A 60,948-nucleotide genomic window follows, 5' to 3' on the forward strand; every position below is an offset into this window, starting at 1 on the left:
GGAGAGAGTCTGCAGATCGTGCTCTGGGCTTACCAGCCATCCCAGACAGGGGCTGGTTTAGCACAGTGGGCTAAATAGCTGGCTTTTAATACAGAAAAATAGCAGCAGTGTGGGTTCAATTCCCATACCGGCCTCTCCGAACAGGCGCCGGAATGTGGCAACTAGGGGCTTTTCACAGTAACTTAATTGAAGCCTACTCGTGACAATGAGCGATTATTATTATTATTAGGATCCAGCAAACTGAACTGGAAGCAAGTCGTCCTTGACTCCCAAGAACTGCCTAAGAAGAGGAAAGGAAGGAGAAACTCCGGCATGAATTAGTTGGGCTGAATGGCCTATTTCGGTGCCATATAACCGATGTAACAAAAAAAATAAAAACTCAGCTGATTTTTTAAAAATATGTATGCACTGGGTGGTGAATGAAAGTGTACAACTCGCTAAAGTGATCTTCTAGTTAGTCACAGTGGAAAGCATGGTCAGGGCTATTAAGGATGTTTAGTTGCCAGAGAGTTAAATATCAGAACACTTGCGACGATTCCTTCGCCATCAATCATTTAAATAACTCTGAATTAGTCATGAAATTAATCCACGCTAATTAAAACCCTGCACAGAGGTGAAGGTCACAGCAGTAAGGAGTGCTGAATTAGCTGAGGAATGTGCATCTAATTTCATCGGCAGCCTGCGATAGTGGCACTGAGCTTTTTCTGCAGCGAGACTGTGACGTGCACCATCCATAGAATCTACCCTCAAAGGCATCTTAAACTGGCAGCTCTATGTTTTACTAAAAAATACTTGCAAAGTAATCTCTAATCCGTATAAGTATGGTGTTAAACTCTCCTGCTAGAAGGGTTATTGTAAATGTCAGGCTCCACTGTTTGTTGATCGCTGTGTTTTAAAACGTTCTACCTTCTGGGAGGCCATATGGTGCTAAGAAAAGAACACACCAGAAGGCCAAGGATGAACCAATTAGATCCCGAGCTGGAAGTATTACATGCTCAAGAAAATAACAGTTTCTGAACTATCAACAGTTACATCAACTGCGCAAACTTGCCCCAAGGATTTCAAGCGTGCAGGCGCAGAGAATTTTAATTATGATATCTATTGCAACTGTGTCTGTTGCAGAAGACAGTGTACGCGGGCAGTGTTTTCTTTCAGTGAGAAACCTCGGCGAAAGGGCAAGGCAAATGGGACGGTTCACACGCAACGCCAGAGAGCACAGGATCAATTGGAGCAGGCATTTTCAAAGTGGGGGTCGCGACCCGCGGGTGGGTCTCGGGCAGGTGTTGGGAGAGTCACAGAGCCGCTCATGGGTGTGCATGCGCAGAGGCACGCGAGACGTACTGCCTTCTCCTGACATCAGCTCGCTGACATCAGAAGATTTTTTAAAAAGTCTTTGTAATCTTCCTGCCTGAAGCAAGGCAGAGAGCAGGTCACGCGCCCCGAGCGCTGACGTCACGTGCTTTGGGTGTGATTGCAAATCCTTCCTTTTGTCAGCAGCAAACAAGTAAATGAGGACCAAGCATGCTCACCTGAGGTCAGAGAAAATGGTAGGTCGCGAAGGACCCGACGTGGGCCCCAAAGGTTGGCCGCTTGGTAAAAATGGGTCCCCGGAAAAAAAAGGTTGAAAAACTCTGAATTGGAGAGATTCAGTGACACAAACCTTTGATCATTACGATAGGAGAAAGGAAGGCCCTGAAGATGGAGAGGGAGCTGTGAAGTGTAGGGGTCTGGGGAGGGATATTCAGAACATGGGACTCTATAGCTGAAGGCAAGGATGGAGGGGGCGGGGGGGGGGGGGGGGGGGGGGGTACACAAGAAGCCAAAATGAGAGGAACGTGCAGTTCTTTGGGGGTTGTACTGGTCTGGTAATGATGCTAACAAAAGCAATTTGAGGTGGCAAATTAAGAATATCTAGCAAGGAGTGCACTGGTCTAAGTGCAATTTGTCTCGTGGCAAATTGGCATTCCACAAGAAATAAAATGGTGACAACACTCACTGTCCTTTAAGCTCAGTCGAATGGTTAGTAAAGCTGACAGACGCAATACAAACGCATCTCTTGGCTTGACTAAATAGACAGACCAGCCGTTTTCATCACTCTCTCTTCATTAATCTGATGATGCACCTGGGCCTCAGATCAGTTCCTCTTAGTCAGACTCACAGTGTCACGGACCCTTTATGGGAGGTTAATGCAGTTGTTTGACCCACAATCAGCGAAGTTACAATTTTGGCCCCCTGAAGATCGCAAACTACAGTGTAAAAGCTGAGCATAGTCACTATATCAAGCATAAATCTCCATACGTCTGACCCCCGGGGAACTAAAGAATTAGCATTTATCTAATGCCTTGTTGCCTCTCCAGGAATTCTTAACAGCCAATGAGTTACTTTTGAAGTACAGTCGCTGTTGTTGCGTACGCCTAGGCAACGATGAATCTTTCATAGAATCCTGCAGTCCAAAAGGAGGCCATTCGGCCCATTGAATTTGGCCCGACCCTCCGAAAGAGCATCCCACCTAAGCCCACTCCCCCGCCCTATCCCCTCAACCCCACCTAACCTGCACATCTTTGGATTGTGGGAGGAAACCGGAGCACCCGGAGGAAACCCACCCAGACACGGGGAGAACGTGCAAGCTCCACACAGGCAGTCACCCCAAGGGCCGGAATCGAACCCGGGTCCCTGGCATTGTGAGCAGAGCAAGATCCCTCGATTAGCAAATGGAATAATTGAATATTTCCTGTGTCGGTTGAGGAAGGAATATTGGCTGGGATGCCAAGAGCAGCCTTCTGCTCGTCTTTGAATGAAGTCACGGAATCCTTTGCATCCAACAGGCAAAGCGCCAGTGTATTCTTCCAAGCGATGCACTGGGTTGGTGTACAGCTTGCGTGTTGGGATCCAAAAATGAGATCTGAATTAGAACTTAAAGGAAAAGAGGACTACCAATTGAGCCAAATGAGAAAAAATGACCACCGTGATGCTGGATATCCAGAACAAATATTGGAAAACGCTCAAAAAACACAAGTTAGTCAGCATCTGGAAAGAAAACCATTTTAGGTGCATCCCGAAGCATTTCTGGTTTGTAACGATCAGTGTGCGTTGCTGGGATATCAGGCAAACACCAGTGCAGCTTGATCTTCGGTGATGAACCCACGGTTGTAGTGAGTGTGGAAATTACTCAGAGGAGCCATGTTGGCCATTTGCATTGCTGTACAGACCAGATTGGAGAAAGGTTTTATTCTTTACAGGTGTGAACCGTGGGAGAGCAGAAACCTTCACCCATGCGCTTGGATGCATCCTCTTTTCTCCACCATCCTTGCTTATGCAAGGTAAATTCATAGAATGTACGGTGCAGAGGGAGGCCATTCAGCCCATCGAGTCTGCACCAGCTCTGAGAATTCATTCACCCCAATCCATTGCAGGGTCCACAGCACTGTCGGCGACTGACAGCCACAAAAACACAGCTGTTACGGAGCTGTCAGTTGTTTTATTAAAAAGTACCCAATTCTTTTGTTTTCCCAATTAAGGGGCAATTTAGTGTGTCCAATCCACCTACCCTGCACATCTTTTGGGTTGTGGGGGCGAAAACCACGCAAACACAGGGAGACTGTGCAAACTCCACACGGACAGTGACCCAGACGGAGATACCAGTTGTGATTTGTATCTCTGACCGCGAACATTCTCCAGTACAGATAAGGGTCCCAGAAGTCAGGAAACCACCACAGCGCTCTGGGATTGGGATGGTCAGCTCCAGAAAGACAGCAGTCAGCTTTATTGGGATGTTAACGGGCTGCCAAATAGATGCTTTATCTACAACTGCCCTCTAGGGTCATCCGATGTTTTATTAATCGTCCCAATATGTGAACTCTGGCTAAGTGGTAGTAGCACTTCCACCTCGGAGCCAGAACATTGTAGTTTCAAGTTCAACTCCAGAGACTCGAGCACTTAATCTAGGCTGACACTCCAGTGCTGCTCTGCCGGATTTGCTATCTTCTGGGCGAGATGTTAAACCTGTTTGCCCTCTCAGCTGGACCTAAAGATCCCCAGTGCCCTGGCCAATATTTATCCGTCAACCAACATAACTAAAACAAATTATTATCACTTTGCTGCTTATGAGAATTTGCTCTGTGCTGTATTTCCTATGTTGCAACATTGACACCGTTTCAAAAGTACTTTGCGGACTTATGAAGCCCTGAGAATGTGAGAGGTGCTACATCAAATGCAGGTCTTCCCTTCTATTGTTCCTTCCACTGGCAGATCATCAATGCTCTCTTTTCCAGTGTCCTTGGAAATCACTAACACTCGCCAACAGACATCTGGCCCAACCTTTTTGCCAACCACAGTTGAAATGCAGTCAGTTAATCAGATATCTTTCAAACCAGAAGGCTTCCTCCCCACCTGCCTTCCTTCACCCCACCCACCCATACCTCTTAACAACACACGCAGAGCTTGCGAGTCTGCACAAACTCTCGGAGCGAGCAAATCTAAATATAGGACGTCTTCTGCTGGAGCTTGAGACTCGGTATGGGCAAGGATCGGTGATTACGTCCTGGGCTACTATTAAGAAGCTTCATTTAATGATGTTACAGCAAATTTCAGGGCAAATATAGCACCAAGGATCATTTCAGATATGCGCAGAATGCACTGAAGGCCCAAAATAATTTCAGCCTCAAGGCCAAAGAGTCACATTACCCCCAATTTCCCAGACAACCTGTCAAATCAAGTCTCTCTCTCTTTCTACACCTAGTTAAGTAAGCAAACTACTTAAACATAAGACCAACAATTTTCGATTCAGTGCAATGCAATTAACGCTCACATAGGCCACGTGAGGAACTCTCCAGCCTGTCAATGATAACATGGCTAGCTTTGCCCAATGGCTCACTTGATAAGACATCGGCGCCACATATCCATGCACCAAAAATAGGGTTTAATTCCCAAACCGTAATCGCTTAGCGCATCTCGCCTGGCAGGGGAAGCCTCTACAATTAACCTCAAGTTCGGATTCTGGGGCAGCACGGTGGCACAGTAGTTAGCACCGCTGTCTCACGGCATCGAGGACCCAGGTTCGATCCCGGCCCCGGTCACCGTCCGTGTGGAGTTTGCACATTCTCCCCCCCCCCCCCATGTCTGCGCGGGTCTCAACCCCACAACCCATCTTTAGGTTGTGCAGGGTAGGTGGATTGGCCACTTAATTGGGGGGAAAAAAGCATTGGGTACTCCAAATTTATTTTTTAAAAGTTTGGATTCTGGCATGCTGGAAAATGTTTCCCATCTGGAAAAGGCAAAAACATTGAGTGGATTGTCCATCCCCAAGATGAACTGGGGTTAAAATTCAACTCTGGCAGTGGGGCACAGAACTAGTGGATGGGTCATCAGTTAGGTTCCCAGAATGGTTTTCCTGTTTCTAATGGAAAGGGAGGTCAGGCAGGATGAATAGAGGGTGATCGATCAGTTTGGTCCTTCCGCCATAGTGGAATAAAAAAAAAAATTTAGAGTACCCAATTAATTTTTTCCAATTAAGCGGCAATTTAGCAAGGCCAATCCACCTATCCTGCACATCTTTGGGTTGTGGGGTTGAGATCGAACCTGGGGCCTCTGCACCGTGAAGCAGCAGGGCTAACCACTGCGCCACCGTGCTGCCCTCGCCATAGTGGAATTTGACCGCTCTGTTGTGAAGAACGGCCAGTGACACAAGGCCAAGGCACCGTACCCCAATAATAAATCAATAGCATCGGGGGAACACGCTGGAAAATCTGACGAGGCTGTTTTAGAAAATAAAACTGCCCGCTGTCAAATCCTAAAGCATTCGAGATTGGACAATTGAAAAACCAAGGCTGGGGCATTGGGGAAATAGATGAGGGTTTGAGACACTGTATTGCCACAATGAGGAAAATGTGCGCAGCAGTTAACCCACGGTTTAATCTCATCCAAGGCGATCCCTGCGTTGGAGAACCAGAAGGAAGCTTTCTCTAGGCGGAGCATCTGGCCCTTGATAAACACATACAAAATCACGCAGCCAGTAAATCGAACAGTCCATTAATCAAAGATAATCTCAGTCAAGGAACACCTTATCCATTGTAGCAGAAAATAATAACAGTTAACAAAAAATGCACTGCATTTTTACAGCCAATTCATCTCTTGACACACAACCTGCAGTGTTTTATAAGTATACAACATGCGGTTTTTAATTATAGGGAAAACACTGGCAAATTTAAAATTGAATCGACATGTAAATTGGACAATTAACATAATGTACTTCAGTTTACCTATTAGCATAACAAATGTATCTTCTAAATTTCAGGAAGATGGGAATCTTTTATATATTTTAGGGGAAATCTGGAAGCACTATGTCTGTCTCCCTTCATCACCTCTTCCACTGCACCGTTTTCAAAGATGCAAGGAAGAGAAAATCAAAGATGCTCGCAACTGAACTCAAATCGACAAAGGAAATCCCCGATCGCACGGGGTAGGGAATAAACCGCTGCATTTTCATCCATGTGCGTTCGTTTCTTTAACTAATTAAACTTAAAACGATGAACTGACCAGGCGCATCTCAACAAGCTTTCATCTGGGGTAAGGGATTCAGTCTCCATTTTATGGAGCTCGTTTGACAAAATACTCTCAGCTCGCCGATGAGTGCGAGACTCACGAGGGAATCCTCGCGCGCAGCGCAGCTGTATGGTTTGATCGTCAGAGATGTCATTCATTCGGCGGGTGAGTCAAAAGGTGCTCATTTGTTTGCACACTTTCACCCTTTCGTCCCAAAGCATTTAATAGAAGTGGTATAGGGAAGAAAGTGGGGGGGGGGGGGGGGGGGGGGGGGGGTGAAGAGAGAGAGAGAGAGAGAGAGAGATGGGGTGGAAATAAAGAACTGATTTAATGCCTTGCCCACCCTCAGGGCATCCCAAACAGATTTAGAGGCAATTAAGTGCTTTATCATGATGTGTTGGCAGCATTAAGATGTTTAAGATGTGGGAAACACAGCAGCTAATTTGTGCACAGCAAGATCCCACAACAGACTTTCTTTTTTTTGTTGACATATAGGTTGAGGGATAAACTTTGGCCAGGTCACCGGGGAGAACGTCAGCCCCTGCATCCCGCCTTCCTTTTGTGAGTGGTACCTCGGGATCTTTTAGGCCCACCTGAGGGGACAGGTGAGGCACATTGGGTTTATCATCTGTTGAGAAAGACAGCACCTCGAGCTGTACAGCACTCCCTCAGTAGCGCATCAAGAGGTCAGCTGAGAAAGTTCTCTGCAGTGGGATTTGCACCTACAAACTTTGGATTTCAGGATGGGATTGCTACAACTAACAGTAAAAAAATTAGAGTACCCAATTATTATTTTTTTCCATTTAAGGGCCAATTTAGTATGGTCAATCCGCCTAACCTGCACATCTTTGGGTTGTGGGGGCGAGACCCACGCAGAACATCATACGGACAGTGACCCGGGGCCGGGATCGAACCCGGGTCCTCAGCGCCGTAGGCAGCAATGCGTACCACTGTGCTGCCCCCTGACATTTTGTTTTTGAGCGGTAGCGAAGGGAATCACCCAAAATTAAAATAGAAGGCACATCTTGTTGCCAATCGGCACCGGAGTCACCAATAATGTTGCTCTTTTGAATGAGTGGAATACTATCCCACCAATCGGCACCAATAATGTTGCCAAATTAACTAGATATAGCAGTTATTAATGATAATATTGCTTTTCAGAGTCGCCAGGTATCAAATGATACCACCACAAGGCTTTACTGGATATCGATCAAACAACCAGTTAGCTGGTTGTTTAGCTCAGGTGCTGGTTTAGCTCACTGGGCTAAATCGCTGGCTTTTAAAGCAGACCAAGGCAGGCCAGCAGCATGGTCCGATTCCTGTAACAGCCTCCCCGAACAGGCGTCGTAATGTGGCGACAGCAACTGCATTGAAGCCTACTCGTGACAATAAGCGATTTTCATTTTCATTTCATTTAGTCAGTTCAAGTTCAAAGATAGTTTATTTACACACAAGGATTACTTCGACATGCAACATAAAACACTACAAGTTAAAGTACACCTACCAACTACAATAACCTATACTTAACTTCAGGGCAACCGGCTCCTTGCAGATGGACAAGGCCTTTGTTCGGATCTTGTGTGGCTGGGTAGAAGTGGCTCTGTTTCTGCTGGGCTCATCCATCTCGTAGCGATTGTTGGGTGTTGAACTTGTCTTCTGGTCGTAGGCCGGGGCCAAGAGAGACCGAACACATGGCTCTGTCTCTTTTTATCCCTCTGGGATTTTGCGCTTTTTGGGGCGGTCCTTAGCTTTGGACCCAATAATTCGACAGGCTTCAATCACTGCCTTCGATTTTGGCCAATAAAGGGCGGATGCCTTGATGGCTGGGCGTGTCCTGAGCGGTCATTGACCATGTCTGTTTGAGCTTTCTTAGCAAAGTGAGTGGCGCTGGTTAGTCTGCATCTGTATTGGTTACCTGAGTACAGTCCTTTTGTTCTGGGGAAATGGGCCATTAGAATGCAAACGAGCAGGGCTTTTGATCACGTCTAGCTATCTGGGTTGCAAATACACACACAAGCTCTGAGTGAGTCTGAGTCCTGGGTTGGCCATAGTTCCCATGGTCCTATGCAGGTGGCCATCTGAGATAGAAGAATCCCTACAGTGCAGGAGGCCATTTGGCCCATCGAGCCTGTCTTGACCCTCTGAACGAGCACCCTATCTCAGCCCACTCATCCCCCCTATCCCTGTAACCCCTAACTAACCTGCACATCTTTGGACACCAAGGAGCAAATTAGCGCGGCCAATCCACCTAACCTGCCTTGGACTGTGGGAGGAAACCCACGCAGGCACGGGAAGAATGCTACTCAAGGAAATTCCACATGCGCCAGCTGCTCGCCCATATTCTGCTCACATGGCTATTCTGCATGTAATCTTAGACACTGGATGTCAAGAAGGTCATGAACTAAGAGCGTCACAGTTAACCCATGTCCCCATCTCAGCTAGAATCCAGCTGCAAACTTTTCACTCAGGGATCATTGGACAGCAGGCAGAGCTGCACTTACTCTACAATTATTTTTGCTTCATCCCAACACCATGGTTTACTTTTGCCGTGCCTGTGACACCATAACATAAACGCAGCCTTAAGGTTGCCCCCAACTATCAGGCAGCGTAGGTGGCATCTGGCCTATCATTCCAGTGCCAGTTATCCAATTAGACCCACACACTGGCTCTTCCCCCATAGTCCTACAATTTCTTCCACTAAGTGTTTATCAAATTTCCTTTAAAAAGTTACTGTCAACTCTGCTTCCACCACTTATCAGGCAGCGTATTCCAGATTACAAAATTCTCATCTCCCATCTGATTTTGTTTGACAGTGATCTTAAATCTACGCCCTCTGGTTATTGACCCTCTTGCCAGCGGAAACATGTTTGCCCTTATTTACTTTCCCTAAACCCCTCACCATTTTGAGCACCTCAAATGCTTTTGACATAAATTTTGGCACAGCACAAAGTGCAATGGAGAACATGCTGCGGGATTCTCCGTCGGCGTGATCCTCCGCCCGGCCCCCACACCCGCACGTTTCCCGACGGCGGCGGGGGAGACCCACAATGGGGGACCCCATGGGCCAGCTGCGCAAATGGAGAATCCCGCTGCTGGGGAGGAGGTGGGGGGCGCGGAAAACAGGGCTGACTAGACAGAGAATCCTGCCCATAATTTGTTTTTTGCCTAAATTGCTCCAGAAATGCCAAGACCAGTTACAATATCCCAAATATTTTGCAGCTGCGATTGGCTAATTTATGGAGGGACAAGTAAAAAATCAATGAAAATTAACAGGATGTTGCCCGAACACCCAGTATTTTTCTCATTATTTCAAGTTTGAAGAGACTGCATCTCATGAGCATATAGTGATTTTTACCATGACAACTTGATGAGAATATAATTATTCCAAGGACGTCGCCTTTTAAACAAAGGGTTCTGAGAAACAAATCCTTGCACTGTATCCAAATGAAATTTCAATTTATTTTGAATTCTGTTGAACAAAAATCAGTTTCTGGTTTTTCTGTACATTTGGTTAAAAGGTTAAGCAAGGTATGTTCACGCTACTTCCCGATACCCCATCTGCTCAATCCTATTCAACAAGTGGCTGAGCCATTCAGATTTGGAAGGATTCTGGTGTGACTTGGTCTTAGTGTTGCTATCAGCCTTTGTACTCTTAGGTAATGAGCGGGGGAAGAGAAGAGAAACCATCGGAGGTTCCCACTGCTTCAGTGAGTCCCTGAATTTGAGTGTGCAAATGGATGTCAGGGGAGGATATGCTCAGACTTGCTTGTAATGCACTTGGATATTCTGGTCAGTGTGTGCCATTCTAGGCTCACTCATCAGCAACAACTGCTTACGTGGCATACTGAAGGGTTGCCAGTTGCTGTGGAACCCTTTCCCCAACATTTATAAGGGGGACAGAAAAGAAACACTTTGAACCACTTCCATCAGCACGTACGGTAATGGGGCAAATGGTGGCAAAAATGGAGCCCCACAAGGTGGCATCAAAAAACATGGCAGTCACTTCAGACTTTGAAAACCAATAGCATTTATGTCAAACGGCCAAACATGCATTTTGTCCACTTCTGCTTTGGAGACTATTAGTTTTGATTTGTCTGAGGTACTGAAAAATGCTTAACTCAATGCACCACCTTTGCCTGGAGTGTCAGGTAAGATGGGCCAGGCCTTTAGACCTTTTGGACTTTGAAAGGTGGGACCCAGAAGCCGACTGGTAATTGTCAAACAATAAGGACAAACATTCAGAATACTGGCCACATTCGATTTCATCAGGTGTCACCGCAAGTGGGAACATCAGTTAATTTTAACGCCCCTCCCTTCTCCACCCCCAACCTAAATTCTTAATTTCAGGAGGCTGTGTCCAACTGCAGCAGCCCTGTAGCCACACCAGCCGAGACCAATTAACTTGGACACAGCAATTGCAGCCTCCAAAAAAGCAGCCCAAAAGCAGGGGGAAAAAATGCAGCTTCAAAAACGCATTTGCGGCTTCGTTACCACTGACTGGACAACTGAACTATAATAATGAGAATTTTAGTGACACTTAGTCACACTTAGGAAACTTTAGTGACCAGTTTGTTCATTTGAGAGCCCATGGCACAGTAGCACAGTGGTTAGCACTGTTGCTTCACAGCGCCAGGGACCCGGGTTTGAATCCCCGCTTGGGTCGCTGTCTGTGCGGAGTCTGCTCGTTCTCCCCGTGTCTGCGCGGGTTTCCTCCGGGTGCTCCGGTTTCTTCCCACAAGTCGTGAAAGATGTGCTTGTTATGTAATTTGGACATTCTGAATTCTCCCTCTGTGTACTCGAACAGGTGCCGGAATGTGGCGACGAGGGTCTTTTCACAGTAACTTCATTGCACTGTTAATGTAAGTCTACTTGTGACACTAATAAAGATTATTAAATCTGCACTTGAGTTTCTGGTACTTTCCCAGACAGATGTTCTAAAGCTGGGGTTAGGGAGTCAAAATGTCAACAAAATACTTCCAACTTGACCAATATGAAAAAGACGGAATAATTTGCTGGGAAGGACAGCTGAACAAATCCACACATCTCAGCCCATCAGCATTTTCCATTTATTATCTCTACAGACTCCAAAACAAAACCAATGGCTTCTGCATTTATTTATACATACGGACTCTGGACATCATTCCTGGTGCTACTGGTACAGCTTGAACATTTCTGATACTTTGGATTTGTTTCTCTATATCTGACGACGTACACACGAGTGACTGCACCGTTTCAACCTGTCTTTCACTGACCTTATATTAACTATAGTATGCTGGCGGCAACTAGTGGCTGGAGTGGGGTTCTGCAGCAACAACGCTTGACAAAATTCACAGCAATTATTTTCTTCTTGCAAATCAACAATGCCCATCTCAACTATTCACACTACATTTTGCTCATTTGTTGTCTGCAGATTATTCGATTGGAAACTCAAAGTCCTGAGAATGTTAATTTAACCTTTGTCCAGCAAATATGACAATATTATTAGTATTTACAACATGGTGCACTTTTTCCCTTTTTGTCAAGTGGGAAACTTGTCTCTTGGCTGCACAGGTCATCTTCCGCCTCCACCAGAACCACCTCCGCTGCCCCCTCCGTTAGGATCCTGTGCGCCCGACATCATCAGAAAGATCACAATGGGGACGATATACATCCACTGAGGAGGAAGAAAAAGAGGTCAACTCTGAACGTTAGACAAAAGCACATAACCTTCAACGAGCGAGATCCTGACTGCTCAACAAAGGTGGGGGGGCTTGAACAAAGGGTCAGTTTGTAACCAGTGGCACTCATTAGCGTTTTGGCTTCAAGACATGGCAGCAGTGAGGGCGAAGGCAGAATTGTGACCCAGCCACAGGTTAAGTGAGCTGAATTACCGCACCAAACACACAATTTTGAAATAAATGTACACCTGTACTGCCCACTAAACACTCCCAGATCAATGCTCCACACATGGTGCTCTGCGGTCAATAATGAGAAAGCCACTGTTGCTCCCACTCATCAAGAATTTTCAAATGCCCTTATCTCATCTGAACACTGAATGCAGTAGCTCTCACTGTGGCACCGTTTGCACATTAGCCCCACGGGGACAGTAGCCATTCTGCAGGTCCTGACTTTAACGGACAGTTTTTCCTGTCCCTAGGTGATTTTAATCACACAACAAAAAGGAAAAGAAAGTCAGGAACGAGGAATGCACGCCAGAAGGAAGCCAGCGTGGCTTCTCCTCTATTGAAATTAGATCACCGATGGCCCAAAATTAGGCTAGATTCCTTACTGGCATGTGCTCCTCTCACCTAGTTTTCCCTCAGAGAACCGCATCCAGTTAATTCAACAAGGCCAGGTGCAGGAATAGGAAAGTCTCAACTATCGTCAGCCTATTCGATCTTGGAGACCATCACAGTCAAGTCGAATCTGAGCCACATGCACTGTTCAAGCAGGCCCTTTGATGACAAAAGGAAGGTGATGGAGATTTGGGGCAGAAAGCCTGGGTAAATTTCTTCCCCTCTCCTTCTTGGTTGACCCAGGATCATGGAAACCTACGGCAACTCTCAACAATTGTGCCAGCAGAGCAGGGTTCCCATGTAAGCCACCTTCTCCCCATCGCACCCCCATCTTAGTGGATAATCACAGAGCAGGAGGAACCAGGTGTGAACCCTGCTCTGTGATTATCCACTAAGATGGGGGTGCAATGGGGAAAAGGTGGCTTACATGGGAAATTTATAGGCAGCCTCACCAGAGTCCCATTTTGCTTTGTCTGTTTCTTTTATCGAAAGACCACAATGGCAACATCACCAAGGCTAACAGCTTGAACAAGTTACCGAAGTCAAGGACGATAATCAGCTGTCTTGCGTCAGCTGAACGACATAATTATCAAACTAAAGATCCTTCAGCATCGGCTGAACATATAATTCAGTATTACATCAGTCAGGCGGCATAGTGGCTAGCACTGCTGCCTCACAGCAACAGGGACCCGCGTTCTATTCCGGCCTGTCTCTGTGGAGTTTGCACATTCTCCCCGTGTCTGCGTGGGCTTCCAGTTTCCTCCCACTGTCCAGAGATGTGCAGATTAGGTGTGGCTACGGTGATAGGGTTGGGAAGTGGGTGCTCTTTCGCCGCATCGGTGCAGACTTGATGAGCCGAATAGCTCCCTCTGCACTGTAGGAATTGTATGGATTAATCCTACAACACCAGCATTTCAGCTCCCGGAGAAACAGCACTTGCCATTCGAGAGTGGGCACATGGTAACTCTTTGCAACAGTTTGATGTGTTTGTTTAATAAGATCATCCTGACGACAAGAGGCTTTTTAAAATTCATTAACACACAAGAGTTATTAGATGGTTTATTAGATGTTCCCTTGCTGTGTGGTGTTACAATAAATCTTTCAACCGATCATTGTAACCCACAGCAGAGCCACATATTCTCGGCTGTTAACATAAATAAACCCGAACTCTTGAACTGGTTAGTAGGAAAGGGATAGATTTAAAATTAATAAAGGCAACAATTTAAACCCAAGAACAGAAGTATTATATCGCAATAAATCACAAAATCTTGCAGGGCTAACCATCATTTTGTTAATGCAAATACAACTTAAATCAGTGTCCCAGGTCAAATCATACGATCAACCGTAACTCTTGTGGATTTACTCAACATGCTGTATTTCAGAGGTTACTTCAAATTGCATTTGCACATAATCCCCAAGGTAAATGGCTAATGGTGGATTTATGATACTGCTGACAAGTAACAGAGTCTGTCCTGAATCCCCTTTCCCGGCTTTCAGATCCTATCTATCTCCTGATTTTCCACACCATTCCAGGTCAAGGTGAACCAGGTGGCCTACTCTCGTTATTCTTTTTCCCTCCCCATTCCCAAAATAAACCAGTCCCAAGTAAGATGGTGTCCAGGTGAGCTGCTGCTATGCAGGCATACAAACACTGCTGCCTGAATTAGTGCGCAGGCACCCCATAACCAGGTAACACCAGTGTGTGACCAACCCTCAAGTTATCTTTGTTGGCATTGTGGAATCAGCCCACCTACACTTGGGTCTTTCGGTGTAAACCCCAAATGTTTACAACTCAGTGCATTCCAAGACATCCGAGGGAACGGAAAGGAATAGGAAAGTGGAATTAGAAAGGGCATCTGGGTCTCCTCGGGCTAGCATAGACAAGATGACCCTAATGGACTCCTTCTACGCTGTAACTTTTCTATGATTCTATTCCAACATGGAGACAATTCTTATTTCATAATTTCACTAAAGTCTCAGAATACGATTTTTTGTTTTTTTCTATTCTGCCTCCCCGAAAGTGATTGGTTGCGGAGTTCCTGGAGCCTTCCAAGAAGAGCATAAACAGCCACTCTCAGCATACTGACAGTGTCTATGTCTATGTATCTGATAACAGAGGGTATTACAGCGAGGTTCCATTCTGGTCTCACCCAACGTCGGCAAAATGGCCTCCATCTAGAGCCTCAGGTTAGCACCAATCATGGCTCTTTCTATTTTTCTCTCCCTTACTCAAGAGGGCAGAGGTTAGCTGAAGCACCAAAATTGCTGCTCCAACTGACTGAGCACAAGGCAGAAATCAAAGCTCCAGCACCCCTGCCGTTCTCGCCGGCTCGGTACTCCACAAGCCCAGTGGTAGTGGCAGCCCTGATGATTTGGGGCCAATGGAGACAGCACATGAGATTGGAGGGTGCGTCAGTGTGGTCACCAATCTGTGATAATCACCGGTTTGTTCGGGGGGGGGGAGGGGCTTTAGGAGGTGGCAGTGGGCAGGGACTGAGAGATTTGGGGATCGCTTCACTGAGGAGGGCTTTCCGAGTCTGGAGGCATATAAGGAGGAGTTTGAGGTGCCGGGTGGGAACGGATTTCGGTACCTAGAGGTACCGGACTTTGCCCAGAGGCAAGTTTCAAGCTTTCCTCGCCTCCACCTGAGGGGACTACAAGATAAGGTAATGTCTAAAACAGGGGTTGGGGAAGGGAGGGGCTCGGAGATATACAAGGAAATGATGGAGTGGGAAGGGGTCCCATTCGGGGAGGTGAAGAGGAAGTGGGAGGAAGAGTTGGAAGGAGGGCTGGAAGTCGGACTATGGGAAAAGACCTTGGGGAAGAGTCAATTCATCCTGGTCGTGTGCCAGGCTTAGCCTGATCCAGTTCAAGGTCGTTCATAGGGCCCACATGACGGTAGCCCGGATGAGCAGGTTTTTTGAGGAAGTGGAGGACAGGTGCGGACGCTGCGGGGAAAGCCCGGTGAATCATGTGCATATTTTCTGAGCGTATCCAAAGTCGAGGGGATTCTGGCGGGGTTTGCGGATGTCACGTCAGAGGTCCTGGGTGACTCCAAGTCCAGAAATGGCAATATTTGGGGTACCGGAAGCTCCGGGAGCCCAGGGGGAGGGAGGCCAGTGTTCTGGCCTTCTCCTCACTGGTGGCCCGGAGACAGATTTTGCTGGGATGGAGAGACTCGGAGCCTCCAAAGTCAGGAGCGTGGGTCAGGGACATGGCAGGGTTTCTAAGGCTGGAAAAGATTAAGTTCACCTTCAGAGGTTCAAATCAGGGGTTTGCTCGGAGGTGGCAGTAGTTCATCGACTTCTTTAAGGAAAGCTGAACGTCAGCAGAAAGCGGGGGTGGGGGGGGGGAATGGGAGGCATGGCAGTGTAAATAAGGACAGGGAATCTAATACACGGGTAGTTAGGAGCTAGGGCGGGAGGGTAGTTGTGTATGTTATTGTGATGTGGTTGCGTGCGTCGGGACGCTAGGTTGTTTAGAATGTTAATTTGATAAACTTGTTAAAACTGAAAATTACAAAAGCTTCAATGAGATATTTTCTAAAAAAAAAATCAAAGCTCTACTACTTAGCAATACACTCGGCAGTGCCTGGGGAAACTAATTTGCAGAATTTGAATTGAAACGCGGCTGTGGTGAAAGGGCTTTTGACTGAAATCCAGTTAGGTACATGACCTTCACGTGCTATCCCATGTTGCTTCCTTCACGTGTTATCCCATGTTGCTTCCTTCACGTGTTATCCCATGTTGCTTCCTTCACGTGTTATCCCATGTTGCTTATCCCACCCACATCTATGCAAGAGAGTCAAATCCGAACATCATTCAGTGAAGCCACGTTGTTAATAAAAAAAAGCGTTCACTCATGAAATTTTAAAAATAAGGGACGTCAGGATTTTTAAAAGAGTTCACCACTGTTTGAGTTGGATCGCTACCAGGTTAAACATCAGGACATTGTATTTCTAAAGGTATAATGTACTGAAAACACTTTCAGGGAGATTTATTTTTAGATCAACTCTCTTCTTTAAACGTGGTGCTGTTTGAATGCTTGATTCCCACAGTTCTGGCAATGGCCCAGGTGATAAATCCATTGTCAGGAAAAGAACTAAACCACAAGTAACAGTAATATGTCACTTCTAATTCCTGGTCAATGGTCGGGCTGCACGGAGGCGCAGGGGTTAGCACTGCTGGCTCACGCTGCCGAGGGCCCGGGTTCGATCCCGGCCCGGGTTACTGTCCGCGTGGAGTTGGCACATTCTCCCAGTGTCTGCTTGGGTCTCACCCCCACAAACTAAGGATGTGCAGGGTAGGTGGATTAGCCACGTTAAATTGCCCCTTCATTGGGGAAAAAAAAAAGAATTGGGCACTCTAAAATTTCTAAAAGAAAAAAGAAAAAAATCCTGGTCAATGAGGAATGTGCTGTGCTCAGTCAAGGTAGCAGCAGGGTCATTGGTTGGGGACAGGCCAAAATTGGGCTCAGGTTTCTTTGCCCTCGTCTTCTATCGTTGGGTAAACAGCCATATTTATTGTCCCGTGATGCCCAGGTCAGCTTCAGATGCTGCAGGCACTTCTATTGGCTTGAATTCAGAGTCCGACTCTGGGACAGAGCCAGAAAGAGATTAGAAATTTGGGGGGGGGGAAATAGGAAAAATAATGTGGGCAGAGCAATCATGAACCAAATCATGGCTTTGAACTGTGAAAATGTTATGAAACAGTCACTAAAGTGCCAGCCTCGGTGGACAAACACTCCTCTTGCCTCCTGTGCCAGAGGTCATAGGTTCAACCCTGAGGTTTGGGCACATAATTAAACATGGCATTGTGTGATCAGGAAATGCCATCTTTTGGCATATTAACCCAAGATGCCATAGCACCGTTTCCTGGTCAGCATTTGACTATTAACCAAAACCCCCAGAAACAGGCTATCTACCCATTTATCTCATTACTATTCAAGGCTTTTTGTGTGTATATATTGGCTGCTGTGCTTCCCTACAGTATATCGCTGACTGCACTTCAAGATAAATGAACTTCATTTGCTATAAAACACTCTGGAGTGTCCTGAGGTCATGAAAGATTCTGCACAAATTAAAGTTCTTTCTTCCTAAACAAACACGAGTGCGCAATACAACTCCTCTCTGTAATGTGGTGCTGGTGTAAGAAAAATTCTAACTCCTATGAACTTACTTTGGCATATTTTCCCCCCCATAAAATACATTTCAAAATAATTATATTTAGAGGCTCCTGAATCTAATCTTCTCGGATCATTTCATCAGGAGAATAGTAAAGCAGATATACTTCTGGCAATGTCAGCCAAGAGCATCCTTCAGCGTGCCACTGCTGCATGTCATTAGCTTTCAGACAGACCACTTGTGTTTGATAGCCGACTTCTTCCTGTCTCGTCTCCTGATGGTATCAACTCCTTGCTGGAGGTATGCGATTCCTCAGGGGGTAGCTGCCCCCCACTCACACAGCTTGGCGACCATTTGTCACATCGAAGCTCAGATATTGAGTGCTGGCAAACTTGCCGTGGAAGGCGTGCCAGCTATGCTCAATCCTATCATTAGGTATTTGGATAGCAATCAGGAGCAGGGCTGTTCAAATCCCTCACCTAACCAAAGGGCACTGAAGCAAATTGCAGCATTCCCAAATGCTGCCTTGGATGAGATCTGCTAATTCAAATCAGGCTAAGGATTCAACGGGGACTTTCCGCTGTTTGGCTCAGTGCTTCACCAGACCATCAAACTGTTTTGCTTTCATTCCGCCTCTTCATGTTTTTCTATGTTGCTGTTTACATTCCCCCGTTTCAGAACCGAAAAACAGCAGGAGATCAATGCTTTAATTCAACAGATATTTGGCAAAGCCTTTCGCCAACTAAGAAAGGGAAAAATTATAGATTTTCCGCAGCTCTTCATGTCTGTCTTCAGACTGCGCTGTCAGAATCTCCCTGGGAGATTAGGATGAGGGTTCTTAATCTTCTTGAGCACCAGCGGGGTGAGCAAAATCACGAGTCGTACACAGAGCTGCGTGAATTAAACACAAATGCAACAGAACTCCTCAACCTTCTGATATTCAGCCTGCAGGTCGACAATACAAAGAGCACGCTAACCTTCACCTTGTGAAGGCAGATAAGCAGGAAAGAGGTACTCACCGCTGACTAACAGACAAGTGCATCAAGCTCTTAGGAGTAGTGACATTATAAATTATAATCCAAGAAGAATTCAGTTTAATAAAACAAAATTAAATGTAAAACTGGTACTAGAAAAAAAAGTAATCATGAAGGCGTGGGATTGTTATATAAAGAAACCTAACTGATGCACAGATGTCCTTTCAGGAGGAAATCTGCTCTCCTCGCTTGGGTATTGACAGGGAAAAAAAGATACATGTCGAAGCTTTTCGTTTTAGACTCAGCAGGACACTTCACAAGGATACCAATATAAAGGGAAAACAGCAATTTCTATTGTCTGAGAAGAGTGTGCTGGTTGGTTAGCAAATTGTCTCTGATTAGCAGAAGCTTTGCCATGGAGAATGCACCAGTTGATGGTGACTGATAGTAACAGCCAAGCTTTGTTTGAAATTTAAACCAGGCAGCTTTACCCTGATTAGCTATGCATCTTCTGAGAAAGGAGTCTGTGAACGGTTGCCACATATGATGTTTAGCTGAAACAGGCACAACGTGTCTACAGGTGCTTGCTGTCAGCAAAGAACAGGGCCCTGTGCATTAATAATATTATATCGGTACACATAAAAGTGCCACACTGCAAGCCCAACTGACGATCTTAAATTGATTGTCAGTGTAATTCTTAACAAACTGAAGATTATTTAGCAAATGTTGTCCAATCATGGAATCACATACATGTCCCAGCCAACCAGCCCATGCTGGTAAAACTCACAACACAATGTCCAACATTAGATGCAACAGGACATTTGCTAAATAATACTCAGTGTGCCAGACACAAAGCTTTGACGTGTCTTTTTTATCAGCAATACTCAAGTTCTGTAGTACCTAATGACCACCTCCTGACTTGGTCCAGCCTACACGTAACTCCAATCTCACATCAAAATGGCTGGTTCTCAATTGACCTCCGAATACCCCTTCAACTCAATTCATTACGAGGCAAGGAAGTTCACTGAAAAGGCCCAGTAGGGTTAGCATCGACTCTGTGCTGATCAGAAAATTGACATCTGAACAAGATATTGCTCATGAACATTTGTCTTCAATATACAATTAAACACTTTGATCAAAAAATGCCTCATTCATCTTTAAACAGTTAATAAAGGGAAATCTAGGGAGACAGATTTTAAGTACTGAAGAGATTCTGTATCACAGAGCTAAACACCATTGCTCCCATCTACCCAGAATAAGGAGATGCTCACTGCATGTCATATGCTGGCTTCTCTAGTCTTCGACTTAAGTCCACTACTCAGCACCAAGTAAAAGGATGACAAATTGGTAGATAGACTCAGGCACTTCATTTATCCTGCCATTTAAAATTAACATTATTGCCATCTCTTTCTGAGAATCCCTTTCTGAGAATCATCACCTCATGTGTTCTCGCTACAAATGGAGCTCTGCATTTGACACTTGATGAGCATCCTAGATTCCTTCAGCACATAATCTGAGCTGCAACCCATCCACCCCTCATCTCAACAACAAAGCTCTGGGACAGCATGAGTTACATACTGGAAATCACCTGCAAGTCATTCACATTGGAGTATGGTCCTCTGAATCCCCAATGGTATCAGATTCGTGGCCATTCTTCATGCATTAGTCGGTTAACAATAACAGAAAACAAACAAGATGATCCTGATCCTATTCTCACGCTATCCCCACCACTTAACACAGTCAGTTCTAGCAACTGTCAACAACTAACAAGGAGAATCGTGGAAGCAGGTCTGATTTATTCCCATCGTATCCCAGGGGAAAGGAGAACCACAAAGTGTGCTCTGACTGAGACCAGCTACTCAGCATGCTCCAAGAATTGGGGTCTTTGAGATTAGTTCATTTGCGCCAATATTTTCGGGAACCAAAATGAGACTTGGAGGTATAGAACATAGAACAGTACAGCACAGAACAGGCCCTTCGGCCCTCAATGTTGTGCCGAGCCATGATCACCCTACTCAAACCCACGTATCCACCCTATACCCGTAACCCAACAACCCCCCCCCCCCCTTAACCTTACTTTTATTAGGACACTACGGGCAATTTAGCATGGCCAATCCACCTAGCCCGCACATCTTTGGACTGTGGGAGGAAACCGGAGCACCCGGAGGAAACCCACGCACACAGGGGGAGGACGTGCAGACTCCACACAGACAGTGACCCAGCCGGGAATCGAACCTGGGACCCTGGAGCTGTGAAGCATTTATGCTAACCACCATGCTACCCTGCTGTCCACCTTGTGACCTAGCGATGTTAGCAAGTGGGAAGAAAAAAAAAATAAACCAGAAAATAAGAATGCCGTTTACAATGGCTGCTTGTAATTGTAGAAACCAATGCCTCAGGTGTTGGAATTTCCTCTATTCTCATCTGGCCACAAGGATCCATGGAAATTCCATTGTTGATAGAATTTCAATATTTTAATATCCAATCTACATGATTCAGATCTTTCTCCACAGTGAGCAAATCAGGTGTCTCAGGATCCACTTGATTATTTTTACTGCAATCCAACTTTTGTGAAGAGTTTGCCAAGATTTGCAGTTGGCTGCAGAGTCCGTCAGTCCTACCCTCACCTCCACCCATCAGCCCTTCACCTGCTGTGTCCCCCAGTTCCCTCGGTTGAGTGAGTCTCGGGTGCACCAGATTAACCTCTTGAGGGTTGCTGCATGTTGCCACACCTCAGTTGGATTATGATCAGTGAAGTGACTGATGAATCACTGCATATTAATTTAACAGCATTGGGGCAGCACGGTAGCACAGTGAGTGGCACTGTTGCTTCACAGCGCCAGGGTCACAGGTTCGATTCCCGGCTTGGGTCACCATCTGTGTGAAGTCTGCACGTTCTCCCCGTGTCTGCGTGGGTTTCCTCCGGGTGCTCCAGTTTCCTCCCACAAGTCCCGAAAGACGTGCTTGTTAGGTGAATTGGACATTCTGAATTCTCCCTCAGTGTACCCAAACATGTGCCAGAGTGTGGCAACTAGGGGCTTTTCACAGTAACTACATTGCAGTGCTAATGTAAGCCTACTTGTGACAATAAAGATTATTATTCATTGGATTAGTTTGGATCAAGCTGGAAGCAGTGCTTTTGATTTAAACAGAAAGAAAATAAAGGACAAATAGGAGATTGCAAGCGACAAACAAAAGATTCACGGTCAAATGATATTTGGGAGTTGAGAAGTTCCAAAACAGTAAACAACAAAGAAACAAATTTAAAATGAATGAGGCTGGGGATAGTTGGCAGTGTTGTTTTGTAATTGGCTGAGCTCCTTTATGGAAAGCCATGTAGAAGACATCATAGGCTTGTCCCACTCCAGTTTTATGGCAGCCACATCTTGGATAGATAGAAACTTAATTCACACGTCCAACTTCTTGGGCCTGTATTAACACAGTGCAAACAGACCCCAGAGGCGAGAGCTACTATGATGCACTGAATGGCTTCATGTCGCCAGGAATTAAATTGATCGCTTGGTGGCAGGAATGTGCCTGTTCTGTTAGTAACAATCATTGGATACAAGGTGGAATGGTTTCCCGGAGGCAGAGGCCTTGCAGTCACTGAACACTTAGGTTCTCAGAAAATAATTACTTTTCTGCTCTGATACGAAGAGTTGTTGAGAATCTAACACCAAGGTCCAGGCTTCAGGAGTAAGGGAAGGGAGTAATTGACCTTTGTAAAACTCAATTGCGCCTTGTTTGTCACTGCATGCATTCTCCCGAAAACACTTGGGAACCACGATTACTTTGCAGATGTCAGGCTTGTGCTCCTATTTGCTGAGGCACTTTGAAGGTGTTTGTAACCGTGAGAAAGATGGCCCCGCCCAGAATTAAATGCCACTGAATAAAAAAAAGAAGAGAAATACCAGCTCATCAAATTCACAGGCACAACAGCACAATATACGAAGCAATCGTCATCATTCGGCTTGCCCCACTCGTTTTATGCCGGCCACATCGCATTTCTGAAAGTCACTGTGTAACACTAGGCCCGGGAATTTCCAGCCCGTCATGGCAGATCGGAATACGGCAGAACAGTCAACTGACTTTCGGTGGAACCCAACGAGCCCAGGACCAAAAGTTTCATCCTAGGTTTGCAGCCTGCAGCTTCTACCGAGTCTCTTCATCACTCTCCACCCATACAAACTAAAGAACATTCACAGCCCATTCTCTTTCTTATAAATTGCAGTATTTGCATGATTACAGTTGGTGGGTGCAAAACCCCCCCGCCTCATGAATGTTCTCCAAAGCCATCCTTCCTTCCACTTTACAAATTTCTCTCTTGAAGATGCTAAATGGAACGGGTGCAGTTGGTTCCATGGTGAAAATCAGGTATCTCGTCGACACACGAGGCTCAGCATTGAATCTTGGCAGTCTGATTAACGGAGAAGAATGACAGTCTAATCCAATTAAGAGCTGCATTTTGCAGCTCAAGTCACCAAACAGTATTCTGGTGGAATTTTTACATCCCCTATCCCAGGGTCACTGAAACAACTGAATGGAGTTGCTGATTTTTTTTGTTCTCTGCCGCGGTTTGAAGAAAACTTTTCTGTAGTGATAAATCTCTGTAAAGCATAAGTATATCGTAGAATCATAGAATTTACAGTGCAGAAGGAGGCCATTCGACCCATTGTGTCCGCATAGGCCCTTGGAAAGAGCACCCTACCTAAACCAACACCTCCACCCTATCCCCGTAACTCCACCTAACCTCTTTGGACACAAAGGTCAATTAAGCATGACCAATCCACCAAACCTGCACATCTTTGGACTGTGGGAGGAAACCGGAGGAAACCCAAGCAGACATGGGGAGAAAGTGCAAACTCCATACAGACAGTGATCCAAGCCGGGAATAGAACTGAGGACTCTGGAGCTGTGCTACCATGCCCCGCTTATATTATATAGTATGCACAAACTTGCACAGGTAGTGAAATAAATCCCATTATCACTTTTTAAATCACGAGATTTAATCACAGGGTGTGGCCAATCATTGTTGCATGCATGATGCCACCAAAAACAAAAATGCTGATGGATAAAGGTCAAGTGTAGCATATGCAAGGACATTATACCCCATTAATAGAAGGATGAGCGGCACAGTAGCACCGTGGTTAGCACTGTTGCTTCATAATGGCAGGGTCCCAGGTTCAATTCCCGGCTTGGGTCACTGTCTGTGCAAAGTCTGCACGTTCTCCCAGTGTCTGCGTGGGTTTCCTCCGGGTGCTCCGGTTTCCTCCCACAAGTCCCGAAAGACGTGCTGTTAGGTAATTTGGACATTCTGAATTCTCCCTCTGTGTACCCAAACAGGCGTCGGAGTGTGGGGACTAGGACCTTTTCACAGTAACTTAATTGCGGTGCTAATGTAAGCCAACTTGTGACAATAATAAAGATTATTATTATTTTAATATAAATTTAGAGTACCCAATTATTTTTTTCCAATTAAGGGGCAGTTTAGCATGGCCAATCCACCTAACCTGCACATCTTTGGGTTGTGGGAGTGAAACCCACACAGACATGGGGAGAATGTGCATACTCCACACGGACAGTGACCCAGGGCTGGGATTCGAACCCGGATCCTCAGCTCTGCAGTCCCCGAGCTAACCACTGCGCCACATGCCGCCCAAGAGTATTATTATTATCCACAATTCCTTCCTCTCCGAGTGTAACAGAGGTACCTACCCATTTAACATTATTTTAATAGGATTAACACACTTGGTAAAAATAGGAGACACAAGAATCCAGTATGAGCAGGTCAAATAGTCACACAGTAACATCACTAATGGCAATTTGTATTGTACAACAGTATAGTGTATTATTAATAATAATAATAATCTTTTATTGTCACAAGTATGAAGCTACTGTGAAAAGCCCCTAGTTTTACCAGCTGATTGTCTATGAACAATTCAAAATTGACACAAAATTAAAAGATAAATCACTTGATTTCTTTTACTTATTCCTTCTGTAATATTTGGCTTGCAATCAGTTTGTTTTTAAGACTGTCACGGCAGCCAGGAGCAGAGTGTAGCTACGACCGATTTGATGTCACTGTACAGCAGCTTGAGCTGTCCTGATAAGTGCATGAGTAGTTTTAATAACTATTCTGGGATCTGTGGTAACGTGGCCTTCTGAAGTGGCTTGGAGAGCAACAAAAGAGAGCTGGAACTAATGATCTTGGGTTCTTTGCGCTCTGAAGGATGGGAGGCCTGTGAGGGACAGAATACCAGTGGGTTGCAGCTTCCAGCTCAGGGGAAACATCTCGTTAAAGAGTACTCTAAAATGACATCACACCGATCGCAGCATGTTGTGAAAGGTGGGTGACTCATCGCTGTTCAATAAACCTGCTCATCACTTCTAAATTACATAGTTCTGCTTCAACAGTAGAGATGGTGATCTTTTTTTAAACATTAAACCAAAGAATATTTGTACAGCTTTTTAAGTAAAACAGGGGCATAGTCTAGCAGTGCAACAAGGATCAAGGCTAAGAGATGGAGGAGATGGTAATGATGGGGGAGTTTCACAACTTATTAGAATATAAAACTTTTTGCATATTACATCATGAAGAAACAATATGGGGCGGGATTCTCCTCTATCTGGCAGGGTGGGCCGTACCGACGCCGAGGATTGGCGTGAACCACTCCGGCATTGGGCCGCCCGGAAGGTGTGGAATCCTCCGCACCTTCAGTGGCTAGGCCGGCGCCGGTGGGGTTGGCACCGCGGCAGCCAGCGTCAAAGGGCTTGGCGCCTCGCTAGCCGGCACCGAATTGCCTCCGCCTGCCGGCGCGAGTTGGCGCATATGCGGGAGCGCCAGCATGTGCTGGCGTCATCCCAGCGCATGCGCGGGGAGGTTCTTCTCTGCGCCAGCCATGGCGGAGGTTGACTGCAGCCGGCGTGGAGGGAAAGAGTACCCCCACGGCACAGGCCCACCCGCGGATTTTGGGGGCACCCCCCGGTGCCAGATTCCCCCCAACCCCCAAGGACTCCGCAGGCTGCCCACAGAGCCAGGTCCCACCGGTACGGACCTGGCTTGATTCATGCTGGTGGGACCGGCCGTAAACCGGCGGCCACTCGGCCCATCGCGGGGTGGAAAATCGTTGGGGGTGGCTGCTGCCAACGGCCGCCGACTGGCGCGGCGCAATTCCTGCCCCTAAAAACCCCGGCGCCGGAGAAATCGGCAGCTGGCGTTGGGGCGGGTTCACGCTGCCCCCCGGCGATTCTCCGACTTGGCGGGGGGTTGGAAAATCCCGCCCATGGTGTTTAACATGCGTGAATAACCCGTGAGTTTTTTCTCCCCATCGTGAACAGAAACTCACCGCCCCAATTATTTCCTCTGCAGTGGGATTGGGAGGGGGCAGGAAAGGGTTCCGGGTGTGAAATACCAATTAAAATTAATTCAATCTTTTTCCATTTCGTCGACTAACAATAGCTTTATGATCCTAGTGTAATGCACGGACACCTGATGGTTGTTAAGATGCAGCTTCTGCTGATGGGAGAGATACCTTCCTTCCGGTGAACCATTTCCCATTCTTTTTCTATTGCATATGCCCAGGTGCACAAAAGAATGACCACTCTCATCACCAACTTTTGTCAAAACAATATACAAGCTTCCATTTAGGCGATCCCTCTGCTCGTCAGGGATCATCCCAGTGTGATATTGGACCAAACGGACCAAAAGACATCCAGGGTGGCAATCCCAATCTTCTGTGGACTTGGCCGATTTCTTAGCTGGGGCACCGGGAGGAGAGTGACGAATAACTTCAGCATCCTTTGGTTGAGATAGGTGGCAAGGGGGGTGGGCAGGGAGGCAGAAATCAGACAGAGCTCCAATTCTTCAATGCTTTGCAGTGGCGCCAATGTCGTCCGCAAATAACTGAATATGTTAAGAAACAGCATGCTTGGATTCAGGACCAATGCAACCTCGATCAACTACCCAATCAACATTCTAGGTTGGCAGAAAAAGGTGAGCTGACAGCAATACAGCAACGACATCCCAGAGTGAATTAAAGCCTTTCAGCAAAATGGACGACAGAGCAAAATAAATTCTCCCATCATTTAATACTTTGATCACAAGTGATCATTGAAGGCGAGAAAGCAAAGTGGAAAAACTGCAACATCAAATCTCCGAAAAGGATAAAATATAAAACAAAATTGTTAACGTTATAAAATTAAATGATGTATGGCAATGTGATTCGAGCTCAACACTCTCAGAGGAACAGCATGCCCTAAAATGTAATGAGTTTTAATCTTGTGGTTTAACGCATTATCCAACCCCTCATGTTTTCCCAAGCTTGGCACGCACTCTCAGCCACTGTTTGTGCTCCATTTAATCCTTTCACCAAATGAATACATTAGTTTCTGGTGAGCGGGTCAGGTCACTCTCACTGCAACAGTCAGCAACACAACCGAGAACTCGGAGCATAATGAAATCTTACAAGAGGCTTCCCCACTGACGGATCTTATGAGGGAATTTCTGCAGCGAATTTGTTTGGTTCTGCATCAAAGGACTTCATCTGGACTTCTATTCCTTATTAAAACATCAAGAATCTGTGTCGCCCCTTACTCAGTGAGGAACTGAGAATTATAAACCAAGAAAGTTCAGGTCTGTTGGCCCTGATTGGTAACGAGTGCTCGAGTGGATACATGCATGCATATGTCCAGTGAGGGCAGTACTGTGATGGTTGTAGGATTATGAGAGATCGAACAGCTTGCTGTCAAAAAATGACCACATGGGTACACGGCTGGTATTCATGGCATGGTCTTTGAGCAAACTCTTCATGTCACTTTGGCCACACCTCTGCTCCAAACAATGCCTTTGACTACAATTAAACCTGCAGAGCCTGGGAAAGCAAATAAGCTTCTCTTACATGTCTGACAATGGCATTAGAAGCCGTATGATACTGCGGACTACTTAGCCTCAGTTTCTTCTCTGAACCTGTCATCTCCCAGCAGGAAAAGAACAGTTTCTGCTCAGAATCCTCTCAATGAAGCGGAGATCAATGATCTCCCGATTAAGGAAGTACATCCTCACTGCATTGAATGTCTTTTTAAAGTTACATGTTCACATCATGGCTCTCTAATGTATGTTCCAACAGCATGCGACTTGCTTTGGTAGACAAAACAATAAAACATACTGTGTCACGCAGATAGGAAGATTCAGAGTTTGATTCTTGGTCTGTGTCAAGTTAACTGATTAGAACAGTGGTCAGAATGCAGCAGTTCGGCCATAGCAACCCCTTGGATTAAAAAGCACAAGAAAAAATCGGCCAGAATTCCAAGAGTTTATGGCAGCCCAGTGACATATGCAGCTGGGTCAAGATCAGATGAGGGTTAAGATTGGATCGAGTTCAATGGTAATGTGCCACACAGTAGGCCACTCACACTTGGGTTGGGGTTTTCCACTCAATAGTCTACAATTTGTACCCCACCCCTAGCAATAAAATAATTTTGACAGCCTGAAAAAAAAAATCACAAATAGAAAATTATAAATCAGTCTAAATTTTTCCCTGGAGTGTAGGAAGCTTAGGGGTGATCTTATAGAGGTCCATAAACTAATGAGGAGTATAGATAAGGTAGATAGTCAACATATTTTCCCAAAGGTCGAGGAGTCTAGAACTAGAGGGCTTAAGGTGAGAGGGGAGATACAAAAGAGACCAGAAGGGAAATTTCTTCACACAAAGGGTGGTGAGCATTTGGAACGGGCTGCCAGAGGCAGTGATAGAGAGTACAATTTTGTCCTTTAAAAAGCAGTTAGACAGGTACATGGGCAGGGTGGGTATAGAGGGACATGGGCCAAATCCGGGCAAGTGGGACTAGCTTACGGATAGAAACTGGGCAGCATGGACCAGCTGGGCTGAAGAGCCTGTTTCTATGCTGCAAACATCTGACTATACAACTGAAGCATGTTTACTTGGGCAATGCATTAAACAATGGCCAACACGTACCAAACTATACACCTGTAAGAGCAAATGCCACAGGAAAGGAGCAAAAAGGGTAGAAAATTAGGAGTGAGAAGTTACAATTAAAACCAGTATTTATGAATTTTAGCAAGGTAGCAGGTTCCTTCATGGTTTAGCACAGGGCTAAATCGCTGGCTTTGAAAGCAGACCCAGGCAGGCCAGCAGCACGGTTCAATTCCTGTACCAGCCTCCCCGAACAGGCGCCGGAATGTGGCGACTAGGGGCTTTTCACAGTAACTTCCTTTGAAGCCAGCTTGTGACAATAGGCGATTTTCATTTAATTAATCTCCAAATGTAAAGCCCATATGCGGAGGTGGTCCACATCAGCTTCAAGAGCTCAGATTCAAGAAAAGACAAAGTGCCAAGAAGCAGCTGAGAAGAGGACTCCAGATGGAGACAGACTTCCACAAAGCTCTCAGCGTCAGCTTCCTGGACAACTGCCAATATCCAGAAAGTCATTACAGCTTTGCAGCAGTAATGGCAGAAGATGGGGGCCACTGCATCTGATCATTCTACCATTCATCTAGCTCACAATCAGCATTAAACATTGAAATGCAAACTTAGCAAGAATTAGTACTTGAATATTCAGGTGGGGTGGGGGAAAATCAACTCTTCTACACTCATGTTGAGTGCACATGAAATTCTTGGACTGATGTTCCCTCGTAGTCACTCAGTTTACTTGCATGGTCAAGATGATCCCTGTCTCCTTTTTCTATTATAAGCAATCTTATACACCCCTCATCTCCACACAGGACTCTATTTAAAGTGTTGCATTTTATTTGACTTCTTAATAGCAGTAAATGTACTTCGATATATTGCGTACAAATGACAGTAACACATTACGAGATGTATCAGTGTCATCACATGTGTCGGTCTAGCCGGCTCTATTTATAATATATGTGGATGCAGCTTGCTTGAAGGTGGAAGGAAGAGTATTTTTCTTACTTATACTTCTGTTTCCCCCTAGCCCCAGATCCCCATTCTCTCCTCTTTTTTGATCCTCGGGTACCTTGCCCAAGTGTCCACAATTGACTGTCTGCAGTCATAGAATTTACATATAATTTACAGTGCAGAAGGAGGCCCTTCAGTCCATCGAGCCTGCACCGGCTCTTGGAAAGAGCACCCTACCCAAGGTCAACACCTCCACCCTATCCCCATAACTCAGTAACCCCACTCAACACTAAGGGCAATTTTGGACACTAAGGGCAATTTATTATGGCCAATCCACCTAACCCGCACATTTTTGGACTGTGGGAGGAAACCGGAGCACCCGGAGGAAACCCACGCACACACGGGGAGGATGTGCAGACTCCGCACAGACAGTGACCCAAGCCGGAAGCGAACCTGGGACCCTGGAGCTGTGAAGCGATTGTGCTATCCACAATGCTACCGTGCTGCCCCCATTTGAAAGTGGGAGGAAACCTAAGCCAATCATAACTGTGTCGTTACTCAATATCCAAGCAAGTGCGCCTTCCAGTCGAGCTAAACGCATGGCAACCTGGAGCAGGAATCGGTGCTCTTCTTTTGGCCTTCCTCGCACAAGGGTCACTTAGGAAAACCATAATGCCCATTTATGCCATTAACTCAACAGTGGTCTGAACCAGGAACGTCTGTCGTATCGAACCACGTCAGGCAATGCATTTATTCAACTAAGCCACCATAGGAGCGGTGAAAACTTTAGCCCCTTACTTTGAAGAACACGTGATTGTGGATCAATTGCTGCAGGACTAATGGGCCACAGGCTAGGATTTGAAATAAATAGCTGCTGGTGTTATTCCCCGTCAATTACAGAGCAATTGATGCTCCGTGCATTTATACATAATACAATGCTTTAACCCTTTTACATATCACACAGTAAGTGTGGAGCGCCAGGAAAGTACAATGCTTGCAATGTGTTTGAAAATATCTTCTGAACTGCTCTTATGGATGATGAATGCATTAATTTTGCAAGATTATAGCAATTATTATTTCACCCTAAATATATAAGCCAGGAAAACATTTCCCCCCCCCCCCCGAAAGGGCCAACTTACATATTTTGCGATAAATGACTTTTGTTCTTGCGGGTTTTTGGCTTTCTGGGCCTGTTCATGTTCTAACCGCTCGATAAATGCGGCTGTCTCTGGCCTGGAATGGAACAATTTTTTTTAAATTTAGGGCAACGTGAGTGAGGAAGGCTGGTCTATCCTAACATCTTAGAGAGATGATCAATTAAAAGTGTAGTTAACAAAAAAGGAATAACCTTCCACCGTTCTGTCATTTCACAAGCCTCTTGTAAAATCTGGCATGCAAATTAACCCAGCATACGAGACAACCCCATTTTTCCGACCCCACTTCGATATCTGATACCTAAAAAGGACAAAGACCTGACGGAATGCGGGCCCATCTCATTGCTCACCGCAGGTTAAAAAAGATCCTGGCAAAGGCCCTGGCAAGGTGGCTGGAGACCTGCGCGCCAGAAGTAGTCAGGGAGGAACAAAGGGGCTTTGTCAAAGGTGGAGAGGTATCCAGAAGAGGGACAGGGAACATAGAGTTTCAGTCTGTGTGGGTGATCTGCTCCTCTACATCTCAGACCCCTGGGCCAGCATGGAAGGGACAATGAAACTTCTAAAGGAGTTTGGAGCCTTCTCGGGTTGCAAACGTAGCCTGAGCAAAAGTGAGATATTCCCTGTGAGCCCACACGGGAGAAGGTCAGAGCCGGAGGGACTGCCGTTCAAACATACCCAGACAAAATTCCACTACCTGGGGATCCAAATAGCCTGGCCCTTCCAAACCTACAGTTCTACCACTGGGCAGCAATAGCAGAAAGAGTGAGGGGATGGGTGAAGGAACTAGGAGCAGAGTGGGTCTAGATGGAGGGGAGTTCCTGCATAGGTAGGTCCTTCCGAGCCATCCCTAGTCACAACCGCACTCCCATCCTCCCCGATCAAGTACTCGGGGAAGCCCAGTGGTAGTAGCCAAGCGACTCACGGGATAAAGATGACAAGGAGGAGGGGAGGGGGAGCTTATTTTTGGGGGAGGTGGAGGGGGGGGGGGGGGGAGCATTTGCGGGTAATGAAATCATTACAGATCCAGAGATAGGGGGTGATCCCAGGTTAAAGAGGTGTGAATTACTACAATGGATCTGTAATGATTTGATTACCCGCAAATGCTCGCATTCCAAGCATTGTCTGGCATCTCTGACTTTGTCTATATAAATGTTTCTGGAACATACCTCTCCATTCACCTGAGGAAGGAGCAGTGCTCTGAAAGCTCATGTTTGAAACAAACCTGTTGGACTTTAACCTAGTGTTGTAAGACTTCTTACAGAAAATACAGAGGCATGGGATTCAGGGTGATTTAGCAGTTTGGATCAGAAATTAGCTAGCTGATAGAAGACAAAGGGTGGCGGTTGATGGGAAATGTTCTGACTGGTGTCCAGTTACTAGTGGTGTACCACAAGGATCTGTTTTGGGGCCGCTGCTGTTTGTCATTTTTATAAATGACCTGGAGGAGGATGTAGAAGGATGGGTTAGTAAATTTGCAGATGACACTAAAGTCGGTGGAGTTGTGGACAGTGCAGTGCAGTGTAACAAGTTACAGAGGGACATAGATAAGCTGCAGAGCTGGGCTGACAGGTGGAAAATGGAGTTTAATGCAGAAAAGTGTGAGGTGATTCATTTTGGAAGGAATAACAGGAAGACAGAGTACTGGGCTAATGGTAAGATTCTTGGTAGTGTGGACGAGCAGAGAGATCTCGGCGTCCATGTTCATAGATCCCTGAAAATTGCCACCCAGGTTGAGAGGGTTGTTAAGAAGGCATACGGTGTGTTAGCTTTTATTGGTAAAGGAATTGAGTTTTGGAGCCATGAGGTCTTGTTGCAGTTGTACAAAACTCTGGTGCAGCCGCATTTGGAGTATTGCGTGCAGTTCTGGTCGCCACATTATAGGAAGGACGTGGAAGCATTGGAAAGGGTACAGAGGAGATTTACAAGGATGTTGCCTGGTATGGAGGGAAGATCTTATGAGGAAAGGCTGAAGGACTTGAGGCTGTTTTCATTAGAGAGAAGGTTAAGAGGTGACTTAATTGAGGCATACAAGATGAGGAGGATTAGATAGGGTGGACATTGAGAGCCTTTTTCATCGGATGGTGATGTCCAGCACGAGGGGACATAGCTTTAAATTGAGGGGAGATAGATATAGGACAGATGTCAGAGGTAGGTTCTTTACTCAGAGAGTAGTAAGGGCGTGGAATGCCCTGCCTGCAACAGTAGTGGACTCGCCAACACTAAACGCATTCAAATGGTCATTGGATAGGCATATGGATGATGAGGGAATAGTGTAGAGGGACTTTAGAGGGGTTTCACAGGACGGCGCAACAACGAGGGCCAAAGGGCCTGTACTGCGCTGTAATGTTCTATGTTCACTTACCTACCTCCTCGTTATTTTGCACAATCCATTATCTCGCAAAAAATACATTGAATTATCTCCAGAATCAACTAATATTGGCTGTTTCAATTGCCTTCCCTGGTAATATAACACGACTTTCACCACTCTTTGGGCGAAAAAGCTCCACATTTTTAACGTGCAGCATCTGACATGTGTTCTATCCAAATAGCAAATAATTTATTTGAATCTGATCACAAGAAAAATACACACAATCAAAAAAGAGTTCCAGCAAATACACGCATACAGAAAAATACTCACGCTGATGCCAAGACTGGCTGCATTAGGTGCACAGTCGTGTTAAAGACCTCCAGATCCACATCTTCCACCTCTGCTCCATTGCAGGACCCAGGGACAGTAACAATGGAAACACCGATTATATTTCCAGACACATCGGTGTTCACAGTGATTACATCAGAGAGGTGAGACTCGACCAGAGAACACTACGGAAAGAAAAGAAAGACAGCAGCATCAGCAGCTGCACACTGGAATAGTAAAGACACCAAGTTAGGTTTCTGCAAAAGAACTATTAAACTCTCAACTTTAAAGTTCCGACCTTTTCTTAAATCGCCCAGGGCACCGTCGGCATTTTCAAGATTTATTTATTTAATTAATTGTTCCCACCTCTGGATACATTCTGCCTCCATTCCTGAAGACACTGACACGCATCAGATACTGACAGCTTTGCTACGTGCCCATTTATCATACCAATCTAAACAGTTTCTTCTCACTGCACATTACAACAGGAACCATGGGTGGTAGCACAATGGTTAGCACTGTTGCTTCACAGCGCCAGGGTCCTGGATTCGATTCCCGGCTTGGGTCATTGTCTGCGCGGAGTCTGCATGTTCTCCCTGTGTCTGCATGCTCCAGTTTCCTCCCACAAGTCCCAAAAGACGTGCTCGTTAGGTGAATTGGACAGTCTGAATTCTCCCTTCGTGTACCCGAACAGGCGCCGAAATGTGGCGACTGGGGGCTTTTCACAGTAACTTCACTGCAGTGTTAATGTAAGCCTACTTGTGACAATAATAAAGATTATTATGGAACAGAAATCAGCTGTGGTAACTTTAGCTTATTGTTATCCTTCCCTGGCCCAAGGGTCCTAGTGGCTGCACCGGGGAGATTAACTAATGCAGAATAGCCTTAACGTTTTGAGTCTGGATGACTCCACAGCAACTCTTCTTCTGAAGAAGGGAAATGCGGACACGAAACGTTAACTCTATTTTCTCTCTCTGCTGATGCCGCCAGACCTGCTGAGCTTTTCCAGCATTTTCTGTTTGTTTCGGATTCCACCCGCAATCTTTTGCTTTTATTACAGAATAGACTTTCTGATGTGTGGTTTTGTGCTACAGGTGCGAGTGCTTTGAACCATTATGCAATTTTAAGAGCTTGACCACACTCTCTAATCTGTACAATCTCAGACCTTCACAGTGAACATGTAATCAGACATAAGGCAGTGTACTCTTATTAGCTCGGTCAATGCAGGCCTCTCCAGAGCTAACATATCATCAGGCACAACAAAGTACATTCTTCTTAGCTGGGACATTGTGGGCTATGCACCGTGTAATGGCCCAGTAAAGAAATGCTTACACTGGCATCAAGTAACAGAGCCGGAACTTGACTTTTATACCCTTTGGCTAGAGCTATTGGGCAGCCTTGTCAAAAGGCCAATGGACATTTCATAGCTTTCAAATAAAATAGACACGATGTTTTAAAAAAATAGTTTCTGCACATGCGAGACAGACATGCAAAAAGACTCACGCATCATAAAGCAGGAGAGATAGAAGATCACTCAAGGCACTACCTGAGCATGTATTGTTTTACCCCGGAGAATATTATAAGGATCGCACAACCTACATTTCAATATACATCGAAGAAACGTGAATTGTTCAAGTTCATACCTACAATTGTGAGCATGAATTTACATCATGAAAAGCAAAAATCTGTAGAATGTTGAAATTCTGAAACAAACACAAATGGCAACATCCGTGGAGACAATGATTTAAGTATGTTTCCCTTCATCACAACACAAAGGGCGGGATCTTCCCAAAAGGGAACAAAATTCCAGAGCGAGCATTTTTAACCGCATTTTTCCCGGCACCCGCAGTGTCGAGAAACACATGGCTGTTCAAATAAAGGGCCTAAACGGGGAACACGCGGCCAAGGCCACACATAGCTCTGTTTTTTTACAACGGGGAGCTCCGTCATCCAAGGAATCAGCCTGGTAAACCTTTACTGCTATCCCTCCATAGCAAGAACATTCTTCCTCAGTTAAAATTGCACACAATATTCCAGGTGTGGCCTCACCAATATCCTATACAATTGCAGTAAAATATCCCTATTCCTTTACTCAAATCTTCTTGCTATGAAGGCCAACATACCATTTGCCTTCTTTACTGCCTGCTGTACCAGCATGCTTACTTTCAGCGACTGATGGACAAGGACACCAAGGTCTCGCTGAGTATCAACCTCTCTCAATTTACATCCATTCAAATAATTAATCTACCTTCCTATTTCTGCTACCAAAGTGGAAAACCTCCCATTTACCTACATTATACTGCATTTGCCATGCATATGATCAGTCATTCAGTCTGTCCAAATCCCGCTGAAGCATCTCAGCATCCTCCTCACAGCTCACCCTCCCACACAACTTTGTATCATCTGCAAATTTGGAAATCCTGCATCTAGTTCCCTCGTATAAATCATTAATATATAATGTGAATAGTTGGGGTCCCAGTACAGATCCCTGCGGTACCCCACTAGTCACAGCCTGCCAATTGGAAAAAGAGCCATTTATTCCAACCTTTTGCTTCCTGTCTGCTAACCAGCTTTCTATCCATCTCAAGACACCACCACAATCCCATGCACTTTAATGTTACAAGTTCATCTGCTATGTGAGACCTTGTTGAAAGCCTTCGAAAGTCTAAATAAACCACATCCACCGGGTCTCTCTGGTCAACCCTACTAGTTACATCTTCAAAGAATTCCAGTAGATTTGCCAAGTATAATTTCCCTTTCATATATCCATGCTGACTTTGTTGGCTTATAATAATAATAATCTTTATTATTGTCACAAGTTGGCTTACATTAACACTGCAATGAAGTTACTGGGAAAATACCCTCGTCGTCACATTCCGGCGCTTGTTCGGGTACACGGAGGAAGATTTCAGAATGTCCAATTCACCTAACAAGCATGTCTTTCGGAACTTGGAGGAAACCGGAGCACCCGGAGGAAACCCACGCAGACGCGGGGAGAACGTGCAGATTCCGCACAGTGACTCAAGCGGGAATCGAACCCAGATCCCCGGTGCTGTGAACCCAGATCCCCGGTAGCACAGTTCTAACCACTGTGCTACCTTGCCACCCTATACCACTGCTCACCAGAGTTAAAGAATACTGGGGCCAAGATGGGGAACTTTATTCTGCATCTAATACATACATCAGATCAGATTCAATCGGTGCAAAATAAAAGACAGCAGTTGGATTTCTGGCATTATATTTTCTGGCTTTGAGGAACACAATAAAAGGTATATATATTGTTTCACAGAGCTATGTGACACAAGAATGGCCTACTCATGCCCCTGTGCATATGGGAACACTCAATCTCAACACCCAACATTAAAAAAGCTTTCTGATGCTGCCGATTTACTCTTCCTCTCTCCTGAAGGCATTTATCCACTCTAAGGCGATTAGGTGCCAGTCGCAGTCTAGGATTTTGGCCGATTGGTCATTCTGCAAGTGAGCACTCAAATAATGGCATCAGATCATTTATCTGTCAGAGGCATCATATCCAAGCCCACTGTTGACCTCATAATAGTCGTACACACAAGTACTTTCCCAAAGTAACTTTGACTGTAAGATGAGGTACCGTGGCTAATTTGCCCTCTCCTTCGGCCTCGAGTTGCCGACAATAATTTCCGTGCCCCAACTGCTGCACTGGCTGAGAACAACCAATTCAGTAAAGATCATCAATTGAACCGTTGGCTGAATTACACTTTGGCTTTGCACGTTGACCCATAATTGATGAGCTGTTCAAGCATAACCTAATAAGCCATGTCTGAGTCTTTCACTAGCATACAAACAGAGCAGTCCACTCCAGTAAGCGGGCGAGCCAAGGGGCACATTCTACATGCAAGTGAAAAGACCAGCAAACTGATCACCAAGAAGGTGATCAAGATGACCATATCCAGAAAAACATGTGGTACCCAGAAAAGACTGCATGGGAGCTGCAGTTTCGGGTTTTAATTTAGACTCCTGCCACTATTCCATGCAGCTTCTTCGTGACTAATATGGGAGTGTGGGAGTGATACAGAGTAAGAAAATACAGGATATATCCTGTTAGACATGTGGTCAGCTAAATATATCTGTCTGGTAAACAGAAATACAATTACATCACCCTACTGCGAAGAGGGAAACACGCTGACCTAGTCAATATCATCTTGAAAAAGCCTGTACCCATTTCGCACAAAATACATCATGCACTTTGTGCGTCGTGGTTGTTCCAAGTATAACATTTTTGTCCTCTTCTACACTCTCCCAATTCTTGCCAGAATACAGTTTGATGGGCATAAACAACTCCCTTGTAACCTATCAGAGTTAGAAAGTTGAAGCAGGAAGGCTATTAGACTGCAGGGCATGTCCCCAGCAGAGCACGATCCTACTGCCCGAGACCACAAACATGCACTTTCCAGTTGGAGCCACTAGGTAGCAGTCAGGAGTGGCACTGAGGCCAACTCTTGCATGTCAACTGCTGCCTGAAACTGGATAGCCAACTCAACATAGATGGAGGTCAAACCTAGGACCTTTACTCGATGGAGAATGGGAGCAAGTGATTCAAGTAACTGATTTCCATCTGACCCTGCTCTGCTGATCTGCACTGTGGAGATGAGAAGACATTCTGCAGTTACTGGTGCTGCCTGCATCATCTTATTAAATAGGAAGAGCAAAAACATACAAATGCTCTGATGACGAGACCACTGTGAAAAATGCTGACTGCAATGTTTTGGACAGCCAGAGTATATTTATGGGTTTTTAAAAAAAGGTGTAAGCTAAATTTAAAGAGGAAATAAAATATACTGAACAGCCCCTAATTTAAGGCTACAGAGTTTTATTTTTGTCAATTGTCTCCCCTTTCTCCTGAATGTACTGAATCAGGCTGGGGTCTAGTTCAACGGGCACTACTGTTGTTACATTTACCAAATGGCCACTTTCAACATGCGACCAGCTTTAAGTGTCGGCAGGCCATTGGTATCTCAGCTGATCCAGGTCCTGTCCTCCCCAGTCATGTGCACACAGCCTTTCAAGCAAGGATCACTTTTTAAGTGCATCAGAAACGCAAACCTTGATTGCTTTTTTCCCCATCCCTCACTCAGGAGCAATTAGATCAATTGTAGCACTCAAAAGTAGGTTCCCTAATATTTAGCAGTACCTTTGTCCACTAACTCACCAGGGGGATCAAGGGAACAGGTTTAAAAAACGCAGCTTTAACGTCTCTGTCAATCCCTTCTTACGACAACAGTTGACTCTTCACCTAGCTTTCTGAATAAGAAACATTGAGATTGATAAGTGTATATTACCCTGATGTGCATCTCGCCTTGTTATATGATTGAAGTCATTAGCTATGAATCGCCATTCTTCATATGCGAGCTTAGGCAGTAGGTTGTGATCAGTTATTCAATTATTGAGGGCTTCACAGGTGAATGCAGTCCCGATGCACCCGATATCCACACTTGGCTAAGTTCCAGCAGGGGTTTGCTAAATAGCAGTCAGGGATAACTGGGCTTTTTTCCCTTCTAATTTTGGCCTCTTGAACATCACCTTCTTTTAAATCACTCCCGCATTGGTAGCTATCAACTCAGCTGCCAAAGCCTCAAGTTCTGGAATTCCATTCCTAAACTTGCCTGCCTCTCTCTCTCTCTCTGCTCTTTTAAGATACCCCTTAAAAACGAATGCTTTGGCCAATCTTTTGGCCATCTGCTGTAATATCTCCTTGTGTGGCTTGCTGTCAAATTTTATTTTATAATGTGCCTGTGAAGTGCCTTGGGATGTTTTATTACCTTAGTGGCTCTAGATAAATGCAGCTTATTGTTGTTCAGCAAATTGAGTGCAGAAGCCTTCTTGAGCAGCTGAACTGGTTGAACCCATTGAGATCTGCTAAGTTGGCAAAGAAAAGAAGCTGAACCCAAGATGTGTGTGGCTTGGCCGCTACCCATCAAGGACACAGAGCAGGGCAAATCAGCAATTACAAAAGGAGGATAATTGAATAAGTGTTCTGATGTGCCTGTATTTTTTGCAGCACATTAGAAGAATACACCTTCCCTTTCAGAAATAAACTCCAAATTTATACGTGCCCATTAATACAACAGGCTGCCATTTGGCATGGCAGACAGTCATTCAAAAGGATTTTTGGGGATTAATTTGTGATACAGACGGGAGGAGAGGAATGAGTTTAGGATAGGAAAAAAGATTAAAATAGTCCAATCAGGTCCTGGAATGGACTGAATGGCTTTTTCTCACCGTGCCAGAGAACCACGGTGACTGAATGGAATCTTGTCACTCAAAAGTTGACCATGTGGCATTTAGTAAGTCGGAACGGGTCCGATTATACTAAGGCAGATCAAGAGTTGAGACAAGTGCATGAATGTTGATCTAATCAAAGCCCCGCTGTTTAGCACACTGGGCTAAATCGCTGGCTTTGAAAGCAGACCAAGGCAGGCCAGCAGCACGGTTCGATTCCCGTACCAGCCTCCCCGAACAGGCGCCGGAATGTGGCGACTTGGGGCTTTTCACAGTAACTTCATTGAAGCCTACTCGTGACAATAAGCGATTTTCATTTTTCATTTTCAAATAGAAGTTTACAGGGGACAGGGGCCACAGTGAGTAAACTAATAATTTGAACTTTCAAGATCACCAAGGAATGTTCCGAGCAGAAGTTACTGTTCAAGTTACATGATTTTCTTTAAAAAAACCAACGAATGGCATAGTCTCGGCCTTGTATTTTTCACCAGCATTTAAAACTGTCCGGATAAAGATAGTTTCATTTGCTTCCTTTGTAACATAAATCTCTTTCATTGCTGGTTTGGATTACTTCATGTGGCACTATCCTAGGTCCCACTCTGCAGCTTCTCAGTAAACCCACAATGGAATGTTCAGACCCTACTTTGAGTAGTGAGCCACACAGAACGGTCAAGTTTGAGGTTACTTAAATACCGACAAATATTAGCCTGTCGATGCTCGTTGTCGACGGTACTACTGGGTACAGGGCAGCATGACTGGCACCTGTGAAACCATATTACGACCAACAGTTGAGAGAATCGTGGGAGGGAGGGTGCGAGAGAGGGAAAAGCAAAATGAATGGGAAGCAAGGAAAAGTCTTCAGCCATATCAACTGAAAATGGAAAACCAATAATCTATGTACATAAGTAAGCATTTCAGGCACAGCTCAGACTATTTTAAACATGCTTAAAGCCCAAGAAAGTCAGATTTTCAGCTTAACTCAAATAATCATCCGGCTGCTTAAACAGATAAATGAGAACATGTTCTAAAGGGCTTGTCGATTCTTTAACTACCTTAATAAATATCCCTACAAATTGGTCAACACAGAGAAATTAAAACAAACAAGGTTAAACTCAACATTCAGTGCAGTTCTACATTGCTCCTTTATACACAATCACCATTAGGCCTTCTCGTTCTCCATGGCAACCTCAACCTTGCCACCTGATCCAGTTTTAGAGCTCTTAATATTCTCGCCTTTCACATTTGCTAACTTTCTCAACAATTTCCCGACCTAATTTTTGTCCCTTGATGCCTTTTATATTTAGTCTTGCCCAGCCATTTGCCCTTCGGTTATGTGCCGTCTCTGGCACTGACCCATGCTCATTTTTAGCAATGCCCAAGTATTTTTTTTTAAATATTCATTTTATATAAATAAGCAGTAGATATCTTCAGTTTACAGAATACACAATGGCTAGCACTGTGGCTTCACAGCACCAGGTTCCCAGGTTTGATTCCCGGCTTAAGTCACTGTCTGTGCGGAGTCTGCACGTTCTCCCCGTGTCTGCATGGGTTTCCTCCGGGTGCACCAGTTTCCTCCCACAAGTCCCGAAAGACACGTTGCAGGTAATTTGGACATTCTGAATTCTCCCTCTGCGTACCTGAACAGGTGCCGGTATGTGGCGACTATGGCTTTTCACAGTAACTTCATTGCAGTGTTAATGTAAGCCTACTCGTGACAATAATTATTAATATACATTATTCCTGTCACTGTAGCTATAGTGGTACGTCTTAAATATTGTAAAAAAAAAAATAGGATTGAGATATCTCTTGGTTCAATTGATAAATCAAACATTTTATGAAACTGGAGAACATAATCACCTGGATAGGAATAAACAGATTCAAAGCAACATTGAATCTCATTGTAATCATTTTTCGCGGTTTGGTGGCCCATTTCTGCTGTGCTAACAGCTTCTTCTATTATCTAGTTACATGGTTCAACATACCGTTGAAAATGCAAGTTCCTATTGATCCACAAGGACAGGAATTGTAAGGTGTAAATGGGTTTTTAGGCGCATGTAGAAGCCAGACTACAATGTTGCAGCCTTTCTCTAAATCAGTCATCTCTAATAAGGTTCTACGCCAGCAGAAAACCTTAGTAATATCTGTCCAATACTTGCAATGATCAAATTTGTTGTACCCATTGACACAAACACAAAATCAATGTGAGCACAACGCATATATTCATCGTTACTTCGATATGTCGTACTGCAAATGTTTCTTCAATGGAAACCTTGGTGTCCAATTGTAAAAGGACAACATTGAGAAGCTTAACAGTAAGCAACATTTTTATATACTTTTCTAAAGTAGGAAGCGAGGTGGAAAACATTGTTTAAGAATAATGCATCAAAGTGGCATTTCATATCACATCTAAATTCATGAATTTTGCCATTTCTTTTTTTAAAAATAAATTTAGATTACCCAATTCAGTTTTTTCAATTAAGGGGCAATTTAGCGCGGCCAATCCACCTACTCTGCACATTTTTGTGTTGTGGGGGCAAAACCCATGCAGACACGGGGAGAATGTGCAAAATCCACATGGACAGTGACCCAGAGCCGGGATTGAACCCAAGATCTCGGCACCGTGAGGCAGCAGTGCTAACCACTGCTTCACCGTGCTGGATTTTGCCATTTAAAAAGCCTGTCCCGTTGCTACTAGAAAATGGAGGGAGCGTGAGGAGCAAACAGAGAGTATCTTAGCAGGCCAATATTAACTAAGCAACTATATTTAATCTGTGTGGGCAACCCACCGATATTCTGCCGGCCAATGGAAAACTCTATTTGGACATGTAATCTCTTTCAGTCTTTTTCTATTGCAGTTTGTGAACAAGGGTGTGAAATTCACACAAGTGTAACAGTTTTGGTCTGTGATTTGTTACCTTTGGGAAGGTGATAGCAACACCAGAAATGCCATAAATAAGTTCAGATTACCAGCAGCCAGACATGAACCAGCAATAAATTCTATAATTGAACTACCTTCGACTTCACTCAACAATCCCAGATCAAAATCCTTACTTCAAAATGAAAACTTTGAAAGTATATAGAAATGATCCATTTTTGTAGCCTCCTGACAATATTCTTCCATCCCTTTCTTTTGGCACATTAGAAATAGAAACACATTGAGCCTGTTGGAATTTTAACAATAAATTTACTTCATTTGTAAACAACGTTTTCCCCGACTCTGACAATGATTCTAGAAGTCCTGGAGCCTATTCCAGCGTTCAGTGAGATCACGGCTCAGCTCCACATACCCTTCTTTGCCCCTATATCCCTTAAGGCCTGTGGTTAACAAAAACTATCAATCTCAGATTTCAAATCATTAACTTTCCATTATCAATTATCATTTGCGGAAGAGAATTCCATACTTCCACCACCCTTTGCTCCACTCCTGAAAAAATTATTTTCAGGCTATCTCCCATAGTCCTAGACGCTCCACCAAGGGGAAAAAGCTTCTCTCTATCTACCTTATCAATTTCCCTTACTTCCTTGAAAACTTCAAATCAGATTCCCCTTAACCTTTCAAAGCCAAGTTTTTTTTAAAATAGTCAGAATGGTCTATTCAAATCTCAGCCTAAAACACGACAGCAAAGGCTGACAGTATGTATTTTTACATTCTTGAATGCATTATGGCACTTTCTCCAATGGGAAAAGCACTAATGCATGACAACACTTAAACAATAGTTTTCAATGCAAGGGTCAATTTACCTTTGCAGAAGAGATCCCCATGATGAATCATGGCATTAATAACACACCTACACACAGATTCCCTGTGCTTCACCATTGCCAATTCTCCCTGAATTCCTTGAATCACTCGGTTGACTTCACTTTGACATTTGCCTTCTGTTAGTAAAGGACTAACCTCCTGTGATGAATGTAGGATATTTTTACACCAATTGTATTACATATATCTGTTGCCGTAATTTTTTTTTAAATCCTGGTTTAACATACAGGCAGACAATATATCTGCTAAGGCTGCATTTAAAATGTTGTAAAATATGACATTCATTCCAACCATGTATTTGTTTACAAAAAGATGCCTATTGGAGCTTTATGATTACTGGAGGTTCCCTGGGGAGCATATAATTTGAGGCATTGTGTTTAGACGTAGGTAAGGTCATGGGACCCGAGTGGGATAAAGTTTATGTAATTAATGGGAGGAGCTAGATCTGACTGTAGTTTTGCAGATGGATATACGGTTGTCAGTCCGTTAGGAGTTTTTAAGTTGAGCAGCAGTTTTGCTAAATGCTGTCAAGTTGAGTAAGTCTGACAAAGACAGAAGGATCTGCAGGCTGTTCATGAAAGGGTCTCTCTCTCTCTCTAAGAAGCCTTCCCAAGAAAGCTCTACACAAGGGTACAGCAAGTATCCCTGTATTTGCAAACTTCCAGTGGTTTTTGACCTGTAGTGGGTTTTGCAAAATTGGAGATAGTGAAGCTATAAGTTAGTAGTTAAAGGATCTCCTTTATTTTAAGAATTGTTTAACTGTTAATGGTAAAGCTATTTTCTATGATGTTAATGTGTTGAATCCTATGTTAATAATGGTTTGTTTTAATATAGAAGATCCCTATTTGACAGTATCCTTTCCTCACAGTGAAATATAGTTGGGGTTTCTCATCCGATTTCCGAATATAAATTGAGGTCTTGTCCGGTACTGTAACATTTCCAGTAAACATCGTCCCCACACCAACTTGTTGCTGCGTGATACGTGTTCAAGGTTCCTTGAGCAAGGTTCTCGGCCTAAAACATGACAGCAAAGGCTGACAATACCTTTTTTACTATTTTAATGCATTATGGCACTTTCTCCAATGGGAAAAGCACTAATGCATGACAACACAAACAATAGTTTTGAATGCAAGGGTCAACTTACCTTTGAATCATAGCATCGCAACAGAAGAGGTAAAATAAACTTTTAGGATTGCCACAAAACAAGTTATTTTTCTATCTTTATACTTATCATTTATTTTTCGATTAAGATACTGGCAGCAAACTGGCCTTTCACCTCTGGGGCTAGAATCAAAATCTAGTCCAGACTCATCAGTGAAAGATTATTTAGTTTGCTGGCCGCAGAGCATGAAGCAGAATTAATTTGGGTAGCCTCAGATCATCTCCTAGTGGGTCACCATAGCTACCCAAGTTTAACACCAAAAGATTAACCTCACTCAAGACATGTTGTACAATTGAACGGGGTTGGGGAGACACGGTACCAACACACAGAGATTCTTTAAAAACGATATTGTACTTTGCAGGGAGCCTCACTGAAATGGAAAGCATCTCAATTTTTAAAAGGTCCTTCGGGAAATGAGCTACAACAGGAGATCACAACTCAAGCAGCCCCAGAGAATATGTATCTTAAAACAAAACCCTATAATCATATTCTTCTCACTTCTTGGTTGAATGAAGTGTGTCTACTTTTTCTGGTACTTACTACGCGAACAAAAGAGGACACATAATCTGAAATCGAGCTCTCGCTGCCCAGTTTTCTTGGGATCCTGATCCGGTACAGTCCATCTGTACTAGCCATATCCTATCAGAAATGGAAAAGAGACATTGATCATGGAAATATAGGCAATCAAATCTTGATTAATGAACAGCGCACCTAAAATGTTAAACATAAAATCAGTTTACTGGCTTGTTATGATCTGATTTTCTATTTCATTACTCCACAACTAAAGGAAGAAAGATCTTTCATGTATATAACACCTTGAATTTTCAGAACATCACACCACTTTCAAATATTGTCGTCATTGCTATATAGACAATGTGGCAACCAATTTTCTCTCAAAAAGTGCCACTTACATCAATGCCCACTTGTTGTGTAACAAACATTAGAATATCCTGTGCCGTAAATGCTACAATCTTCAAAGGCTGCAAATTTAGCACCCAGGGAAACAATGAATTTGTAAGGCACTGTAACCTATGAAGCTCGAGTAAGGAAGTATTTTACTTTCAGCCTCTTTCTCCTGAAGGTGACAATTCTTGTTGAACTGTGATTCCATTGTCCTTTGTTAGTCACATGTGCTCAAAACACTGAGCATCAAAAGGAAAATTGGTCATCACAGCCTTCCGGATCTTGTCTGCCTTTAACGGCTAAACATGCATTCTTTCCAGGAAGGAGACGATGGACAACAAATAGAACCTGGAACCTACCCAAAATCAGCTGTAGCCAGCCCCTTCCCTCATGACTGGCAAGATAGGATCAGCAATCTCCAAGTCTGTATAACTAACATGGGTGGACTAATATATCATTCCCATCAAATAGACTTCATTGATTATCTGTGTTGTAACTCAGCTTTCAATGTACTTCTGTAAATAAATCTCCCCAGCGTCCCAGAGGACCATAGACTGCTCTCCTCTTTGAGAGCTGACTGGTGGTGATTTAACCTGAGGGTCTCCACACCTCAGGCGAGGGGCAGGGTTGAGAAGGTGGGGCCTTCATGGATAATCTCAGCCGGCATGGGAATTGAACCCAAGCTGTTGGCGTTGCTCCGCATCACAAATAAATTGCCCGGTCAACTGAGCTAACTGGCCCCCTCAATGTACTTGTATAACAGGTTTGAAAGCATTCATCACCCACCAGATGTCGCAGTCTGCAGAACACACCAATAAATCATCATAACATTTGGAGAATTTAAGGACATGAGAAATACAAGGAGTCATTCAGTCTTTCAAACATGCTTGATTTCATGACTATTATAGTTGATCATCTACCACAACGCCACTTTTCCATACTTTCCCCATATTCCTTAATTTCCTTAGAATCCAAAAACTTTATCAATCTCGGTCTTGAATAAACACAGCAAGCGGGCATCCACAAACCTCTAAACACAAGCGGCGTCCACAGACCTCGGTTCACACAGCAAGCGGGCATCCACCCAGACCTCTGTAAACACAGCAAGCGGGCATCCACCCAGACCTCTGTAAACACAGCAAGCGGGCATCCACCCAGACCTCTGTAAACATAGCAAGCGAGCATCCACCCAGACCTCTGTAAATACAGCAAGCGGGCATCCACCCAGACCTCTGTAAACATAGCAAGCGGGCATCCACAGACCTCTGGGGTAGAGAATTCCAAACATCCAGATCTTTTCCAAGTGAAGACATTTATCATCTCAGTCAGGAAACAAATATGAAAAATAATCTCGCTGGCTCAAATCCTGCAACGCCCTAACAGCACCGTGGGTGCACCCAGATCACCATGGATGTACCTACATCACATGGAACACAGCCGTTCAAGAAGGCTGCTCATCACCACCTTCTCAAGGGTAATTAGGGATGGGCAATAATGCTGGCCTGGCCAAATATGCCCATATCCTGTGAAAGAATAAACTAAAAAAAAATTAAAGATCAATTTTCTTTTGGTTAAAGATACTTTAGAGGTCTGAAGGCAGTGATTAGGGGGGAGCTGATCTCCATCCGAGCCCATAGGGAGAGGAGGGTGAGGGAGAGACTGGTGGGGGAGCTGTTGAGTGTAGATAGGAGGTATGCGGAGGCCCCGGAGGAGGAATTGCTGGGGGAGCGGCGTAGCTTGCAGGCCAAGTTTGATTTATTGACCACCACAAAGGCGGAGACACAGTGGAGGAAGGCGCAGGGAGCGGTCTACGAGTATGGAGAGAAGGCGAGCAGGATGCTGGCGCATCAGCTTCGTAAGCGGGACGCGGCTAGGGAGATTGGTGGAGTGAAGGATAGGGGTGGGAATGTGGTGCGGCAGGGGGCAGAGGTCAATGAGGTCTTTAGGGACTTTTACAGGGAACTGTACCGGTCGGAGCCGCCGGCGGTGGGAGGGGGAATGGAGAGCTTTTTGGACAGGCTGCGATTTCCAAGGGTGCAGGAGGAGCAGGTGGAGGGACTGGGGGCGCCGATCGAGTTGGAGGAGCTGGTCAGTGGGATTGGCCACATGCAGTCGGGGAAGGCGCCGGGACCGGATGGGTTCCCGGTTGAATTTTATAAGAAATACGCGGACCTGCTGGGCCCCCTGTTGGTTAGGACCTTTAACGAGGCATGGGAGGGGGGTGTTTTGCCCCGACGATGTCTCGGGCGCTGATTTCCCTGATCCTGAAGCGTGATAAGGACCCCTTGCAGTGCGGATCATACAGGCCAATTTCACTGCTGAATGTGGACGCCAAGTTGCTGGCGAAGATCTTGGCCACTAGAATAAAGGACTGGGTGCTGGGGGTGGTACATGAAGATCAGACGGGTTTTGTGAAGGGGAGGCAGCTGAACACTAACGTGCGAAGGCTGGTAAATGTGATAATGATGCCGGCAGCAGAAGGAGAGGCGGATATTGTGGTGGCATTGGATGCGGGAAAGGCCTTTGACAGGGTTGAGTGGGGGTACTTGTGGGAGGTTTTGGAGAGGTTCGGGTTTGGGGTGGGGTTTATTAAATGGGTGAGGTTGCTGTACGAGGCCTCGATGGCGAGTGTAGCGACAAATGGGAGGAGGTCCGAGTACTTCAGGCTCCACCGTGGGACGAGGTAGGGGTGCCCCCTGTCCCCCTTGCTTTTTGCGTTGGCAAAAGGCTCTCAGGGAGTCGGGGAGGTGAAGGGGTTTGGTGCGAGGTGGGGAGGATCACCGAGTGTCGCTGTATGCGGACGACTTGCTGCTGTATGTAGCAGACCCGGTGGGGGGAATGCCGGAGGTGATGGAGATTCTTGCTGAGTTTGGGAGTTTCTCGGGCTATAAATTTAACCTGGGCAAAAGTGAGCTGTTTGTTGTACACCCGGGAGATCAGGAGGGGATTGGTAGGCTCCTGCTAAAGTGGGCAGTGAGGTGTTTTAGGTACCTGGGGGTTCAGGTGAAGTTTCCTCGACTTTCTGGCTCAATGATAAGGAACTAGGTCAGCGGGGGAGGATAGAGTTTACGTTAATTTCCTTATTGTTAATTTATTTTGTTGTTTATTGGGCTTGGGGGGGGGGGGGTTTGTTATATGCGTTGTTATGGGTGCCGGGGGGTGTTTACTATTGTTATTGTTATTATTGTTCTGTTGATATTTATTTTTCAAAAATTCCAATAAAAATTATTTACAAAAAAAAAATTCTTTAGAGGTTAACTTTGAAACAATTGCTCCACCATAAGGTCGGAGGTGTACCTGTGATGCAGGAACATGGGAAGAAAACACTACTTACTCGGAGCTTAATCCTTTCGTCCTCTGTCAGTTGCGTCTGAGTTAGCGTGAGAGTGTTTTCTCGACCTGGTCTCCACAGGAACGAACCCCTCTTTTTATACTGAATGCTATCATCTGCAACGATAAAACACACCTTTATTGTTCTCTGATGGGCACTAATGTAAGAGCATCTCAACATCTGGAAACATGATTTCAGTTTATTGTCCAGGACCAACATGGAGAGGAAACATTGAACAACAAACAGAAGCAATAATGCAGATTCAGTTTCTCCCTCGTTAACCAGGAGCAGGAAAACAGATAATGTAAATGTTACCGCAGTCCCAGAGGGCCTCCCCTTTGAGAGCTGACTGGTGGTGATTTAATCTGAGGGTCTCCACAGCTCAGGTGAGGGGCAAGGTTGAGAAGGTATGGGAATTGAACCCACGCTACTAGCACTGCTCCGTGTTACGACTCACAGAACAGTACAGGAGGCCCTTCAGTTCAGAGAGTCTGAACCAGCTCTTTGGAAGAACAATCCGGTTAACCGATACCATTATCCTACACATTCCCCATACCCCTGCATTTTTTGCTCTCCACGTATTTGTTCAATTCTCTGTTGAAGGCTACTTTTGCATGCAAATCCACCTTTCTACCAGACAATGCAATCCAAACCCCTCTACTATTTGTTGCATATGGGCGGTAGTGTAGCACAGTGGGTAGCACTGTGGCTTCACAGCACCAGGGACCCGAGTTCGATTCCCAGCTTGGGTCACTGTGTGTGCGGAGTCTGCATGTTCTCCCTGTGTCTGCGTGGGTTTCCTCCCATAAGTCCCAAAAGTCGTGCTGTTAGGTGATTTGGGCATTCTGAATTCTCCCTCTGTAGGAGATTTTCACAATAACTTCATTGTCGTGTTAATGTCAGCCTTGTGACACTAATAAAGATTAAAAAGGCTTTTCCTTCAGTTACCTTGGGTTAAATCTGCAGGCTGTATTTAGCAACCTTTTCGCCATTGGAAACAATTTGATGTAAGATGGCCTAACGCATGCCTCAATGACATCGACAGGGAAGTTTTCGCTTGGGAAACGATACCAGTTTAAAAATCAGTTCTCGTCAACCTTTTAGGCTTACCAAATTCAAATGAGTGTTCAAGGGGCACAGACAGTCCTGCAATTTCAGACTCTAAAACATCTCCAGGCTGAAAGAGAAGGAAAACAGTTATTACTGGTTGTGTACCACTGCAGTATTAGAGAATGTCACATAAACATTCTGTGCTCAGTAACAGCAGCATCAAAGAAAGCAAACGGCTCCAATACTACACAATAACCTTGCTCAAATTTATTTCAGCTGGTTTAGAAATTGAAGTGGTGGAGACAATGGAAAACCACAGTTCACGGTATTATCAAGGTTTCAGAAGGAATGGAAACGAGTAAACACTGAACGGATGGCATCCAACATTGAATTTAACAGCTTCAATAGCAAGGGTCAAAGCCAAGGTAGGAAATTGAGTTTCGGCAGGGCAGGGGGGGGGGGGGGGGGGGGGGGGGGGGCAACAATAGAATATGCAACACAGCATTTTAACGAGTAAGGATGCAGGGAAAAGGATTTACCGAACAATAAATTAAAAACTGAATGTGGGGATTATACAATAAGAAAAGACATTTAGTGCAAAGTTCTTTCCTTTTTGTGCTTCATTTCTTTTTAATTGAGGGAAAATTAAGACTGAAATATTATACCGAGAGCTAACGTCTCACTTCAGATGCTGGGAACTCGTGAACTCAGTTAATAAGAGGCCACCCTATGTCACTTTTGCACAGATATAATCATTTCTTCTTCTTCCTTCAGTATGGATCACACAGTGATTAAGAAATTAGCAATGGTGGCGCAGTGGGTTAGCACTGTTGCCTCATGGCGCCGAGGACCCAGGTTCGTTCCCGGCCCCAGGTCACTGTCCATGTGGACTTTGCACATTCGCCCAGGTCTGCGTGGGTCTCACCCCCACAACCCAAAGATGTGCCGCGTAAGTGGGTTGGCCATGCTAAATTGCCCCTTAATTGGAAAAAATAATTGGGTTCTCTTTATTTATTTTTTAAAAAGAAATTAGAAAAAAAGAGGCTCAGTGCAAAACTTCTAATTTCTGCCTGTAGCCCGTTGTAAATGTGCACTCACTCCTGTTCCCGTGTTGCTGCAACCAGAGGGACTGTCTTCAGTCAAACCGCCACCTCCAGTAGCAAAATAAAAATGCACCAAATGACCCGAGGGGAATTGCTCACACCCATTTCATATCAATTATGGCAGTGCACACTCAAAGGAAGAGTTGCATTTATATAGTGCTATCGAATCTTACAAGCCCATCTGAAAGGGGTCTCGATTTATCATTGACAACCTCTCGGACAATGCAGCACTCTCTCAATACTGAGATTTTGTGCTCCGTCTCTGTGATGGGACTTGAACATAAAACCTCAAGAGGAGAAAGTGGGACCCAGAGTTACAGCTAAACACCAATGTGAAACCAAAGCGCCGAAATACTTCTCCACTGCTCTGCTCAGTTAAGAGATTTTAAAGATGTCATCTTATTATATCTGTTAAAAGATGAGATGGAATGATTGACATTGCTGTTGATGTAGTGCAGGATGATAGTGATCTGTAACAGCAGGCAATCGTTTTACTTTGCAATGGATGCTTTTAAGATATTGTAATCACCCAGCAGTACAACTGCAGACTTTGCATTTAAAATCAAGCCTGTGTTTAGAGAAAGTATTATGAGCTGTATAACACTATATGCGATGAATTAAAAGCATCAAACATGCATATAAGCACCAGCATTAGAAAGGAATGCCCAAGACCAACTATTTCTATAGCATTTACTAGCGACACGCTAAAGAAGCCTCTAGACGGCGCACTGCCACCTCATTGTAAATAATAACATTCCAAATTAAAAGTTGGCTTCTGGCCACGATTCACATTTACAAAATGGGCCTGCACTTTACAATCAAAGCACCTTTTCCTTGGAGCCAAATACTTTTGGAAGAATGGAAAGATTTCTGCCGGGTTCCAAGCTTACTCAAATCTCGACAATACTGAACAACACTGTGAGGTTATATCTGTCATTAATGCAGATGCATCAGAAATTAGTATGCAGTAAACCACAGGCCGACGGCACGTGGCACATATTATACTGCAGCTGTGGCAGAAACCTGCAGCTTCTCTGGGAGCAAGCGCACCACTAATTTTATTTATGTCTCATTTTAAGCACCCGTTCATAATCGGTAACAAAATCATTTCAGATAGCTCCAATTAAGAATTCTGCTTCAGAGATCACCAAGTCAAGGTGAGGGTAATGAGGAATAAAAGAGGGAAAGCTGACACTGTGTGGTACACGAGATTTGCACGTTGTTGTTTTACTGCTAGAACCTGGATCTGAATCCAACCCAGGTGGCTGACTGTGAGGCCAGTATTGTGAAGGAGATCAGGCGGGTTATCTCTGGTGTCCTGGCCGATATTTAATACCTCCATCAACGTCAAAAAAATTAGCCGGGCTTGTCACATTACTGATTGTGGGATCTTGCTGTGCGTAAAATACCTGCGCAAAGCGTACATTACGACAGTGATAACGTTCTAAAATACTTCATTGGTGGCAGCACGGTGGCGCACTGGTTAGCACTGCTGCCTCACGGTGCCGAGGTCCCAGATTCGATCCCTGTTCTGGGTCACTGTCCGTGTGGAGTTTGCACATTATCCCCATGTTTGCGTGGGTTTCGCCCCATCACACACAAAAAAAGGCGGCGCGGTAGCACAGTGGTTAGCACAATTGCTTCACAGCTCCAGGGTCCCAGGTTAGATTCCTGCCTTGGGTCACTGCCTGTGCGGAGTCTGCACGTTCTCCCTGTTTCTGCGTGTGTTTCCTCCGGGTGCTCCGGTTTCCTCCCACAGTCCAAAGATGTGCAGGTTAGGTGGATTGGCCATGCTAAGTGGCCCTTACTATCCAATAAGGTTAGATGGGGTTACTGGGATAGGGTGGAAGAGTGGGCTTAGGTCGGGTGCCCTTTCCAAGGGCTGGTGCATACTCGATGGGCTGAATGACCTCCTTCTGCACTGTAAATTCTATGAAAAAAACCCAAAGATGTGCAGGGTAGGTGGATTGGCCATGCTAAATTGCCCCTTAATTGGAAAAAATGAATTGGGCACTCTAAAATTAAAAAATTACTTCACTGGTTGTAAAAACCTTTGGCACATCAGGCTGTCATGAACGGATTATAGAAATTCAAGTCGCATTTTTTCTTTGACATGCACCATCAGGACAGAGGAGGAGGAGTTCTACTCTGTGACAGGCCATCCGCATACCAACACTGGGGCAAAAACATGCTCCTAATATCTGAAATTCTGCACTTCTGAGATCAATGCAATGAGAGCGATTCAATCGGGGCCTCTGAAATTATTCTTTTTTTTTAAATTTAAAGTACGCAATTATTTTTTCCAATTAAGGGGCAGTTTAGAGTGGGCAATCCACAGACCCTGCACATTTTTTGGGTTGTGGGGGTGAAACCCACGAAGACACTGGGAGAATGTGCAAACTCTACACGGACAGTGACCCAGAGCCAGGATCGAACCTGGGACCTCAGCGCCGTAGGCAGCAACCACTGTACCACTGTGCTGCCCCTCAGAAATTATTCTAACCCATGCTGTTTGTTAGACTTGTCTCGATCGGTTTCTAACATTTTTCCCATGGATTCAAATGTTACTGCTGGTGCTGCCAAGAGGTCAGCAATAATAAAAGATAGCCATCTGGAAACTGGATAGCTCAGTTTGATTGAACCCTGAACAGGATTCAGACTGGAGGAGCAGCCGGAGTGCTTGCAGACACTTCTTAACAGCTGTAAGCCACCACGTGAATACTTGAACTTTGATTTTCTCCTCTGGTCACCCTAGCCTAAATTTCTCCTCTGCTGGAGGTATGTTGGGATACACGGGTGACAGCAAACTTCTGGTAACTGATGGGCCTTTCCTCACGCACTGCATAGGCAGTGGATGGGGGTCAGCTGTTTGGCGACATGAGATATCACAGCTGACCACAGTTCTGTCTTCACATGATGTCTACAGACATACTTTTCAGAGTGTGCAACAAGGAGGAGAAACCTATGGTGATTTTGTTACTCTTTAGCCTAAATGATGTGGGACAAATAAACTGTAATGTCTATTGCCATTCCAACAGATGTTGGGATCCAGATTTGGGCCTGGGACATTATTAGGTGACCTGGACACGGGTGTGGGTCAGTTCCTCAATGGACATATTGACAGAATTGGAAAGGATTTCTACTGGAGTAAAAATGTCATCTATTTAAAATGACTAAATGTTGTCAACATTAGGATGCAGAATAGAAATTATTCATCATCGCTTGGAAAATCCCTTAATTAAAAAGTACATTTCCCTGCTTTGAATATTGCTTTCAGTAACTGGAGACCTGAATGGAGCCAAAGTCAATACGTCAGTCCAAGCATTAGGTTTCCCTTTGCTTTAACTCAACAATATGTCCTCACACAGAACAAGACCACCCTGCGCAGCAACATTTCCCCCAGCAGCCATTCCAAAAGCTCGGTTACCATAAGTATGGGCAGGTCCCCAAAGGGAAAGGTGAGCATTCAATCCGCTGCATCGCCCAAAAGCATGATACTTACAACTGTTAATCAAATCAGCTACAACCCAAAAACACCAACTCAAACAAATTAGTTCGAGACAGATTTGCAGAAAAACGGATAATTAATATATCACGCAAAATGTAGTTTCACATTTCTTGTTTCAGTTCCAGTCACAAACCAGTGTGACCTATCAGTGTCAAATCTTCCTTCCAGAAAACTCTCCAAACCCTTTTCCACCCCACGTCCCATTAACTCCTGCTTGCTGTCAATTGCACAATATTCATTCTGAATGACTAAACACCTATCGAAATGTTAAATAAAAACCACACTGCAGCTGCACCATGCAGCTCATTAACACCTGCATGTTCGGGAGTTTGGTGGGCAATTTCAGCCAGTAAATAATTCAAGATGCATTTCTGCTACCCATTTCAAGAGTACTACACAAGGCGCCATGCATTGCCCAAGAAAGAGCACAACTGCGTCTTCATGGGTTTCTTCTGGGAGCTCTGGATTCCTCCCACAGTCCAAAGATGTGCAGGTTAGGTGGATTGGCCATGTAAAATTGCCCCTTAGTGTCCAAAAGATAGGCAGGGTAACAGGGATAGGGCAGGGGAGTGAGTCTACACAGGGTGCTCTTTCAGAGGGTTAGTGTAGACTCAAAGGGCTGAATGTCCTCCTTCTGCACCATAGGGATTCTATAGGTAATACGGTGCTTTGGGCAACAGTTGGGTTTGCACAGGACCCCTAACACATTGGTATTGCAGGCAATCAGCAGGAAAAGCAGCAACTAATTGGCTGGTCGAAAGATGGTTATGGCCTTGACTGTTAATTAGGCTGGAAGCTCTTCCAGGATTTCACAAAGTTCTCTATGAGAAAAGTGCAAAAACAATTAGAAATTGGGAAATGAGAATGCAGTCCGATCAATTTCCCAATTAGTTCAAGATTTCTGCTCTTCCAACAAAAATAAAATACCCTCGGAAAGGAAACAGACATCCTTAATTTTAGAATACTATTTAGACACTAATGTCCTTGCTTTGATGAAATGTTCACAGACGCCACATAGCACAATAAGAGTTTCAGAATGACCGCACGGTAGAATGGAAATCACTGTTACATTAAATAGAACAACAGAACCCTACAGAGCAAAAAGAGGCCATTCAACCGATCGAGTCTGCACCGACCCTATGAAAGAACACCCTACGTGGGCCTAGGCTTACTCCGCCACCCTATCCCCGTAATCCCACCTAACCTACAGGTTAATTTTTTTATCATGGCCAATCCACCTAACCTGCACATCTTTGGACTGTGAGAGGAAACCCGCACAGACACGGGGAGAACGTGCAAACTCCACACAGACTGTGACCCGAGGCCGTATTGAACCCGGGTCCCTGGCGCTGTGAGGCAACAGTCACTGTGCTTCGTGCCGCCCCCTTTTTTTGTTTAAAATCTCTAAACAACCAAATAACTCACTTACAAAAATCTACATGAAATATGCTACCTATTTTCAGCAGAGTATACTTGAGACATTGCTATTTGGAGCCAGTGGATGTGGTATATTTGCAGCGACTTTGAACAAGTCTCGCATACGAGATTAGTGTAAAATCAAAGCACATGGGATTAGAGGTAGTGTATTGAGATGGATAGAAAACTGGTTGGCAGACAGGAAACAAAGAGTAGGAATTATTGGGTCTTTTTCAAATTGGCAGGCAGTGATTGTGGATACCGCAGGGATTCACAGTATATATTAATGATTTAGATAAGGGAACAAAATGTAATATTTCCAAATTTGCAGATGACACCAAGTAGGGTGGGCGGGTGAGCTGCAAGGAGGATGCAAAGATCCTTCAGTGTGATTTTGATAAGTTGAGTGAGTGGGCAAATGAATGGCAGATGCAGTATAATTTGGAGAGTTGCAAGGTTATCCACTTTGGTAGCAAAAACAAGAAGGCTGATAATGATCTGAATGGCCATAAGTTAGGAGAGAGGAATATGCAATGAGACCTGGGTGTCCTCGTACACCAATCACTGAAGGTAAGCATGCGGTACAGCAGGCAGTAAAGAAGGCAAATGATATGTTGGCCTTCATAGCGAGAGGATTCCATTAGAGGAGCAGGGATGTCTTGCTGCAATTATACAGGGCCTTGGAGAGGCCACACCTGAATAGTGCGTGCAGTTTTGGTCTCCTTATCTGAGGAAGAATGTTCTTGCTCTAGAGGGAGTGCAGCAAAGGTACACCAGTCTGATTCCTGGGATGGCGGGACTGAGGAGAGATTGAATCGGTTAGGATTGTATTCACTGGAGTTCAAATGAGGGGAGATCTCATAGAAACCTATAAAATTCTAACAGAACTGGACAGGGTAGGTGCAGGAAGGAAGTTCCCAATGGTGGGGGTTTCCAGACCAGGGATCACGGTCTGAGGATACGGGGTAGACCATTTAGGACAGAGATGCGGGGGCATTTCTTCATCCAGAGAGTGGTCGGCCTGTGGAATTCGTTAACACAGGAAGTAGTTGTCGTTGATGCCAATAGGTTGTATGTTTTCAAGCAGTTAGATACAGCACCAAGGGCGAAGGAGATCAAAAGGATATGGGGGGAGATGGAGATGCGGGATTAATAAATATTAGAGTCACAAGTAGGCTTACATTAACACTGCAGTGAAGTTACTGTGAAAAGCCCCTAGTCGCCACACTCCGGTGCTTGTTCGGGTACACTGAGGGAGAATTCAGAAAGTCCAATTCACCATACATCCTTCGGGATGTCTGGGAGAAAACCGGAGCAGCCGGAGGAAACCCACGCAGATACAGGGAGAACGTACAGACTCCACACAGACAGTAACCCAAACCGGGAATCGAATCTGGGTCCCTGGCGCTGTGGAGTAACGGTGCTAACCACTGTTCTACCCTGCCGCCCATTGGATGATCAGCCAGAGCTGGAGCAACTCTGGTCACCACAAAATAGCAAGAATGTGAGTGCACTAGAGGGGGTGCAGAAGCGATTCACCAGGATGTTGCCTGGGAGGAGCATTTAAGTTATAAAGAGAGGATGGATAGGCTTGGGTGTTTTTGTTCGAGAAGAGGAGACTGAGGGGTGACCTGATCGCGGTGCACAAGATTATGAGGGGCATGGACAGGGCGGATAGGGAGCAGCTGCTCTCCTTAGTTGAAGGGTCAGTTATGAGTGAACGCAAGTTCACGGTCAGGAGCAGGAGGTTTAGGGTCTGGAATTCCGTCTGGAATGCACTGCCAGGGAAGGTGGTACAGGCGGGTTGCCTCACATCCTTTTAAAAAGTACGTGGAAGAGCACTTGGCCCATCATAACATTCAGGGCTATGGACCAAGTGCTGGCAAATGGGATTAGATAGGCCGATCAGGTGTATTTCTGCGTCGGTGCAGACGCGATGGGCCGAAAGTCCTCCTCCTGCTCCTATTTTCTATGTTTCAATATTATAACAAGTTGCACAACTCCATACATTTATGAATTCCATAGATAATTATAGAAATAGTTTTATTCTTTTATAAATACATACAAGTATGGCCAAATCTAGTCAAAATTCAGATCTTCATTCCAAATATGTTGGGAGTTTTGTAGCAGAAACTGAACATTAAAACACAGTACGTGGTCCAAGATTAAAGTGCTATTATTAGATTACTAATATTGCTATTGCACTAAATGACATCTAATGTGGTTTTTTTTATTTTGAGTATCCAATTATAATTTTCTTCCCAATTTAGGCGCAATTTAGCATGGCCAATTCACCTACCCTGCAACTCTTTTGGGTTGTGGGGGTGAGACCCGTGCTGACACGGGGAGAATGTGCAAACTCCACACTTAGTGATCCAGGGCCGGGATCAAAGCCGGATCCTCGGCGCCGTGAGGCAGCATTGCTAACCACTGCGCTGCTCACCTTATGAGTATCTACGTGACCTTCTGTGTTTCTGATTGTGCGCAGCAATTGGCTGCATTATCGAATCATAGCAGGAGTTCACTTGTACCTCTGCCAGATCTTTGCAAGAGTTCAATCCAATTAATCACACTTCCTGCCACTTTCCCCATAACCTTGCAAACTCTTCCTCTTCAAGTATTTATCCAAGTCCTTTTTGAATGTCATTAGATACGTTTCTGCTACCCTTTCAGGCAAAGCACTCCAAATCAATACGCCTTGTAAGAACAAATTCGGATTGCATCTCTGATTCTTTTGCCAGTTACCTCAAAAGTCATGACATCCAATTACCAACCCCTTGAACCACTGGAAACAGTTCTGCCTTTTTATTCTATTAAAATCCTTCAGAACCTCACGCACCGTTATCAAATCCCTGCTTAACCTTCTCAGCTCTAAAAGAACAATCATATCTTCTCCAATCTCTCTTCCTAACGGAAGACTCCCGGTACCGTTCCAGTAAATCTCCTCTACACCCTCTCGTGGCCTGAGCATTCTTTCTAATAGGCAGCATCCAGAATTTGACAGCATGCTCCAGGTGGAGCTGTAAGTGTATTGACAGGAGAGTAGAAACAAATGCATCTGTTCACAACATGTGAGGGATGGTGTACGTATGAATAGGTTCAGCTGTACATATGAGAGAAAGTATTCGCCCACACACGAGAGACAGATGGATGCACAAAATGCAGGCAAAGCTGCAAAAGTGAAGCAGGCGGCCAGGGCAAAAACCCAATCAGCCTCTTCTGCCCTGGACCTGTTGATGACCATGTTAGCCAGAAACAAGCGCAGACCTCGGAGGAGATCTGACACGCACAGCCCACTATGCACTGGGTGGTCAAAGATCAGACTGAGAGCGTAGCAGTGAAGAGTGGCCAATGCTCCGCACCCAAGCTCTGGTCATCCCCATTGCCAGGCCCCCGGACACTGGTCCAGCCCGTTGCCAGGCACCCGGACCCTGGCCCAGCCCGTTGCCAGGCACCCGGACACTGGTCCAGCCCGTTGCCAGGCACCCGGACCCTGGCCCAGCCCGTTGCCAGGCACCCGGATCCTGGTTGAACCCGTTGCCAGGCACCCGGACCCTGGCCCAGCCCGTTGCCAGGCACCCGGATCCTGGTTGAACCTGTTGCCAGGCATCCGGAGCCTGGCCCAGCCCGTTGCCAGGCACCCGGACCCTGGCCCAGCCCGTTGCCAGGCACCCGGACCCTGGCCCAGCCCGTTGCCAGGCACCCGGACCCTGGCCCAGCCCGTTGCCAGGCACCCGGACCCTGGCCCAGCCCGTTGCCAGGCACCCGGACCCTGGCCCAGCCCGTTGCCAGGCACCCGGACCCTGGCCCAGCCCGTTGCCAGGCACCCGGACACTGGCCCAGCCCGTTGCCAGGCAGTGATTGACAGCTGCACCGCCCCTCGCGCAGGCAGAGTTCAAACTGCGGGCCCAACGTTCCATCCTCAACGGCCAGCCGGGGGCCCCGCGCAGCTCCTCAGCATCAGCGCCGCCGCTACCCCCAGCCTCGCGTGACGGCGACAACCCGCTCCCAGGCTCGCTCACCCTCCTGGAGTTGCACAGACCGGCGCCGATGAGACTGAGCAGCAGGAAGCGGCGCAGGTACGGGGCCGTCTCCATCGCGGCAAGCGGCGAAACTACAACGCCCAATGCACCGTGGGATGGCGGCGGACCGCGCGCCCGCAGCATGACGGGACGCTGGAGGACCGTAACGCCCAGTGCAGTGAAGCCTGCCGGGACCGCGGAGGACTATCTCTGGAGGTCCAGCAGCTTGGCCACCTTGGCCAAGTGCTGCACAATATCAGACATTTGCAGTCAGAGTAGGTGGGAAAGGAGCCATTACCCTGAGCAGAGGGGTGGGAAAGGGCATAGATTTAAAGTGATTGGTAGAAGGATTAGAAAGGAGATGGAGGAAAGATTGTTTCACCCCCCAGGACTTGCAGGGGTCTGGAACTCACTGCCCCGAGGCGGAGAGAGATGGTGTTTTAATCAGCGAGGGAATTGGGGCTTACGGGCGTAAGGCGGGAACGTGGAGCTGGGGATGGTCGCATGAGATCCGTCACAATCTCATTGAATGGAGGTTTGACCCGATGGGCCCGCCTCCCTCCCATGTGGAGTGATCTAAGGGGTTGCAGAGGCAGAAACCATCAACTCATTTCAAAGGTGTCTGGATAGGGTGGCGCCGTGGTTAGCGCTGCTGCCTCATGGCGCCGAGGTCCCAGGTTCAATTCCCGGCCCTGGGTCACTGTCCGTGTGGAGTTTGCACATTCTCCCCGTGTTTGCGTGGGTTTCGACCCCACGTGGGGTGGCACGGTAGCACAGTGGTTGGCACTGTTGCTTCACAACTCCAGGGTACCAGGTTCGATTCCCGGCTTGGGTCACTCTCTGTGCGGAGTCTGCACG

At 45.5% G+C, this 60,948-nt stretch overlaps 1 protein-coding gene across 1 annotated transcript; it reads right to left on the reverse strand.

Annotated features, from left to right (window-relative positions):
• Nucleotides 1-11,590: 11,590 nt before the first annotated feature.
• Nucleotides 11,591-60,270, reverse strand: emc10 (ER membrane protein complex subunit 10). The gene is made up of 7 exons (XM_038783517.1): nt 60,091-60,270; nt 50,102-50,168; nt 48,995-49,107; nt 45,298-45,396; nt 33,584-33,765; nt 30,931-31,024; nt 11,591-12,193 (listed from the first exon to the last, which is right to left on the reverse strand). The coding sequence occupies exons 1-7, from the start codon at nt 60,232-60,234 to the stop codon at nt 12,092-12,094; spliced, it is 801 nt and encodes a 266-aa protein (XP_038639445.1). The 5' UTR covers nt 60,235-60,270; the 3' UTR covers nt 11,591-12,091.
• Nucleotides 60,271-60,948: the final 678 nt, after the last annotated feature.

This window comes from Scyliorhinus canicula, chromosome 23 (genome assembly GCF_902713615.1).
Source record: "Scyliorhinus canicula chromosome 23, sScyCan1.1, whole genome shotgun sequence".
Taxonomy (NCBI): domain Eukaryota; kingdom Metazoa; phylum Chordata; class Chondrichthyes; order Carcharhiniformes; family Scyliorhinidae; genus Scyliorhinus; species Scyliorhinus canicula.

What these genes read in the sequence shown, in the direction of transcription:
- emc10 (XM_038783517.1), bottom strand. Translation starts at nt 60,234, where the DNA reads ATGCTGCGGGCGCGCGGTCCGCCGCCATCCCACGGTGCATTGGGCGTT. An exon ending in TGAACACTCATTTGAATTTG is followed by an intron (nt 49,108 to 50,101) that starts GTAAGCCTAAAA and finishes TTATCGTTGCAG; the next exon opens with ATGATAGCATTCAGTATAAA. An exon ending in TGTCCTCTTTTGTTCGCGTA is followed by an intron (nt 33,766 to 45,297) that starts GTAAGTACCAGA and finishes TTCTTTCCGTAG; the next exon opens with TGTTCTCTGGTCGAGTCTCA.